At 45.0% G+C, this 71,780-nt stretch overlaps 4 protein-coding genes and 1 pseudogene across 4 annotated transcripts; 3 read left to right on the forward strand and 2 right to left on the reverse strand.

Annotated features, from left to right (window-relative positions):
- Nucleotides 1–5,934: 5,934 nt before the first annotated feature.
- Nucleotides 5,935–6,716, reverse strand: LOC133909776 (uncharacterized). Its single transcript, XM_062352331.1, has one exon. The coding sequence runs from the start codon at nt 6,602–6,604 to the stop codon at nt 6,146–6,148; it is 459 nt and encodes a 152-aa protein (XP_062208315.1). The 5' UTR covers nt 6,605–6,716; the 3' UTR covers nt 5,935–6,145.
- Nucleotides 6,717–11,922: 5,206 nt separating this feature from the next.
- Nucleotides 11,923–16,364, forward strand: LOC133895646 (beta-glucuronosyltransferase GlcAT14A-like). The gene is made up of 4 exons (XM_062336111.1): nt 11,923–12,675; nt 14,942–15,017; nt 15,097–15,212; nt 15,287–16,364. The coding sequence occupies exons 1-4, from the start codon at nt 12,174–12,176 to the stop codon at nt 15,799–15,801; spliced, it is 1,209 nt and encodes a 402-aa protein (XP_062192095.1). The 5' UTR covers nt 11,923–12,173; the 3' UTR covers nt 15,802–16,364.
- Nucleotides 16,365–17,953: 1,589 nt separating this feature from the next.
- LOC133910312 (E3 ubiquitin-protein ligase SINA-like 7) lies at nt 17,954–19,947 on the reverse strand. Its single transcript, XM_062352813.1, has 2 exons — nt 19,786–19,947; nt 17,954–19,303 (listed from the first exon to the last, which is right to left on the reverse strand). Exons 1-2 carry the CDS (start codon nt 19,945–19,947, stop codon nt 18,644–18,646), a joined length of 822 nt encoding a protein of 273 aa, XP_062208797.1. The 3' UTR covers nt 17,954–18,643.
- Nucleotides 19,948–29,104: 9,157 nt separating this feature from the next.
- LOC133910313 (uncharacterized) lies at nt 29,105–30,538 on the forward strand (annotated as a pseudogene).
- A 28,345-nt stretch (nt 30,539–58,883) lies between these two features.
- LOC133895656 (heavy metal-associated isoprenylated plant protein 37-like) lies at nt 58,884–61,383 on the forward strand. The gene is made up of 3 exons (XM_062336123.1): nt 58,884–59,139; nt 59,286–59,361; nt 59,970–61,383. The coding sequence occupies exons 1-3, from the start codon at nt 59,101–59,103 to the stop codon at nt 61,118–61,120; spliced, it is 1,266 nt and encodes a 421-aa protein (XP_062192107.1). The 5' UTR covers nt 58,884–59,100; the 3' UTR covers nt 61,121–61,383.
- Nucleotides 61,384–71,780: the final 10,397 nt, after the last annotated feature.

Consider the following 71,780-nt stretch of genomic DNA (forward strand, 5'->3'; position numbering starts at 1 on the left):
TTAAGAATGAGTGGGGTTAGGTTCTATATGAAGATTGATAATATGCATGAAGGCTAATAAGTTATTTGTGGAGATCAAGTAACTTAATGTATAAATGTTATCATTTAGGTTTTATGGACTAACCCATGTGCTTTGTGCCTGAGAGTGAGTTGGGGTTAGGATCCATAAGAAGACATAAGTTGAATTGAAATCATATATGCCAAGAGTGAAGAACAAGAGTGGACTCCATATTTGATAAAATAAATTCCTTGAAGATGTCGAATACAAAATGGTTTTCTATGGCAAGACGGTGAAGGGCAAGCAAGACTCGGCTGCGATGGACCATCCGGTGGTGAAGGGCAAGCAAATGGCTTGGCGCCGAAGGACCAAGACGATGGTGAAGAGCGAGTGAAGCTCTGCGCCGATGGACCGTGCGAGGCCATGGGAAGCTATGGATGATTCACATCAATCATATGAAGAATCAAGAAGAGATGGAGTGAATAATATATGAAAGTTGGCAACCCTCAAGGTTTGAAAGTAAGAAGCGGTACTTGAAAGTATTCAAAAGGCTCAAATCGGTTCAAATGTATTTTATCTTTGAAATTGAGTCTAGGTATGCCGCACTATTAAGAGGGATGCAACGTGAGATAATTATCGCGTCTCGGTGCTCAAGAGTTCCCAACCAAACCCAAAGTGAGAGTTTGTTGTTAAGAGTCCGGAGCGGAAAGTGTGGAAGTGTCCAAAATGAGTTTTGGAGTGTTCCTAATTCAATCCTATATGTTTTAGGTCATGAATTCAGTTGGGATATGTAGGCCTCTGAATAAGCTTTCTATAGAGTCTAAAATCATCAAAATCGGACTCCGGGATCAAAAGTTATCGCCGTTTTTCGGAGTTCTGCTGTGCTGTACTCGGAGACTCCGGTGAAGACCGGATTCTCCGGTACCTGGAGTGGCTGGAGATTCCGGTGTAGGCCGGATATTCCGGTAAAGTCCAGAAAAGAGCCTAACGGCTAGTTTTTTTGAAGTGGGCTATTTATACCCCACTCACCCCATCCTTTGGGGCTGCTGCAAGGGCACGAAAGAAACACCTTTTAGAGCCAAAAGAACTCCATCCCACTCCATTCTAGTGTGTGATTTGAGAAGAAAAGTGAGTTGGGTTGAGATATTAGAAGATTGAGTGAGTGCAAGTGAGCTAAAATCCAATCTTGAGCACTTGAGTTCTTGACAAAAGGTACTCGAAGCGTTTGTTACTCTTGGAGGTGAAGCCTCCTAGCCGGCTAGGTGTTGCCCGGTGAGCTCCCGCACGTGTGGTGAGCCGCGGGAAAGTTTGTGAAGGTCGATCTCGCCTCTGAAAGGGAAGAGATAAAGCTAGTAGATCGAGGAAAGCGGTTGAAAGAGACCCAGCTCGTTGGAGCTTCCTCAACGGAGACGTAGGATTCACGGTGGTGAATCCGAACTTCGGGAAACAAATCTTTGTGTCTCCTCTCTTGTTTCCTTACTTTTATGTTCTTGCTCAAATCTTTGTGCATATTGCTCGATCTACTTATTTGTGTGTACTTGAGTGTAGGTTCTTCGTGGATCTACTTGGAATTATCTCCGGGAACACACGACATCACTTGGTTTGAGCTAGAACTCTCTATCCATCATTTTTATTCAGTTTCAGGCTCAGTTTTGTACAGAACCCAGAGAATCCGGACTTTACCGGAGTTTCCGGACCTGTACACACCGGAGTATCCGGTGTAGTCCGGATACTCCGGATAAACAGTAATTTCAGGTACATAAACAGTGTTTTCAACCTTTTTCAATTTAAGTTTTATTGCATATCTCTTGCTAGATTAGAGTAATTTTTGTCATCTTAGGATTGTAACTTCTATACTTATTTAGGGTGTTTGTGCACTAGTTGAGCCTAGCATATTTAGGTTTTTCACTTGTGAAAAACCCGCTAGTTTATATTCCGCTGCAAGTTTAGGCTAACGGTAAAATGGGACGAATTTTTGTAAAAACGCCTATTCACCCCCCTCTAGGCGACATCATTGTCCTTTCACTTGCGAGGGAAGTAAGAAAAAAACCCAATATATACACACGAAGGGTTGTTTTTGGAATTGTAGAGGAATATGTATGAAACGGATGAGTTCATGTTTGAAATTTTTTATGGGAACTTATCAATCTGATTTTGTCTGTCACAAGAAACAATAATTTTTTTCTCAGGTAGATTTAACAAAGATTGATCCTGGTTTCAAATTCAAATGGTAATGAATCTTTGCTCAAGGGAAGTCTGGTGGTATCTTGAGTGGAATTAACCTATATTTCTTTGCTATTAAGGATGCGGGATATGGGAATCATATTGTACAGATGGTCTTGTATGATAAGAACATTAAAAAGGAGTGGATGCTTCTGAATGTGTATGGTCCTGCTCATGAGGAACTTAAGACTGAATTCTTGAGTGAACTCTCAAACTTCTGTTCTAATGCTCATCTTCCCAAATTATTAGGGGGTGATTTTAATATTCTTAGATATACAAGTGAAAAAAATAGACCTACATGCTTTACTAGAATCTCTGCCTTGCTTAATTATATCATTTGCTTTCATGAGTTGAAAGAATTACATATGTGTGGGGGTTAGTACACCTGGTCCAATAATAGGGCTAATCCCATTTTGGAAAAACTTGATAGAGTTTTGGTTAATTGTGAGTGGGAAGCTCTTTTTCCTCTTGTGATTGTGCTGAAAATCATGAGAGATCATACAACAGTATGTTTTTGATCTCTTCTAATGTGGAATAGAGGTTAAGAACTCTTAGTTTCATTTTGAGCTTTCTTAGCTAGAGCATGAGCAGTTCAAAACCGAGGTTCAAAAAATTTGGGATAAAACTAGAGCATGAACTCTTATTATCTTTAGTAAGAATAGAACACATGAAAATCTTGATCCCAAATTTGGCAATGCTGTGGAAAACTTTGTATTGTTATCACCCTTTTAACAACCAAGTTTCATGAGACCTCTTAAAGCAATGAAGTTCTTCATTAGCAAGCATTTTTTGAAGGTAAAAAAGAATTTGTGTTTTTCTAACAACCAGAGACTCATTGAGAGGACTTGCCTCCTCTAACAATCCCAATTGAGTTAATTCCTCCCTGAGGATTGCTCTTTTCTTTTTCTTTTGGACTTTTAAATGACCCACCCATCCTTTTATGTAAAGTTCTCAAATTTCTTAATTTGGTAATCATCAGATCAAGATTTTCATGTGTTCTATTCTTACTAAAGATAATATGCTCAAGAGGAAATAGAGGGGTGATGATACTTGTTATTTCTATACCCAACCTGAGAGTTGCAGGCATATCTTTTTTTTTGTCCTATTGCTAAAGTTATATGGGGTTTTGTAGCTATTTGGATTGGTGCTAACACCATCCCAAGTTCTATCGTTCAGTACTGTGATTGGATTGAAAAATATGTCAAAGATGATTTTTTTTTTTTATTCTATGGGTTTGATTGCCATATGTTGGGCCATTTGGAAAGCACACAATAAGAATTGCTTTGATAAAAAGTTGATTAGGCATCCTAGTGAAGTCATTGTTCACTCTTGCTCTTTGCTGACTATTTGGGCGGATTATCTCAATAATTTGAGCAAGGAGGAATGAATTCGTGTTGCTCAAAGCTTACTTTATATAATGTCTCGTGTTATGATGCAACATCAATCCTCTCAATTTGCTCCTGGTGGCCTCCTTTGACTTCCCCTTACTAATGAGGATAACGAAGAGGATCATGATTCTGAAGATGAAGATGGCCGGTGTTGATGGGTCTGATTGTGTGCTTGTTGTTGGAAGCTACCTGATCTTTAGTGAACTTGTTCTCTAGGCTTTTGTGCTTGGTTATCTTGTTTGTTAGTGGGTCTTCTCTGGTCTTAGGTTCTAGTTAGGACTCCTTTTCATTTATGAACTTGTGCTCTTCATATTCCTTAACTGTTGGTAATGCATGGTTCCGTTATTCTCATAATGGAAATGAAGTATTCCCGCGTTTGAAAAATGTAGGCACATAGAGTGATTTCATGCTGACTCTGGAGATCTAGAACAAAATTATACACAAGAACTCATCATTTGTACACATTCACATTAACTTGGACATGGTGTCGTGTTTCTTTCACTTCATGATTCATTGGTCATCATTTCCTGCTGGCTACTTGGAATAGAATTTCGTGCAACATTCATTTAGAGAGAGAGAGAGAGAGAGAGAGAGAGAGAGAGAGAGAGAGAGAGAGAGAGAGAGTTTTCTGCAAGGTTCTTTATTTGAACGAGATGGAGATGGAGATGCATATTTTATTAACTCTTATGTGCGGAACTCACGCGCCGTTATTGATATTGTACTAATCTTAGCTTTATTGATATATATTCAAACATTATATCAGAATAACTAATCTATTAACCACTGCACATGCAAGACCTATAAATATTTTAGAAAATATATGAACAACATAACTTCGTGAAATACCTATGATTTAGCATTTAGAGGACCGATGAATATATTGACCATAATTCTTGCTATATTCCTCTATTGAATCAAAGCCAAAGTTATGTTTCTTGTTTTTTTTCTCATATTCATGATATTTGTTTAATATGTATGGCCATTCATGGTATAATATTTTTTTTTCTTTTTAAGTTTGTCTCTAGACTTCTCGATGTAATTGAGAAAGACCGAAATTAATGTCTAGATGAAAAGGACAAGAAATGTTGCAAGGAAGCGATACTTTGGGTTAGTACCATGTATTAAGGTTTTTTTGTTAGTTTTTTTGTAACGACAGATATAGGTAATTTATAACCACATATTTGGGGTTTTTATTAGTTTTTTCATAATGACAGAGATGGGAAATTTAGAATCATGTATTAAGGGTATTTTGGGTTAATTTTTTCATAATTACAAAGATGGGTAATTTAGAAACATGTATTAGGGTACTTTAAGTTAATTTTCTCACAATGGCAAATGTGAGTCATTTAGAAACATGTTAGATCCAATGGCTACTGTTGCCGATGATGATTACAGTCCACTAAATTGATGGTCGTATGTTTTGTTTATTTTTTATTGAGAATTTTTAGTATTTCTCTCTTTTTCTAATGCGTCTCATCTGACGATTAACATGGAGGCTCTAAAAAGATCCTCTAATTAGTAATAGTAAGATTTTTTGTGAGATTTTTTAAAATTTCTCTCTTTTTTCTACACACCTCATCTGAGGATTAATGTGAAGGCTCTAAAAGTAACATCCAATTAGTCATAGTAAGATATGACTGTGAGTGGAAATAAGAAGATAATAAATGAATGACTAGTGATTCAGATAGGAGTTGGCCTCCAGGTATAATCTATCTCACCGTCAAGTGTTTGAATAGTCAAGAACCTAATTATACTTGCGCGTTTAACTTGGAATAAAATGACCGCTACAAAAATCAGATGTGAAGGTGAGGTTGACTGTTCATCATATAACGGTTTAGCAATTAAATTTTATTGAAACTGAACTGGCCGGGGAAACTGCCTGCTATATTAATAAGAAAAAAGCTCGATGGGCTGAAGTGTTCTATTAATTAAGGACAATTAAATTATGGTTCTGATAATATATATACACGATGTATTACTTCTAAGCCTTACCTTGCTGTTTGGACGCTGTTGGGCGCATTGGATGATGCATTCTCTGATCCTAAATCCTTGCTAAACCAATCGTGGTTGCAAATTACAATGTTTGATACTGTTAATTTTCAATAGGAAAGAACTAAGTATACAAATCAAACACATTATTACATGAGCCACTGGCTCAGGCATCAGTTTCTCTGTATGTCGGTTCAGTAACTGCCATAACCCAGCATTGCGCAATTCAGGTTGCTTGAAAATTTTGCAACAAAAAACATCGATGCTGTTCAGTTTGAATTATCTGTACCGAGTGTCCTGAACTTTGTTGGATGGAACTTAATTCGAATGAGGCTGCTTAAGTCGAACATTACTACTGTAGCAATCTATTGCAAATCCTCCACTGTTTGAAAATCGATTGATTTCAGATGACACTGCAAAGAATTGTCAAGACTAAAAAGAATTTGCATACAGGTGCAAACAAACAAAAGAATTTGCTAGTATAGTGCAGTGCTACTACTATACACGGGCCAGATTGCCTCGAGGCCATGATTCTTTTTTGGACTCAATCAAGAAACGTGGTGCACAGACTGCAGGACGGCCTCGGCCACCGCCGCCAGATGGTGCAGCGCGGCGACGGCGGACACCGGCACACTGCCGAGCACCAAGGCCGCGACAGCAATGGCGACGCTGGGCCTGGTGCCCATGAGCATCAGCTGCAGCGCGCCGACGAGGCCTGACACGTCGGAGACGTAGGCGGGGTAGTACCGCTTCTCCCACGCCGCCCACTCGGCGGGCGCCTCGTAGTTGGTCTCCGCCATCCGCGCCTCCCGGATCCTGCGCCGCAGCACGGACATGCCCTCGTCCACCAGCGCGCCGCCGTACTGGCCCCCGCCGCCGCTCGTATTCCGGCGGAACGCGGCACAGCGAGCCGTCGCCGACGGCGATCTTCTCTTCGGCAGCGCCGGGCCGTGGTATGCCCCGTGACGGAGCGCGGCCGTTGTCGTCGGGAACGAGAGGGAAGACATGGAATCGGCTCAAGATTTTATCTTTGTTTCCAAGGCAAGAAGAAGAAACTTCACACTGCAGCAAGCGATCGAGGGAAGAAGAATCAATCGAAGTTGATGAGGATTTGAGCCCAAATGGGCTTGCATTTATAGGAACTGGGGCTTGACGCGTAGGAAGTAGACGAAGCATAGTTTAAGGGTGCAACCGCGTGATTAGTTCCCACTCCAGCCAACAGGAGGGTGACACGTACAGAGATTAAGGAGTAAGAAACTGCTACTGCAAATGCTGCTACTTTGGACGGTGATTTGAACCATAGTTTATTCGTGTGGTACAGAGAATCATCGAACAGGAACAGCAATAACGCCTGTGCCTGCCGTCTCTCATAATTGAGCTGAATTCAACTAGTAAATAAAAGCTTCTGGGCGGCGGATTAATATATTGCCTTGCCCATACTGGGATCCTCTCATGGCGAGATGCTGTGGAGAAGATGCAGCTTCGTTCTGATAAAAGAAGAGAAGAATGGTCAAATATGGGAGGGAATTGGGCAGCAAATGTGGTTGCTGCCATGAACAAGTACATGGAGTTGGTTGAGGAGTATAATGAACTAATAATGCTATCTCCGGTAGATATTTAAAAATGTGTTTTTTATAATACTATTATAACATCCGGTCCTTTATAACACTATTATAACATTCTTTAATATCATTATAGTACTCTCTATTTTTTCTATCTCTAATAGCTATTTTATTTTTTACATTATATTACTCTTCTCTTTGCTTCAGATCCATAATTATCCTTTGTAAATAATATTGTAGGAGAAGAGAATCTCAAATTTGAGTACCTCATCCCTGCCCTTAACACTATAGCACTAGATACCACCTCTGCTGGAGTGTGACAGGAGGCAGCAAAGGCGGTAAAAGTGCCTGCTGCAGTGATGCCGGTGACGTTTGCTACCGTGAAGAAAAAACTAGAATGGATTGTATTACTTTGGTATTAGATAAGATATGGGCTCTAGAGAAAAATAATGCAAGACAAAGGTCTAGACATAGAAATGTGCCAGAAGGAGATAGGAACATAGCGTACTTTCAAGCAGTAGCTAACCAGAAAAATAGGAAAAAACACATTGCGGTTTTAGATGGTCCTGATGGGCCTGTAAAAGATGCTCCTAGTATGCTTAAAATTGCAGTAGAATATTGTAAAGATTTGTTTAAATTTGAGGATAGAGGAGGGGTCTCTTTAGATGAGAATTTTTAAAAAGAGGAAGAGTTAGTGACTTAGGAGGAAAATGATGTTTTACAGGCTCCTTTTACTGAAGAAGAAATTAAGGAAGCTGTTTTTAGTTGTTATTTAGTGGGGGCACCAGGTCTTGATGGCTTACCTTTTTTTTTTACCAGAAGTTTTGGGATGTCATAAGTCAGATTTGGTTAGTATGTTCACTGCTTTCCAAGAACGAAAATCAGATTTTTAGACTAAAATTTGCTATGCTGACTTTAATTTCCAAGGAGAATGAGGCTAGAAGCATGAAAAAATTTAGATCTATTAGCCTTCTTAAATGTAGTTTTAAAATTTTCTCCAAGATTCTTACTCTAAGGTTAGGAAAATTTTGTGATAGCTAATTTCTGGATAGCAGAGTGCTTTTATTAAGGGTAGGTATATTTTGGAAAGTGTTGTGGTTGCTCATGAAATAGTTCATAGTATTCATAAAAATAAGGAACCAAGAGTGATTCTAAAATTAGATTATGAGAAAGCTTATGATCGGGTTAACTGGGACTTTCTTTTTGAGGTTTTAAAAAGTAGGGTTTTTGGTCCACTGGATCAATTGGGTGAAACAAATTGTTATGGGATGGTCCATAGGAGTAAATCTTAATGGGGAAGAAAGTAGTTTTTTAAAGACCGGGAAATAGTTGAGACAAGGAGATCCTCTATCCCTTCTTTTGTTTAATTTGATAGGTGATGTATTAACTAGGATGCTTATGAAAGCTGTAGATAGAGGTTTGATTAGAGGTTTGTCGTCAGGACCGATTTAAGGACAGACCAATACCCACGCCATATATTGAGCAATGAATTAATCTTAATATATGAAAATTTCACATATAATAACATAACACAATGTCATAACTTAACGTGAATATTCGTTATTACAAAGGAGACCTTCGAGGATCAAAAAGCAAATAAACACCGCAACTAGCTTGATCTTCTTATTCCCGCATCTCCCACATACAGTCGATGTAGAGAACCACCTTAGAATTCTCCGTCCTCAAAATAATCCTCAGAGAAGCCAAATTTCATACCCGTGGTTCGTTAACGGCAAAATTGGGTGGAGTAGGTCTGTATGGGATCCAGATGCCTGACGTCGATGTCGTTGTAATTTCGTTGCTAACACTTGAATTTGGGCCCACACGTCAGCGACGTTAGGGGATTCTCGTCTGTAGGTATGTTCTATATATGTATATATGGCCTAAAAGTTATTAAGACTCAATCTTAAATATATAACCTCACATAGCCACAACTCTTTTCAGTATGGATATGCGTGAATACCTATTTAATAATTCTAGATCACAACCTATTTTATTTTTCCTTAACGTAATTAGGTGAGAGTAAATCTTTAATTTATTTTTTAAGTGTTAAGATCAACTCGTGCTGAGCGGCCACCTCCTCGTGCTGTGCTTGGCTGTTCAAATTTTTCCCATTCTGTCCATGTTCAAAACACAAGATATTGTGCAAACTTCTTCGATTTTGGGTTGATAGTTCATAGAATTTAATTCATGTGGGAGTGATCTCTAAATTTTTTAATGTTGCTTTTTGTTCATGTACAAAGTACGTCGCAAATGCGATTCATCCCTTTGTTCCTCGTATTCATGTTTGGAATGGAAAATCCGGATGTTCATGTTCAATTTTTGATGTCCATGTCCATGCTTTTCGATACAAAAATGCAAATTGCTGCTGTCAAGTTTGAGGAACCCGCCAGGTGTCCATCAATCGCACGGGGCCCAGTGCAGGAAAATATTGCATGCTGCCACGCTGTCATCCTTAGAAGGATAGGAGGGATTTGATTTTTTGATTTTTAAATAAAAAATTGCAAACTATTAGCGTTTAAAAAATTGCATATATTTTCACGGCTAGATCTGTAATTTTTCAAAACATATATATATATATATATATTTGCAATTTTTATTTAAAAAAATATAAAAAACGGAGGGGTTTTCTTAATTGGGCTTCTCTCTGTGGGCCAGGGATGTACGCTTCGTCTCATTTGTTCGCGTGTGAGGTAGTGGGCCAGGTCATGGGTTTAGGTTGGTGGATGGCCAGGTGGGCCTTTGACATCGACTAGAGTTCACGTTTAATGCAGCGGCCCGTGACCGTGACTTCCCAGTGCAAATGCATGACACACTCTCAGCGATTTTTTTAATTTTTATTTTACAATATTTAAAAAATATGTACCCATTTTAAAATATTGCACATCTAAGCTAATTATCGCCCAACACTGCATTCTATTGTTCTATTATTTTCAAAATTCAATACACTGCATTCTATTGTTCTATTGTTCTCAAAACACCGCGTTCTATTGTTCTCAAAATTCAAAATACTATCAAAATAGTTATAAAAAATTATAAAAATAATGTATATTATAGTGGATACTATAATCTAGCTCTAAATTTTTTAATATAACAGACTATGTACAATAAATTTTCTTTTTTTGTTTCTCATTGCAAAAATAATTATTTGAGTTGATAATTTTTGGAGAGATAGATTATAACATCCTCTACAACATACTTTTTTTTAGAATTTTTCATAACTATTTCAATAGCATTTTGAATTTTGAGAGCAATGAAATACAATGTTTTTCTATTTTTTAATATGTTGCATGTTGGAAATACGATATTTTTAGTTTTTTAAAGCTATCGTCCTTTCAACAGTTAATATAGACATATATTTTTGTAAAAATAAAAAATAAAAAAATCCACAATCAGCTCGTGTGTATGCGTGCGTGTAAGTGTTGCATTGAGATTTCTTAAAAAAAGTCGCAAAGTTTCTCCTTTCTTTATTTTTTTAAAAAGAGAGAACCCCCCCCCCCCCCCATTTTTCGAAACTAAGCGGGTGGCAGGGTACAGTACAAAATCTATGACATCTGATCCAAATCATACGGTTAGAGTCTTAGAGAGAGGTAGAGATTTCTCCTTTCCTTTGCTGGGTTACAGATTGCACAGAAAATGGAGTTTGTAAGGCGTGGGCTACATCTGGATAAGTGTTGTATTCATGCTGGCACTGTTAACGTGCGCTGATCAGTTACGCAAATCTAAGTAGATAAGCGGAGGGATGTTTTCAGTGTCGGCTCCATCCGTTCATAAATAATAGATGTAATTTTGTTCTTCAATTTTTAAAGTTACATTTTAACTAAAATATTCTTATAAAATATATTATTTATAGCTACAAAATTTATATAGTGTAAAATTATTTTAAATTATAAATCTAATTATATTTTTTATATTAGATATTTTTATAATTTAATTAAAAATACGTAAAGTTTGATTTTTTTAAAAAAAAATATGTCTACTTTCTGAATGAAGGGTACTAATTTATTGTACTCCTATGTTTTTAAATACTTGTTAGTTTTGACTTAATTATAAAAACTTTGGCTACCAATTTTAAATGAATACGTACGCAAACGGTTACAAGTCTATAACGTTTGAAGTACCTTAGTCTATAATGTTTAAAGTACCTTAGACAATACGTCGGTCTTTTTGCTGGTGAAGGGAAAAAATTGTAAAATAAAATTGAAATGCCCGCTGATAGCTTCCGAAGGAAACAATAGGAGCTCAGCTTCTTAATCACACTTAGCATTTTAGCAAAACGCTATGCGCAGCCGACAAACGCAGGAGTTTAATTAGTACGTCAGGCTGATGATGACACTCGACGCTCTCTCGAAGCGTCAGCGCTCGATGCCTCTGTTCCACTGGCATCCGGGACCCACGAGAGTACCACGTACTCACAGACGCGGCGAATGCCTCCCCTTCGCATCGCAGCGACCCCCGTCCATGGTATGGTAGAAGGCTGCGCACCCGTGGCCCACGCGTCATTGTCGTGCGCGGGGGGAGGCGACTAGGTGAGACCGTGAGGGCGAAGCAAGCACCGTTCGCTCGCCCCATTCGACAACCTGCCCCGTGCTCCGTCACCCTGACTCGTGGGCCCCACTCCCTCCCCTCCCACGAGCCACACGGCCTTTTCTACTCCAGCCGGGTACTCCTCACTGACAACCGGGTCAGTATTTGTAGGGTCCCACATGTCAATGGCAGTGAGACAATAGCGTCGATACGGCAGCGACAGGCGTCTCACGCTCGCGTCCCTCCTCCCCTGCCCCTTTCTCTTTCCCGTGCCGAGCGAGCGAGAAACGTACGCCAGAAGAGCGGCGCGGCGCCATCCCGATCTCGCCATTCGTCCCCCGATGCGATCTCGCCAAACCCTAATCCCGCAGCTCCGGCCGTCGCCGGAGCCCTAGCGCCGAATGCGGCAGTGACGCGCGGCGTGGGCTGGCACCACCGCTAGCGCGTGCCTCCGTGCGCCCGTCCGTCCTCCTTGCCGCGCCGAGCCATGGGCGCCGCCGACAAGTGGCTCCTCCCGCTCGTCTCAGTCTCTTTCGTCTCGCTCCTGCTCTTCCTCTCTGCGCTCTCGGGTTTCTCCGCCTCCTCCACGCTCTTCGCCCGCCTCCCGCCGCCCTCATACGTGCGCCGGGGAGCCGCCGCGCCGCCCTCCTTCGCCTACCTGCTCGCAGGCGGGCGAGGGGACGGAAGGAAGCTCCTGCGGCTGCTCCTGGCCGTATACCACCCCAGGAACCGCTACCTGCTCCACCTCTCTGCAGACGCGGACGCGTCCGAGCGCGCCGAGCTGGCCGCGGCCGTCGCGCGCGCCGCCCCCGCCGTGGGCGCGTTCGGGAACGTCGACGTCGTCGGGCGACCCACCGCGGGCACCCCGATGGGATCCTCCGGCCTCGCTGCCACGCTCCGCGCAGCCGCCGCGCTGCTCCGGCTGGATGCGGAGTGGGACTGGTTCGTCACGCTCAACGCCGCCGACTATCCCCTTGTCACTCAGGACGGTAAGATTCAAAATGCTCAGCGTCTGTTAGCACAATTTGGTTGGGAAAGATGCGCTTTTTATGTACGGTCTTGTCCGGATCTAAGGCACATCTGAGATCTTTGCGTGGTCGTTATACATAGAAGGAAGGTTGCTTCCTCCAAATTTCGTTTTTAGAGGCCTTTCTATTCTTGAATTGGAGGTAAAGCACGGAGTACGAAACAGATCAGGAATTTGCAAGGGAAGCGTCTTTGGTTGTTCGGTTAACGGGTCGCTGTAGGTAGGAAAATCAAATTTGTGTTCTTCAGAGCATGATGCTGACTTGGTTTAAGTGATGTTTGATGTTTCCTTGCACATTGTACAATTATATATTTGCACAATTTTAGCTGCAAGGACGGCGAGGCACTAGAAACCCGCTTGGTGGAGCCGTTAGGGTTAGGTGATTTGGAAGAACATATTTGTTCGAATTTGAAGTATTTTTTTGGACTCTGGTACGAAAGCTGCCCTAGGAGGACATATAGTACTACCTACAAATATAGTACTATATGTGTATGCTGTTTCTCCATTTTCTACGTTTCTATCTCCACTTGTCCAACTCAACAACTCGGTGACTAATTTCTGTGCTTATCTTTATACAGAAGTACCTCAATTAGGTCTCTTCTTGTTAGTAATGAGCTATGCAACTCTTCTGTAGCTTTGTTCCGACATATAGCTGTACACATATGGCCATTCACTTGTATTAATACCTGTCGACTATCTTGCTATACACTGCCAAAAGAAGCTGATTACCTAGCATCAGAGGCTCCTCAGCCTAATCATATGGTAGATTACCTTAAATTGGGTGTAAGACTTGCAGTTATTTCTTCTCTAGGAAACTTTCCTTTGACTTTTTTTTCCCTTCGGTAATTAGATCCTTTTTCTCTCAAATATGTCTCAACGATCCTGTTGAAAACTAACAGTAATTGCTTTACTGGATTCCAAGCGACTCTCAGATTGCTGGTTTGCCCTATGTACTCCATCATAACGAGGCATGTTGACAGACATAGGAAAAGATGTAGGAAATTGCGGAGACCATGTGCTGTTTGTTGCTCTTTGGTTATATTATATATACTTCTAGCTTGTGAAATATAATTTGGGCAAGTTACCTACCTTACATTTTGTTATCAACCATAATGTAATCTGTTTTACTGAAGTCGGGGCGTTGGGTTAGTTGGTTTGTGGACAGAAAGGCATGACGTGTTAATACCCTTGTGTTATCTTCTCGTGCTTACTATCTTAAGCAGAATACCTACATTCACCCTCCCTAGATCTCACCATTTGTTTATATCATAGATGGTAAATCTTGTTCATACCTGTTATTTTTTCCCAGGATGTAACTGTTCTATTGTGTGCCACCTTATCTCACTATGTAAACCTCATAACATGGTTTCTGTTATTAGCTTAATGGAAAATGGGGTTTCTCAGCTTCAAAAAAAGAAAAGAAAAAAGATGGTAGTTATTTTCCGCTGAATTGTGTGTTATGTGCTGGTTCCTATTAGCAATTAATCTTGTCACGAGTATGTACATGTGAACAAAACTGCGTGCCCTGTGTGGACGTGCACGAATTTGTGTTTTGGTTTTGCATGTATAAGCATGGTGCCAGTTTGTGTGAGATGATATGATAGATTGGTTAGTGGTAGAATGAATGTGATTTGCTAGTGTGTGGACGTTTGCAGTTTTTTAGCATGCACTTAGATACATGCATGCTAGGAGAATGAGTTGCATGTACAGAAATAGTCAAGGGACATGGTGTGGAGCTGTGCTGCACAATATGGGTGCACAGGCCCTGGAAGTTGGCTGAATTAGTTGAGGCATGCGCCAGACTAGTGCACTCTAGAGTTCTGTGTATATGTATGGGAGTCATTGATTATTTAAGTTGAGAGAGATGAATAAAGAATTGACAAAAAAGTGTAGCCCACACCCACATGTGCTGTGTGTGTTTGAGAAAAACACAGGTGAGAAGTAAAGAGTTAGAGGACTTGCGCGATTTAACTCCAACAGCTCCATAAAATATGTAGTTCACATTTCACTCCCTTCCCTACTGAAGTATGCTTTTGTTTTGAATGAATATTGCTGGCATGGTTTCAATAAGCATTTGCATATTGATGATCTGTTAGCATTTCTGGTTTTGCATATTTGATCTTTAGCTTCTGATTTGATGTTTCTTGCATGTGCGAGACTTCCAACTGAGAGCTCTTGAGGGTTGTTGTTTTTCTAATTCTTCTTTTTTGTATTATCTCTTGCTGCAGACTTGATTCATGTCTTCTCCTCTGTGCCAAGGCACCTTAACTTCATTGACCACACCAGTGACATTGGATGGAAAGAGTATGTGCTATCTGAACTTACCAATATTTTTAACTGTACTCAGTGCACCAGTATTAGTTTGGCCAATATATTGTTGTAGGTCTCAGAGAGTGCAACCAATCATAGTAGATGCTGGAATATACTTGGCAGGGAGGAATCAGTTCTTCCAAGCCACAGAGAAACGGGACACTCCTGATAGTTTCAAAATTTTCACAGGCATTTCTCTTTACTTGCACTTTGTTTTTCTCTAATTTGATAAAATAGTTCTCTGATTTCTTTTCTGATGATAGGTTCTCCATGGGTCATTCTAAACCGACGCTTTATAGAGTATTCTGTGTTTGGTTGGGAGAATCTCCCAAGAACCCTGCTCATGTACTTCACAAATGTGATGCTACCTCTGGAAGGGTATTTCCACTCGGTTGTATGCAACTCGGATTTCCGTAATTTCACAGTGAACAATGACTTGCGGTATATGGTGTGGGACAATCCACCTCAGATGGAGCCCCATTTCCTAAACTTTACACATTATGATGGGATAGTGGGGAGTGGAGTGCCTTTTGCGCGGAAGTTTCGGGAGAATGAACCTCTATTGGACAAGATTGATGAGAAAGTACTTCGACGTTGGCGTCACAGACCTGTTCCTGGTGCCTGGTGCACAGGCAGAAGAAGGTGGTTCAGTGATCCATGTTCCCAGTGGAGCAACGTCAACATTGTGAGACCTGGCCCCCAAGCTGAGAAATTCCGCAGATACATGAATCAGATTTTAGAAGAATCAAATTCAGGCAACAACTCTTGCAGGCAATAGCAGTACTGAAGCATGTGGCTTCACTTTCCATGGTTCAAGCGAGCATTTCTCGTTTTGCACAGAGGGGCTCTCCATATCTGTAGAACTATGGCTCTTCTCCTTCGGGAGTGAGCATTTTTGCACCTGGGTTATGAGCACACGGCCAAGGTGAATGGATCCTGAAGCACTGTTTCTGCATCCCCCCCCCCCCCCGCCACCCCCCGGGCAGACCAAACCCTCCCACATTAGGATTTATTTGGTTGATCAAGCTTGATCGATTCCTCCTCTGAAACAAGAAGTTCTGGCCCGGGAGAACTGGGTTTACTCTTTCCAGATTTTTTGGTAATTGTCATGGCTTCAAGGTCTCGTTGCATACTACTTGGAAGCCAGAGAGCTTAGGGTGGGAAACTGGGAATACGGAAGCTAATAGGCATTGTAATTAGTAGTGATCAGTTGGATGACTTGTGCCTTTGTTTATAGAACTTATGGAATTCTTGGTGCTACCATACAGAATTGCGAAAAATGAAGAACGGGGAATGCTGTTGTGGTTAATAGAATGCTTACATATTCTTTTTTCCTCCTGACCAGCAGTTGTTCTCATGTGTCCTTTTGATCTTTCCTCCTCTCTTCTGTATTTATGCACTAACAACTCTGGTCTCTTGCTATTGCGCAATGCCAATTCTATAGTACAGAACTGTAGTGAGCTAATGATCTGGATGTGAGCAGTAGCATTTTTATCGCGTTTAGGACCTGTTCGAATGTGGTGAATTGTTCCAAACTATGGAAAATCTGGCGCAATAAGTGGATGTAACTGGAATCCAAGTGCACATTGGGTAGTCTAGGACGCCTTCCAGTCACAATTCACAAACCATAGCTGGTGAGGTTTAAGATTCGGGGAGAAGATTTTGGGTGGGGCGCTGCTGTGGTCAGCACGGTGGGCTAGTGCTAGGGTGAGAGAGGCAAGGACGTAGCGTGGCTGTTGGCGATACGGGGAAGCTAAACATGGGAGATGGGTAGAAGAAAGAAGATCCACCATTAAATTTGAATTTGATGGTCTAGGGTGTGGACTGATTTTTTTTTTCAAAAACAAATATCTGATTATTAGCATTCATCATAGAAATATTAGCAAATGATACAGCATCTTTAAAACAAGATAGATTGTGCAATGGTTTACTAGCATTTGACAAGTAGCAAACGGGTTAGGAGGATGGCCGGTGGGCTAGTGCTAGGGTGAGGGAGGTAAGTACGCCGGGTTAGCGTGGTTATAGGTGACACAGGTGGAGTTGAATGTCGAAGATGAAGGTTGAAGAAAGAAGATCCATCGTTTGATTTGAATCCGATGGTCTAGGGTGTGGACTGATTTTTTTTCTTCAAAAACAGACATCTGATCGTTAGCATCCGCCATAAAAATATTAGCAATTGATGTAACATTTGTAAAACAAGATGGATCATGCAAAGGTTTACTAGCATTTAACAAGTAGCAAACGGATTACCTAATGGAGTTCATTAACTTGGGAATGGGAATACCAAGTCACAGCTTAACCTCTTACCTGCCACTAAGTGTTACTTAGATAGCTATATTTATTTTTTAATAAGATATCTCGAATCCGAGTTGGATTTTCCAACAATATCCGTATCCAGGTATTAGGCCGCTTCAGACAACTTTTGCATTCCAGACTGATAACAACATTATGCAAAAGTTGCGTACAAACTTTTGAAGCGGTCTAATTCTTGCAGGAGCTACGATAAATCTCCATATTTTCAAACGGGGCTTTTATTTCAGCTCGATGAACACTGGGATGTCCTCGGGAGAAGAGTCCCATATGGCGTCCGGGACGAACAGGAACGCGCTCGCCGAGTACGGCCTTGGCAGCCCATCGATGTTGTCGGCCTGCCTGGACAGCGAGAGCTCGCCCGCCTTGTCGAACACCTCGATCCTGTACGGCTGTACTTGAACTCCTCGAACGGCTTGTCCATGAGCCGCACCATGGACAGCGCGCGCACCGCCGGCACGTCCCTGCCGACGACGAGCAGGAACTCCAACCTGCCGGGGCCGAGGCTCACCACGCTGGCTGCCTCACGAGACCGCGTCCTCAGGCAGCCGGGCCTGACGCGGGTGCGTTGCACCGCCGGGTGGTCCAGCTCGACGTGGTCGCGGAGGGACGCACCGGCGTAGCCGCCTGCGCAGCCGGCGATGGGGGCAGTAGCACGGTGCGTAGATTCACGACGCGTCGTGGGCGGACTTCTCCGCGTAAGGGACCATCGCGGTGCAGCCGTGCTGCCGGAACTTGCACGGCACGGACAGGCCGCCGAGGATGCTCTCCATGGCGCGGCAGCGGGTGGCGGTCTCCGGCTCACCTGCACATCAGGCAGAACCTAGCCTGACCGGTGCAGCACTCTGAACATCTTTGGTACACTGCATGCCAACCAAAAAGAGAAACGAAAAACAGTGTAATGTGTCTCTGTAACAGCAGAGCATCACTGGATTTACCGTTCTTCTCGGATTTCATCTGTACTTTCCAGTTACTGCAATAAGCAAGTCATTTAGATCATGCGCGTTTATGATGCCAATCATATCCTTAAGGATTTCATGCTAATCATGTATCTAAAAGTTTCTAAACTAGTTGAACTACTTACCATGCCCATAGACTGCATAAGTATGTTGTTTGACAAAGAGCAGACAGACCAGCAGATGGAGTTCACTGAGGAACGCAGCTTACAAGTTAAAGACTAAAAGCAGCTATCGAAATGAATGTCCAACATACCACAGTCGGTAACTCGGTATGCAATTCAGGAATTTTGTTGAAATTTCATAGGAGACAGTCTAGAGATTAAGAAAAATCCACACGTTCCAAACAGGCCTTCATTTCAGCTCGATGAACACTGGGACGTCCTCAGGGGAGGAGTCCCAGATGGCGTTGGGGACGAACAGGAACGCGCTCGCCTGGTACGGCTTCGCCAGCCGCTCGACGCCCTCGGCCTGACCGGACAGCGAGAGCACGCCGGCCTCGCCGACCACCTCGATCTTGTACTTGAAGTCCTCATCGTCGGACGGCTCGTCCATGAGGTGGAGCACTGACAGCGTGCGCCCCGACGGCACGTCCTGGCCGACGACGAGCAGGAACTCCGTCCTTCCGTTCCCGAGGCACGCCACGCGGGCCGGCTCGCCCCCGCGCATCCTCAGCGCGGTGAGGCAGCCAAGCCTGACGAGGGTGCTCTGCACTGCCGGGTGGTCCACCTTGATGTGGTAGCGCAGGGACGCGCCGGTGTAGCCGGCGCAGCCGGCGATGGGGCAGTGGCACGGGGCGTGGATGCACGACGCGACGTGGTCCTGCTTGTCCGCGTACGGGACCATCTCGGCGCAGCCGTGTTGCCGGAACGCGCACGGCACGGACAGGCCGTCGAGGATGCGCTCCATGACGCGGCAGCGGGTGGCGGTCTCCGGCTCACGGCACATCAGGCAATCGTAGTCCAGAGCCCCATCGGTGCAGCACTCTGAACACGAGATGTGGCCTTTGGTGCACTGCATTCCAACGGAAAGACAAAAGAGAGAGAGAGAAAAATAAGGTGACGATGAAACAGCAGAGCGCATCACCATTCACCGGGTTACCATTCTTGGCTGATTTTACCTGTGCTTTTCAGTGTGCAACTCATTTAGATTTCGTTAATTGCTGATGCCAAGTATATTCGTAACTCTTAAGCCTGTCATGCTAATAACAGTTTATTAAAGTAAATCGGTAACAACAGTTTTGTGATGGTTGAGAAATTCAAGTGTACCTACTGAAATGAGAAGATACTCACAAAACACGTGAATTTAGCAAAACAATGCAGGTGTAACATGGATGATTTCCTACAGGCCAGTGACCATTCAGAAATAAACAAAACAACCATATGCAAAAAAAAAAAGAGAAAAAATTGAGAACATTATAGAACTTAAAAAACCTCAAGGCATAACGGAACATTCAAAATGAGAGATTGATTAATTTCACACACATCCATCCATACCTGGAAAAGAGGTGGCGTCAATGGACCGAAGCAAACGCCGCATTCCAGCAGCTCGGCGTCGATGGCGACGGTGATCTTCTCCTTGTCGTGGTGGCTCGTCGCAGCCGCGGCCTCACCTTCCACCCGGACCACCTTCACATTCGGATGATGCTGCATTGTCATTGTCGACCCCCAGCTAGCCCTCTTCCTGGGAAACTCCGTTGTTACGCGCCTGAAGGTGTTACTCGAAGGCCTCCTCTCGCCGGCCATCTAAACACCGCTCCCAGATCAGCAACCGGTAGTTCTTGATCAGTACACCAATCAGTTATGGCTGTGAAATTTCAGAGATTTTACAAGGCATTGGAAATGGAATCGAAATTGTGATACTGCCTGCACGCCAACAAGACCGCTATGTGTGTGTGTGCATGAGACCATGTATGCATCAGTTTGCATGTTCCTATTCTTCGTATGCATGCAGCCTGTACTACTTACTAATCGCTATGGACGATATAATTTGCGCTATCGATTCACGAAAAAATGGAATAATCCCGGATATGACACTCAATAGAGGATGGAACATCATCCTTCAATATACAGATGGTATAACCCTATTTATCGAACCTGACTTGAAAAAGGCTTGGAACACAAAGCTTTATGATTTCGAACACTATCCAATCTCAAAATCAACTTCCACAAAAAGTAAACTATTTTGTTTTGAGAAGGCACAAGAGGATGCCAAAAATTATACACAGCTCTTTGAGTGTGTGATGGGCCAATTACCCTTGAGGTACCTTGGCATTCCAATTCACTACTGGAAATTGCGAAATGCTAATGGAAAAAGAGTAGAAGATGGACTTGCAAAGAGACCGAGCAATTGGATATGCAAACATCTAGCACCAGTGCATATATTTGTCCTTATCAACTCGGTTCTCTCTAGCCTACCACTGCACACGATGTCCATTTTTCAAATTTCACAAGCGGCACTTCAACGACTCGATTACTTTAGATTTAGATTATTGACAAAGTGATGGTTATAAAAAGAAGTACCGCTTAGTGAAATGGAGGAACATCTGTCAACCTAAAGAGTAGGGTAGTTTAAGGATCCAAAACCTCGATGTGCAAAACATATCCTTACTATGTAAGTGGCTATTTAAACTGCTTAATAAGGATGACAAATGGCAAGAATTGCTAAGGAATAAATATTTAGGGACAAAGGCTCTATCACATGCCCAATAAAAACAAGGGGATTCTCACTTCTGTGCTGGGATGATGAGCGTGTAGAGCTATCTGCTCCACTTTGGTACATTAGTTATCAAAGATGGCTAACAAATTAGATTCTGGAAGGCCATGTGGTTAGGGAACTCACCACTACGTGATCAATACCCTAGATGATACAAACACCTAATATGAATATCAAATTCCCGAGGAATCTAACTGGTACAAGGTTGATAGCTTGGAATGACCTATGGTTAAAGCTTACCTATGTTAATATCTACACAAGAGTGGGATGAGTTTTGACCTAAAGCGGTCAATTCTTGGTGTCCTTATGAGTAAATTTCAAAAATCTACAACTATTTTGACATATGTTACAAAAAACTATAACTTCTAGTGTTTATTTAAAAAATCTACAACTATCTTGACACATATTGCAAAAAATTACAACTTTATCACCATGGATCCACCTATCATCCTCTGACAATAGGTGGCATAGAGGATGACAGGTGAGCTCACGATGAAAAAGTTGTAGTTTTTTGCAACATGTGTCAAACTAATTATAGATTTTTAAAATGAACACCAGAAAATTGTAGTTTTTTACAACATATATTAAAATAGTTGTAGGTTTTTAAAATTTACCCGTTCCTTATATAGGGCCCAAAAACATATTGATATCCCAAATATAAATAAATATATATGGAGGTTGAAAGTACTTCTAAAATCAAAATCTTTCTATGGTATCTCCAATAAGGAATTATGCTAACAAGGGATAACCTAGAAAAAAGAAGATGGCAAAGCAGCCAAACTATTGCTTTTGTCATAAAAACGAGGGATAATTAAGCACCTTTTCTTTGAATGTCAATTCGCCCATTTCACATGGTTCATCATCCAGTTGGCTACAAATATTTACCCACTCTACAATGCTTCTCATATGATGAAAAACTGGCTACGAGGTCTTAGTAAAAGATTAAAAGCTTATATATTGGTTGGAGCGGCAGTGTTGTGCTAATCCTATGGCTATACAGAAATGATATTATCTTTAATAAGAGGAAAATTTTATCTCTTTATAGGTTATATATACATGTGCATATTGCCTCTGTACTTGGTTTGTGTTTTAGCATGCAGACTCTCAAGGGATGGTAGCAATGACATGTACGCGACTAGAGCAGACGATCAGCGAGCTATTTGTCAGATATAGATGGGGTTCTTGGCTTTGGATCATGAGTTCATCACCATAATGTCATCTATTTCGAGTCTTCCCTATCAGATGAGGAGTCTACATTGTTCTCGTTTGATCTTTTTTTGTCTTACGAACTATGTGCAGAAATCGGAAGCGAACTCTTAAACGATTGTATCATCTTGTTACGATGATAAAAGTTAATAAAGCTTTCTTTATCGAAAAGAAAAATGGCACTCAATAGAGTGGCAGTAAAGTCACAACTCACAAAACATGAATTTTGCAACTCTATTAAATGGCATATCTTCTTCAATTCTCACCAAAAAAAAAAAAACTCAAGAATACCACATTGTAAATTGCAGTCAGACAGGCCACATTTGCCTCAATAAACTCATGTAAGAAGAATAAGGCAGATAATAAAAAATATGCAGTTCTTCAATCTTTCTTCTTCGAAGCGCATTCTTGGATCTCTTTTAAGTGGATTCCCCAAACCTATACGATTCAAAGTCTCGATATTTCGAATTGATCAAAGAGAACAGTTTGCGCAAGATCATAGTAACAGGGATCAAAATACAATGGCGGATCTAGAGGCTAGGCGGCTCAGGGCGCACTTAAGAGCCCCCTTAAACCCTTCCCTTCTCAATTTTTGGACATGAAAGAGAGAAAAAAAGAGAGGAGAAATACAGAAGGGGAGGAGGAAAAAAAAAAGGAAGGAAGAGCCTCCTAATTTTTGACTCTAATCCGTCACTGTCGAAGTATATATAAACTTGATATGGGATGTGGCAAGGAGACTCACCTTGATGGATGGATGATCGATCACCTGGTTCGCCTCCTAGAATCGAAGGCGCCGCCGGCCTGCGATCTCTTCTTCGATGGAGTGTATCCGTTACCCTGCGCCGTAACCTACTTGGGTGTTTTTACCAGAGATCAACTGACTGCAAGGGGCGGAAGGTATTTATATCCACGGTGTAAACGGGAGAGCCGTCATGGCTGGAACGTGAAAAAAATCGCTACTCTACCGTACGTGATACTGTACATGTGCCATTCGAGGACCAACATGGTAAACATGGTATAAATTCCATGTACCGTCGTACAAATTGAAACATCTCTGAATATACCTTCATAAAAGAAGTCGAGTAGACGACTTGTTGTAGTTGAGCTAATGAGTGATAACTTGCCAAGGTCGTTGGCGTGTGTGACCGTGACTAGCTCAGATGTTAATTTGGGATATCTACTGGAGTAAGAAGGCATTTTTGTCCTTTGAGTGGAGCTGTTCAATCAAACCTATGGGGTGTGTTTTGGTTCATGTATTTCTTCCATCCTGGTCCAACGGATGAATAGAATCCCGAAACGAAACTTGTTTGGTCGCTTATATCTGCTGTTGTTGACTTATCAGGTGAGTTTACTTATCAGTGTTATAAAATTATTTTTATACAAGTAACTAACGACAATCTCAATTCTTATATCCGCTCATACAATCTCAGATTCAATCAATCAAATAAAAACTTAGTCCAATCTATTTAGACAGATACAACCAACTAAATATTTATCTTTTTAATAAATATGGCTCAACTCAATCTGCTTCTCCTCAGCATATTTATACGATGCGGCTCTACGGAACCTCATCCAGAGAACGAAACACACACTCGATTCGAGCTTTACTCCACAGTCTGATCTGATAGGTGCATGCTCTGCATCCACTTATGCATACGAGTCCACTTATCAATATCACAAAATCATCTTTATACGAGTAAGTAACTAATCACGATCTCAACTCGTACATCTACTCGTGCAGTCTCCAATTCAGTTAACCAAACAAAAACTCAGCTCAACCTGTCTAGATAGATATAACTAACCAAACACTTTTCTTTTCAACAAATATGATTCTACTCAACCTGCTTTTTCTCAACACGCTTATACAATACAACTTTATAAAATCTTATAAAAAAACCAAACACACCTACAATGATATTAAAGTAGCGAATGCTTCTCCACTAAGCAAGAAAAGCCAGTGGTGACATATACATGCGAGTGGAAGTGGAGCAAGATGCATGGTACAAAGGTGCGTTCAGAGCAAGGTTCAGTGAAAGGAACCATGTCTGCAATTTGGGAGTGATTGGACGTAACAGTTGGTGTCATGTAAGGTACTGTTTGGTCAAGTTTCTAGATCAATTACGAGGACTTATTCAAATTATATTTGAATTAATTAAATTGAAAGATCATTTAATAAGGTAAGAGGTAGTACACGTCCGTCTCTCGATATGCCACGTGCTAACCCATATTTCACTACAATATTCACAGCCACTAAATGATTAAAATAAATCTAATTCCGACAGTCCCGATTTATATCTTTTGATAATTCACAGGAAAGCTATTATCCACACATATCTTTACCAATATAAACATCACAATATCACGATTAAACAAAGTTTCAAGTTATTAGAAGTTTATAAATGAAATAAATGACAAGGTATTTTCTCGTGGAATAACAAATACAAGAAAACAAAGACTGGTGGAGCCTTTTGCCCACAAGACAACCGACCGGGATTAGTGTTAGTATAGTAACTACTCATCACCACACCGCTCTCGGTAGGGCACAAGTAGCCGGCTTCTAAACTTTTTCTACAAAACAATCAACACAACACGATGAGTATGAAGGTACTCACAAGTCTTAATCATATGGGTATATATATTCCCAACTCTAAGGATAATGTATTTGAATAAATTAGCAACGAATAGACACACAATTAAATTGAATTATGCGAAAAACAATTCAACCTACAACTTAACATATGAGTACCTACATAACTTAATACTTAAGTTATCCCATCGTGACCATAAGAACATAACCGTATACAACTAGAGAATATGATTATCTCAACATAGAACATAGCCGAACAATCTCTTCTCATCCCACACAACCTCCACACCACCAATCCCAAATGAGACTCTACAGTGATGTATAATAAATATTAAACTTTCTTATAACCGAGAGCGTGACAATTCAAATTAATTTCACACCCTACAGAGGAATACATCTTTACCCACATGATATGAGACCACCCTTCATACAACCCATCGGTTGCAAGCGATGATTCACGTGACAATCATTCACGTACCCACCCCGGCCTTTGTTCACATGCCCGAGTATACGGAGGCCACCTTGGTCTACTCCAAGAGCAACCTCAAGTGCCTATACAAACCTTCTCACTCACATCCCGAATGTATGAATTAAATGAATGCGGTGAATTATGATACTTGGCTCATTCTTACCCTATTCGGATATATGGTAGTACAAAAAAGTGCTTAAGTCAACAGCGCTAATGAACGGTGCTTAAACGATGCAAGCCGTTTATGGCATTCAGACCCCTCTCCTGGCTTACCCCTAGAATCGTCCATATCTCGTCTGATTCTCACAACTCATTATACCAAAATCATTATCATCATGAAAATAATCAAACCTATAGCTCGCGAGCGATATAACGTTCCATCACCCGACTTCTACCATGACCTATGTATTGCTAAGTATTTTGGATAAATTTTAAGTTAGACATTAATATGGTTATCCCAAGGTTATAAGGATTGAGATTGTCAATAACAACATAGGGATAAATGCAAAAAGATAGGTACTATCCAATTTCTTGATATTAACTCGCTAAATATACATACACGACACATTATAATATCTAACAAGTTAACAAGGAATTCACCAAAATAACAAAAATATAAGAGAAATATGCATTGATACTTGCCTTGGTGTTCTACTTCACAATCAAGATCAATCACAAAACTCTTCTCAAGAAAACGCATCACTCTCGGGTTCACCGATCACTAAAAGAGAGAAAAAATGTATCGCAATAAGCATAATGAAATACCATAAATTATGCTTTATGATGCATGATCATGAATAAGATGCAACACAACATGTTGTGAAAATATTTTTCCTAGTTAGCAAATATCATAAGAAGACTAGCAAAATTGGTTTCATTAATTTTAGACTAGTAATCAATTAATGGTGAATTAATGAATATTTAATATGATTAATTTATCTTAGAAACTTAATTAATTATTTAATGATTGTAGATATGTTTAATAGGTATATGACATTATTATAAAACCAACAATATTTGTTTCATAATTTTTGGAGCTATAAAAAATTATTATGAAATTTACAAGTTTTAGCGAAATTGTAAACTGCACTAAAACGGGTCTGCCTGAGTTGACTATGGTCAGATTGCTAGGAGTGGCAGTTGGACCGTGGAGAAGGGTGGTTAGATTCTTGGAATAGCGATCAGACCACTATGAGACGCGATTAGACTGTTGTGCTCAGCTGGTGGTACTTGGCAAGCTCATCGGTGACGCCTTTGGCCAAAGCCGGCACCTAAACACTCTATGTAACTAGGGGGTCTATTTTAGGTTCATGGGTCAAAAGCTTAGGCCCCATGTATCTACGTCTATGGATAGATGGAGCTCAGTCCTATGGCTATGTGGGGTGGTGGAACTTGGGGGGAAAAGAGGGGAAATGGGTTGACTAGCTTCATCTTGATGTGGGGAAGCTCTCTAGAGGGTTGGTCGGTTCTGGGAAGCTATGATATGGAGATCAGCTTCGGGATGCTCTAATCAGTATGAGGTGGAAGAAGATGTGGGAAGCTTCTCCGATGAGAAGACGATGGGGAGGAGCTCAGGGAAGTCTTCGGGAAGCTAGGAGCAGCCATCTCCATCGATCTTCGACCATCGTGGTGGCCGAGGTGGAGCTCTCCTCTCTCTCTCTTCTGGTTTTGGGTGGAAGAAGGTTTGGGGCTTGCTCCGGTGAGAGGATGCTTGGGGATGAGCTCGTGGATGACATGGGGACCTTCCCTTTCAAGCTTCAGTTTCTGTTGAGCTCGAGGTGGAGGAATGGTGAGGGATCTTCCCTCCCTCCTCCTCTCTCCCTCAGGTGGGGAAGAAATGAACGAGTGAGGAACTGAGAGGTGGGTGATTGGACTTCAGTGTCTAATTTGAGCCCTGACGGTTAGACCGCGGGCTAGACTCATGTGCTGAAAGTTCTCTTTCTTTTTCCTATTTCTTCATATTCTTTTTCTTATCCTTCCTAACTGGTTTTGGGGCTTCCTAAGCATTTCTAAACAATTTTCACTCATAAATATATATGGTAGAAACACGCATTGATGAATGACGTAACATTTCTAAAATATTTTTAAATACTTAAAACAAAAGCCAAATGCATGAAGTATGATGTCATGATGCATATACATACTTTATGACTAGGTTTGGGTTTTGGGGTGCGACATATCTCCCCCGCTAAAAAAGAATCTTGTCCCTAGATTCAACAAACTCAGGGGAAAAGGGTGATGTGTTAAACATCACCACAAAGCGAGAGATGGACTCTTTTGGTAGCAAGATGTCCTAAGGGAATTGACTTGAAGTGAAAAAGACTTTTCCATAAGTGGAAAAATAAGATTCATTGTGCCCCTCGATCTTCGTGAGCGAGAAAGTCACCAAAAAGGACCTTCTGTGCGCTGGCGATCAGATCGTGGCTAGGCCCGATTAGACTGTATCATAGTGGTGGCCCAACCGCCATTTGGATAGAGGGGATTTGGCTTAGGTGGACTCTCATGGTAAGACCATGAGCTGGGTGGTCAGACCGCCTGGCGGACAGAGGCCAAAATGGTACTACATGCCTCTGGCGGTGAGACCGACAAGGGCGCAGTTAGACCGCTAGGAGGATCTTTTTCCAGCTGAGATTGTTTCTAAGAGTGTTCCTTAGGGAAGAATTTTTTACTAGCAAGATGATTAACTACGATCATGTGAGATGTCCAAAATATGAAGAAATGGAACAATACTCACAATTCGCAAAAAGGTCAGGATACTCAGAGCGGATTCGATCTTCTCGCTCCCAAGTGGCTTCATCTTCCACGTGATTAGTCCATTAAACATTGACAAATTTGATAGAGCGACTTTGGGTTTTGTGCTCAGCTTCATCCAAAATTTTCAAATTGGACGTTCGTGATAGGATATGTCGTGTTGAAGATTGAGATCATCCAATACAACGGCTTCAGTTGGAACTCGATTTCAATTGTGAGACGTGGAAGATGAGGTGTACGACGGAGAGGGACAGAGGTAATTCTAATTGATAGGCAACCACTCCGTGCCGAGTAAACACCTGAAAAGGGTTGACATATCGAGGTGCCAATTTTCCTTTCATGTGAAACAATTGCATTCTCTTGAGTGGGGTGACCTTAAGGTAGACATAATCTCCAGCATGGAAAGTAAGCTCGCGACGGCGATGATCAGCATAACTCTTTTGGCGAGATTGTGCCGCACACAACCGCTCATGGATAGTCTTGACTTGAGCTTCCGCTTCTATGACTAAGTCTGTACCAAAGAATGGTCTCTCGCCAGACTCGAACCGATTAGTGGGAGTTCTGCACATTGTTACATAGAGCGCTTCGAAAGGCGACATCTTGATGCTTTATTGGTAGTTATTGTTGTATGAGAATTCCGTAAATGGTAAGCAATTATTCCACTTCTTTCCATAAGTGAGGACACACTCTCGCATCATATATTTAAGGATTTGATTTACTCTCTTGGTTCACCTTCGGTTTGAGTGGTTTCGTGAAAGTAATTCTATAAAATAAACTAGATATTGAGAGCTAAAAAAAATCATCTTATTCTGATTCATTTTCCCTATAAAATTACTTTCTTTATAAAATTTACCTTAAAAATCATGATAAAATCACTTTCAGCCATATAATCACTTTTTGTAGAGAATCACTTCACTCAAACAATTTGGATCGGATAGAGCTTTACCAAACATGCACTAACTTTGTATGATGTTTGCAATAGCAGGAGTATTTCTTTTCACCAGTCTTGCCCATCAACAGAGTGTGGTAAGTGAAGCAGGAAGTAGAAATGGAAGAAGCAAACGGAGGAGGAGAAGAAGCTGGCGCCATGGAGGTGAGCGTGGCGGCGGAAGGCAGCAATGCCAGCATCAGAGGAGATGATCGACATGGCCGTGCTGCACTGCCCCTCCCCTTGAATGAGAGCCAGTTGATTTTTTACCACCGCTAAAAAATAATTTTACTTATTTATCATTTTAATCCATAGTTATTGATTTAGATAGTGCCATATTTTATTTGAAAGGCATGTAATCAAGGCTATTTTTAAGTGGCAAATCAATTGAGCCTCCGGTCTTCCAGGTCCCGAACTGCTTTACCAGTACACCCAGCGAACCCATTGCTGCTTCCTCCGGTGTTTGTTTTGGCCACCGAGCTTTGTTTCCGGCCAGATGTTTTTTGCCGGTCTGTAACCTTTTTTTTTCTTTTCCGATTTCTATAAACCTTCTTCTCACTTTTTTTTGGTTTCGATAATCTATTTTACTCCTAGTCTAATAAAACTGCAGGTCTGCTGCCGCTTTTCTAAAAAAGTTTACGCAGTGTGAGGTCGGGCACATGGCTTGCGGCACCTGCCGATTTCAGTTCCCCAGAAACCAGTGCCGCGCGTGCGTCTACGGATGTGGCGCCTACGCCCGCTGCACGGGGCTGGTGGACGCCATCTTCCGCGAGATCAAGGTCCAGTGCCCCTACGACGTGTACGGGCTGCCGGAGCCTCGTCGCCTACTGCGACGCGGACGACCACCAGCGCGAGTGCCCGTGTGCGCCGTGCTCCTGCCCGGAGCCCGGCTGCGCCTTCCTGGCCTCCCCGCCGATGCTTCTCGACCACGTCCACGCCGAGCACACCCGGCCCGTCATCCTGTTCCGCTACGGCCGGGTGTGGAACCTCAGCCTGCCGCTGGCACGTCCTCATCGAGGAGGAGGACCAGACCGTACGTGTTCCTCCTGTCGCTGGCCGCGCTCGGCGTGGGCAACGCGTTGTCGCTGGTGAGCGTGAGGGCGAGCTCCGGCGGGGCCTCGGCGGCCCAGTACACGTGCAGGTTCGCGCTGAAGCTCCCGAGCGGCGCCGGCGAGGGCGTCGTCAGGGTGGTCGTGGTGGAGTCAAAGGTGAGCAGCAGCGCGCTGTCCGACGGGGTCCCGGCGGTGCCAGACCACGGGGTGTTCGTGCACCAGCGGCTGCTCTCCGGCGACAAGCTCGTCCTCAGCATACGCATCGACCAGCTCTCACCTGCCGCCGGTTCTGCTGCTGCCGATACCACAGGCAAGTCCTCACCCGTACCCCCTCGAGCTAGGAGCTCCAAGCCTCCAAGAAGCAGCATTGAGGAAGAACTGATATCTGGATGTACCACCATTTGGGACTGGTCCGATGGGCTGTTTATTTCTGGCAAACTTTGCGTCCATGTAGTCAACACCTGCGGTGAGGAGGTAGGTTTTGTATTTTTGTTATTAGGTCGATCCAAAATAAAAAAAATAAATTAAAGATTTATTCTCATCTAATTAAGAGTTAAGAGAAAAATGAACTATGTGATGACCAAACCTGTACATTAGATATCCACTTTCATCCTACCTACTAGGGACGGAACCAGCCCTGGACTAAACCCTAGTTGACCTATTCAAATTTAAATCAAACCTTAAAAAAAACTACTATTTTTATAGTAAATAAAAGGTGATTTGAACTTATGACTCGGGCTAAAACCTAACCTATCAGGGATTTGGATCCACTCCTGCTACCTACACTGTTAGAGCTCGTAATTCAATTGCCACTTTGCCGGTCAGTATGCTTTGGTGCTATAAAATGTGCTCGATCAGTATTAACATGCAGTTGCGGATGCAGAGGAGTCGGTAACTCATCCACCTCTCTCTCTTCTTTCTGTTTATCCTCTTCCTCTTCTTATTTCTTATAGTTAAAAGGGCTAGAAGGCTTAGTAACTAGATCCGCCCATGTCAGCATGTTAGCTACTAACCGTGCCACGGGCATGGAGATGTTCTCAGCATTCGCACCCACGCCAGTACGCATCCGTGCACACAGACGAACGCCTAAACTCTGCACACCGGTGAGACAGACTAACCAGTACAGCACGCGTGTATGCACGCCAAATTGCACACAAAGTTCACTAACAAGTAAGAATTACTTGCCGGGATAAATTTGGCACCGTGCATTGTGTGGTGGCCAGTCGCGCACACACTGTACAGTTCCGTTCTACTAACCATAGTGCGTGGGCAATGTGACGACGCCGTGTGTGCTTCTCCTTCACAAGCCATCGAGAGGACAATTGACCATATTGGAGCGAAGCACTTCAGCTCATGGTATTATTTTAGGTGTGTTTGGTTGTCTGAATATAATCTATTCTGTCTTGTTGGATATAGTGAGCTGTTGTTTGGTTGTCTGTACTCTCTTAGGATTTGGTTCACAGAAATTGATCGTTTCTTCTAGGGTCGACGCCATGTTGTGTCTCCCTAGTGCATTAGCACCAGACTAGAAAAAAGCTTAGTGCTAAATAGCATATTTTAACCACATATAACGGTAGAAGTTATTCGTTTGGTCATGCTGTGCACCACAAGAAATTTGTCCTAGCTTTGCCATTGCGTTTGGTCATGATGTGCACCACCAAGAAATTTGTCCTAGCTTTGCCATTGATTTCTTCGGAGCCAGACTCGCAGGATACAGGCATATACTTAGCTAATATGGATATTAGCATGTGATTAGTCTATGTTATGTGATATTAGTATATTCTAAAGTGGGTTAATGCTTAATATGATAAATTAAGTATTGTAGAGTGTATTCATGTTGTCAAGGGTTAATCCCTAACAATGATTTCAGATAATACTGGTCAAGAGGCGCGTAAACAATACTTACGGTGTATGTGTGTTTGTGTGTGTGATGAACTCAAGAACACATAGATTATCCAGGTTCAGACCTCCCTCAAGATAACAGCCTTACGTCCTGTGTATTTTATTATCAGAGTTCGTGAACTGGTTACAGATGAGTTTCCCCCCTCTACAAATCGGGTCCTACTCTCTTTATACACTAGAGAGAAGGAGAACTTACAAGTGGACCTTTTTTTTTTATTAATCCATACATCAGCTAAACCTCCCACCCCTTGGCTATTTAAAATAGGTGGTGCACGTGCTCCTTTTTGTTTCGATGAAGCAGCCGAGCTCATCCCATCCGCTAGACATCTCCACACCTATGCCACCTCGGTCAGCCGGTACGCCCCATCCCATCATCGGTCTCGCACATGCGCTTGTGAAGCAGTCTGATACGCCTGCGAACCCATCCCATAACGTTTAATGCTATGGGACGGGGCATGCCACCACTGCGCCAACCACGACCCGTCTGCTAGGAAGGAGTGACTAGAGAAGAAAAACACTTGAGTGGAATGTATTTAATGAGAATAGACATGTTTGATGAGTACCCGTCCTGCGACTAGTGAAGGCTGGTCACGGGATCCCTTATGTGGTAAGGATCCTGATCGCAAAGATGCAGATTGGTTGTGCGGTGGGCCCTGGTCTAGGAAAGAATCATCTGCCAACTGGATATTGGCTGGTGTGGGCCTTCAGAATAGGGAATCCCCTATTCTCTACACTAATAATAGCCCCTAAGTTCCCTCGAAATGTGGTGATCTGAGTGGTTCATCGTGTGGTCGTGGATGGACCTGGTCGTGCCACATGGGCTCTAGGTCAACACGAGTTCACACTGGGAGTGTCCATCAACACAGTCCACTTTCGCGAGCGGGCCTACAAAACCACGTTCTGAGCGGAGGTTTTAAAGTTCTAGAGAGAGAGAGATAGAGAAACATCTTGGGAGAGAGAGGCATTGATTCCCGCCGGACTTGAGGAAATTTTGGCCCCAAAGTGCAGCCTTTTAAATTTCGAGACGGTTGAGCCCCGCACGATGGTTGGGATATCACGCTAGCCCTATAAATTGAAAAGTTGAAGCTTGCTCATAAATCCTTTCGTCATCCCCCACAGCCTTCAAGCCCTTACGCCCAGAGCCCATCGTCATCATCCCCTCTCGTGTATCCGTAGCCACCCCTGCCGCTCCCAATAACGCCGCACACCGGTAAAGAGCCAGATTTTTCCAAGTCCAAGTGCATTGTGGCAAAGTTGAAGCAGATGTATGACAATTGTATGCTCCCTTGCCGCTTATCGTCGGGGTACCGCTCGGGGGAGGACGTGCTCGCTCCCTACAAGGGGGAGATCTTGCTATTTGCTTCTTTGTTTTTGGCTATTCTTGTACCGTACTTTTCTGAATTCTTCACCACCATCATCTCCTTCTACGATATCTGCCATCTTCATCTCAATCCCAATTCTATCATCATGCTGAGCGTCTTTGCTCACCTATGCAAGAACTTTATTGGGGTCGAGCCATGCCTCAATCTCTTCAGGTACTTTTATACGGCTAGGTTGCAGACAGAGCTGGCCACCGAGAACTGCAGGCAATGGCACCGCAGGTTCCTACCTTGAGATAGGCCTTAAGTCGTCGCGGTCAGGTTGGAGAGAAGAATGGTTCTACCTTAAGATGGAGGATTCCTTGATCAACATCTTGAAAGTGCATCTAGACCTCTTGTGTGGGTTTTGGCTAATTGATAACAAACGATTAAGGGGCTAATGGGTTTGCTGAAGTTATGAACATGTTTTAAGTCCTATTAAATAAGTTAAGAGATGTTGGCATCCCTAAAAAAGAATATAGAAGTGGCTTGTAGTTACTCAATAGGCTTTAATTCATTTTATTTTGAATTTGAGTTAAGTATAGCCATACTATCAAGAGATATGCATGTTAATAGTCTTGAAAATGTCTCTCGCTTGCTTCTTTAGTCCATGTGACTAGACTAAGAGCATATTTTATTACAACTATATTTGCTACGTTTAAGTTTAGACAACTTCAGTTTTATTATATAGTGTTTGGTTGCTACAATCATTGTAGTTTATCTAACTTTTTATTCTCGTAGTCTACTCGTCATAGATATAATATTTTGCTAAAGTTTGTCTAAGATTAGTTAGTCAATCTTTTTATCATAAAAGTATGGCAAGACTAATCTTAAACAACAATATATAATAAAATTATTCATGAAACAAACATGTCCTAAATACGCTTGCTTTGATCGGCCAACCGGAGGCAACCCTTTAGCTTCTACCCACCACATCCACATATCTAGAACTCCCCCTGGCATCAAGCAAGCTAGTGAAGCTCTACTAGTAGTGGAGCAGCTTTTAGATTTGGAGACCATGGAAAGGGACGGCAACACTACCAGCGAGATATTATATAAAGGTAGTAGAACCTTTGCAAAGAGCAGCGTCAAGAGGGAGAGGTCACCATTGGGGTGGATGGACGCCTACTACGAGAAGGAAGAGCACGAGAAGGCTTGCCCGGACGCGCCATACGTGCTTTTGCCTGAACTCCGGCTGCGGCTTGGCCGCGGAGCTTCTGGACCATCTCACCACCCATCACAAGTGGCCGTTGACAACGTTCGAATCCTACCCAAGCGTGCATGCTCTTCTCAGCGAAGACGACGGCCAACGTTTCCTTGTGAACGTGGCACTGGCGGAGCCACTTGGCTATGCCATTTCTTTCGTCTGCGTCAAGCCTCACATTGTGAGTTCCGTGTTCGAACGCTCGGTGTCTTTCTCATGCATGCTCGACGCGTCGTTTTGCACTTCGACCCTGGACCAACTATAAGAAGCTTGTCCCTGTCTGATTGTCTGCATAGCTCCCATAGCAGCTCCAGAGCAAGGGTTAAGACTTCATCGAAATTTCTAAAACATCTCGTCAATTTTAGAGGGGATGCAATATCTAGTTCTGAAAAAAAAAATCACTGACATGTGTGACCTATAAGGCTGATGACGAAATTTTAGAAAATTTTACGAATTTCGGTCTATTCACGAGTGAACGAAAAAATGTAAAAGGAAATTGAAATCATGCTCTAGAGTGAGGACATGAAGCCACAGCCTGCAAGCTACCTTCTAGCTCCGATCCAGTGGCGGATCTTCCGCCCGGGGGTACCCTGCCGGCACAGCGGGGAGTCCCCAGCCCCGCCTTGACTCCTTGAGCAGCTCGAGCGCTCGGTCGTCGTGGCCGGTCGGCCGGAGGTGGAAGAAGACAGCGGCTAATCGGCTGGACGCACTGGACGGGGCTGGACGCGCACGCATTGACGCATGGGCTAAAGGCTCACTAGCCCAGCCAATTAGGCCCTGGCTGAGACCGCGAGTGCCGAGTGAGCCCTGAGTCCGACTCCGATCAAACAGACAGAGGCATAACCTCGAACGACCAAACCCTAGGGAGTAGAGGCAGCGCGGCGAGCTCCAAACGGCGCTGTGCGGGGCGGCGCGGCTCGGCGGCGACAAGCAGCGCGCACTGCAGCAAGCCACAAGCCAGTAACATGGTAATTTTTTTTTTTGATGTTAGCATGTTAGCTTGTTGCCCTGTTATGTGCATATTAATCCGAAGACTCATATAGCTGTTAGCCCGTTGCCCTGCTATAGTGTCATATGCATATTAATCCAAAGTATGACTTCCGAATGACTGAGCTCTAGCGTGTCTATCAAACCAAACACATGATTTGCATTTCCTTATCACCGGAACAAGTTTTCCATTAATAAGGTTTGTGCATTTTCCAAGTACAATGTGCAGAATTTTTTGCATTTCCATTAAAATACAAGTGCAGAATTTTTGTTGTAGCTCCATTTTGTATTTACCATGCATTTCTAATTTCTAGATAGATCAGTTAGCGGTATGCTCTTTTTATGTGTTATTTTTTTTAACACTATGCTTATGTAAAATATTGCTTCAAAGTTTGAACTAGAGTTTAGAGCTCAACTATTAAAAATTTATGCGGGATCCGCCCCTCCTCCGGGTCCACAAACATCACAAATGTTCCTTCCATTTTTGCTATCTTCTAGCTATCTTGGGCCTCTCTCTTGCATCCAACCCCACGGCCTAGCTAGCCCAAGCTCACCACTCCTTTCTCAGTCGAGCTCTCTCCAGAACGGGCGCTCCTGCCTAGCGCGTCGGCATGGTCACAGGAGCTCGGCCGTCCGTCCAGGGAAGCCTCAGCCGGAGTCCTGCTGCTGCTGGGCGAAGGCACCGCGCGTACGGGCACGCCTCCTCGTGCTCTTCCTCCAGGAAGCCTTACAGGTTCAGAAGAAGAGAGGAAGAGAACATCGACTGGGCGAAAAATCAGCCTGAACCATGTAATTACCAAACGAACTAAAAAGACAAGACCAAAAACTACTAACAGCTACTAATAGAAGCTCCCAACAGAACATCTAAAGCCTTTCCAATTGACGTGCCTTGGCTTTGATCCTGTCCAGTGTCCACCGATAGCTTAATTCGAAGAGCTCCGTCTGCTTCAAAACGATCTCCAAAGGTGTCCAGAAGTAGCGAGCAGGAGAGCACGGACCTTAGCTTAAGAGTCTTGGCGGGCAGATCGTGAAATCGTGCACTTTAAACTTACAACACTGTCGAGTCTGCATCAGGCGTGCGGCAAGCGCGTTTTCTGCGTTGCTTCTAGTAGCTCCTCGTGCCGTGCATGGCTCGGATTAGTATCTACTTCACTTTTTAAAAGTCACGGTGACTTCACTTTTGACGCTCAAAATTGAATCTCAATTTCACTCAAGAGGTGAGTCCACAGTCACCGCTCACCGGGCCGAAAAGACATCCATGGCGACCGGCTGGAGCTATCATCTTGTCTATCCTGGATGTGCACGGTGGAGTGGCTGGGGCGCGCCTGAGCTTGAGCCATGCGGATCAGGATCCTTTGACTCCACGGCAGAGTGGCAGACAACCATCCGAAGCGCTGGCTGCCCGTTAGTGGACTTGCCGGAGGGTGCTGGAGCTGGACCGCGCGCGGCCAGCCCCTATTGTTTTGGGCTGTTTTTCCTCGTCACGCCTAAACCGTCGGCTAGATGCGGCGGTGGGGGCCCTGGTGAAGAATCCGGTCTCCGGCTGGCCGTCGAGGCGGCACCTACCACACCTCGACCGCCTGCCGCTGTGATCCAAGTGGCCGTCTCTCCCCGGCCCGGCTGCTCCCTTCTCGGACGCCTGGCCAGCCGGCGGCTCATCACGTTCACCGAATGTTGGTTGTGTCACCTCTTGCTCTTGGCGAGAAGACACGGCCGCATTGTAAGTTGTAACGCTCGACCTGCCCGCAGTTGCTGGCTCGCTGCCATGGTACCAACCAACCCACAAAGGCATGCGCACCGCGTAGCATCTTCGCGGTTGCCTTGCCTCTGGAAAAGCAGTGCTCGCACCTTGGATACTTGGATTTGACCTCATCATGCCGCAGGGCCAATCGCAAACTGGCCGGCCGGCGACACACACGCACACACTGAAAGGGAGGAACGGAAAGCAGGAGAGAAAGAAACACTTTCACCTGCATGCACAAGCAACAAAGTGTCAAAGCCTATATGCTAGGCTAGCTTTAGCTCCCTACCTGCCTGCCTACCACGTCCCTCCCGACACAAGGACAGAGACTGCCCACATGCATGCATGCTCTTCCGTGACCTCACCTGCATGTACGCACGCTAGAGGGGGCTCCGTCGTCGTCGCATCGACACGGAGACGTATGCTGTTGCAATCACAAAGTACAGAACCACCATGCATGGATGACTGCTCGACCTCAATCAAACGCGTGTGCTCTCTATAAGGCTCCTGATTCGTGCTCGTGGAATATTTGTACTGTGAGGTGTGCACGTAACTGTTTGAAAAGACCTGTGCATGAGTAGTGCTGTTACCTAGCTATGGCGATCAAAAGTTCGCGGTTGGACCTGAGCCAACCCCACAAATTCAATTAAACCTTGTTGGATAGGCCAAGAACATCTTAGCCTGCACTTTTTGCTCGCCATTGCTGACGCCCATGCTCCTACCGTGCCTACATCTGCATTACATGCATGTGAATGTAAATGGTGCCTATGCTGTAGAATTGCACGTGTTGTGTGTTGCATCTTCATGTGGGTATTTGATCCGTACGTTGCCACTGTCTGAAGCTCACTGCTACACTGTATCTGTTCAGTTAAGACTTGAGACTGCTACATCTGACTGTGTACAAGTATGAGAGCCTCACAGCATCATTTATCTGAACGCAAGCAAATGATACCAAAAAAATACCAGTCTATTAGTTCAAATTTCTTCGGCAAACGTCCATGCATTGACATATTCTAAGATCAAAATTCCGAGCAAATGACGTCAAAGAGGAATCTACCTACCATAGAACAGCCTTCTGCCGAGACATCATGATGCTTCGACTGAATTTTCGTTCTCAGCAAACATATGACCCTCGGTCACATCGACTGAGATATATCCAAATACCATCTAGAAAGTAGAAACCCAACAATCCATCCCATCGCATCGATTGGAACAGCATGGAAAGGACTGCCGTAATCTGCGCAAAAAATAAAAGAAAACTCCTACTGGCTACTACCCAGGGCATTAACCACTCAGCCTGTCTTCCCCTGTAGCCGGTCTGGTCTGCTCGGACACTCCTGCTCTGCAAATCTTTCAAATCACCTTTCCTTAGCAAGTGCCCAGCAAACAGACAAGAAATCCAGTGAAAGTTCAGACGTTTGCGCCTCCAGCAGCAACAGCAGCGACGGGAACCAGGTTAAAATATGACTTATTTATATATAATGAGTAATGGATAAAAGATGAAATTTTAGTTTGATGGGTTGTGAAATTATATGAGCACGTTTTATGATAATTATGATTATAATTAATTAAAGTTGTAAAGAAAAAATAAATTAAGAGTTTTTGTCTCTGAGCTAGGAAAATTTGTACATATCGAATGATTTGGTGTTAGAAAATTTGTACACATTGTATGATCCAGCACTTAAGAAGATTTCACGCAGGATGGTTTTGATCTAGAAGAAAAAATCCATTGCAACACTAGATGATCCGGTGAGGGTCAGCAGTGCACACCGAACTAATTTGTCCAGAGAGTTTGCAAAGCATGTATGTGGTGATTCTATACGCCGAATGATCCGGTGATAGTTAACAGTGTACGTCAGACTAATTTTTCTAAGAGGTTGCAAAATGACTTGTCTAGTGGGTTGCACTCCTCTGATGGTCCAACGATAGAGGAGTGTACGTTGGATGCTTCATTGGATGATTTTTCCAGAAGCTTTCAAGGGAGTTGAAATTACACTCGTCAGATAGTCTGGTGATTAGAGGACAATACACGCCGAATCATCCATCATTCACGATTTATCTTAGATGAGCTTTTCAACTAAGGATTTTGATTTTGACTAATCTATGATGAAGCTGGAGATACATTTGTGCTTGTCTTGTAGTGTACAGGTGATGGATGCAACTTGGCGATCAGCAGCGGGATGATCAGGGCTAAGCGGTGTGCTTGGTACCGGACGATCAAGAAGGCTGGACGGAGTTAAAGGTGATCCTAGCTATATACGTGGAGAGTCAGACAAAGCACAAGAAGGTGGATAAAGACGGTGTGTTGACGAAGCTAAGCGAAAGGGATGTCAGTGCAAAAGACAAGGCGACCTGAGAAATTAGAAGCGAGAGAGACTTGCTAGCGGTCAAGATCGTAAAACAAAGTACACATGTTAATATCGGGATGCTTGACTAAGATATAAGCAAGTGGTGGTGAGTCACGCTTTAAGAAGCGTGTAAGATAGTTTCACGGTTTGGCATCAAAACTATGGAAGGATGAAGTATACGTGATATCATCACAAAACTTGCATCAAAATGAAGCTAAGTTATGAAGACGTCACGACCATTCGATGTCGTTCATCTCTTGCCGAATATCCTGATATGGACGGAGATAAGATTAGACTAAAATGTCACTGGTGGTAGGTAAGAATGTGTAACATCCTGAGTTTAGGTATGCTAATTAATTACAAATTTCACTCTAAATTAATTTTTTAATTAATTAAGCTAACTAAAATTAAGAAATAGGTATGTGGATGTATATATACCATTATATATACATTCATATATATTAGATGTGCTAAGTTGAATAAGTATTTCAAAGTGCACTAGAATCAATTTTAAAATAATCTTTGTACTAAGTTGGTTCATCTACATTTGGATTAAGGTTTTATGGTTCTTTGTGTGGAGTTTTAAAATTGAATGCCTCTCAATTTTAAAACTATTCTTAGTTTCTATTCAGCTCAAATCCAAATCGGATTCAAAACCCTTAAATTCAAATACTCTCCCGAAGATCTATATCCAAGTCCACATCAAGGTTCAAATATTTCAAATAGAGTTGATCTTAATCCAAAGTCAAAAATCTAAATTCAAAATATTCCATTTTGAATTATTCCAAAATCTCTCTCACTTCTTTTTTTTTCTCTTTCTTTTTCTCCTTCTCTTTTCTCGCGGGACGATTTCCCTCCCTTCCATCCTTTCTTAGCCCGGTCGGCTTGGTCTCCTTTCTCTTTCCAACCACCCCCTCCCCCCCCTGCGCACTCTCCCGGCCTAGCTTGCTCGCGCCGCGCCAGCCCACTCCTGCGTGCTCGCCCGCAAGCCACTCGGCCGTCCACGTGTAGCACGTCGATTGGCCACCGTCGGCCTCCTTCCCCTTTCCAGCGCGACGCGCCCGCCGACCGTCATTCCTCCTCTCCAAGAAATATCCTGTGCGTCGACCGTCCTCTGCTTTTCCCGCTCCCTCCCCTCTCTTTCTCGCTCTCTCTTTATGCACATGCCGCACACGCGCGCCCGTGCGTGGGCAGCGTAGAGCGCCCACGCCGTGGGAAACGCAGTGAGCTTATCCTCCCACCTCGTTGCCGACGACCCCGTGACGCCCACGGCCGCACCGTCTTTCTCTAGCTCCCTCTTTCGTCTATAAATAGCGTGACATCCTCCTTCTCCTCACACTTTTCCGCATTTGCCACCGCTATCGCACTGCCGCTGTAGCCATTCCTGCTGCTGCGACCTCACCGTCGCCAATCCGCCGTCGACATGCTGCCGAGGAGCACCAGTGAGCCCTCGCCGTCTCAGTGTCGCTCTCCATCCACCGGAAGCCTGATGTGAGCCACCTACTCACGGAGCCGAGTCGTCCGTCATTGCCTCTTCAACAAAATGCCGGCCACCGCGACAAACCCACTGTCGTTCTCCTTCTCGGTGAGCCTCTTGGTCCCCTTAGCACCCTCCTAGCTAGCATGTAGTCACCCCGAGCCGCTGATTAGTGTATACCCGCGCGCTGCCATGTGTGTTTGTCTCCATCACCGTGCAAACATCGCTGCCGGCGTGCGCCTTTGCTTTGTGATGTGACCGGTCATCGTGCCGTGATGCCTTGAGGCACTAGGCCTCTTTTTCTTGCAGGATTGGCACATCCCCGTGTAGGGGAGTGCTACCCATTTTTGCTTGTGCCACTGTCCCATCTCTGGTAGTCATCTGGCACCACTCTCGCAGCCGGCAACTGTCGAGATGCTCCTAACCGAGTATGCCATGTCCCGTAGAAGCTCAACATCGAATTCTCGTCATGAAGCTCTGGCCAGAGCACTCCTCCAGCGAGATTTCCGCCCTAGCTACTTGTGACTTGGGTCTCTGCTCTCCGCTGTGTTTGTTAGCCATTCGACCAGGTTTGTAATGTTTGTAACCTTAATAAACATGTACGAAATTTGACTATGATACTACAATTGTTATACCGTGCATATCAATTACTTGATTCAAGGATTGATACATGAGACACAGGAGATCCTGGGATCAAGGTCTTATAGGAGTGGTATCAGAGACATGCTTGGTTGTAGGACATGACCTTAGGATAAGACTTGCTCGTGCCTGTCTATTTTCCAAAACTATGTTATCAAAACTATTTCCGTACTTACCTTCTGTCTTATTTCCTTTGAAAACTTATTATGCTAGTCCTAAGCTGTCCTTTTTCTCGGCCAGATGGAAGACGAGGACTGGAACATAGTGTGATGTCTACGAGTGAAAAGCTTTCCCAAGTTGCTCTGGGAAGATTGTTGTCGCTTGGGATATACCCGACGTCTAGAGTACACCGGGCGTGAGTACGATGAGAATGGATCCCATAAGTGCCAGGTTCTGTTGCAGATCTTCGACTGTTAGAGATACCCCAGCTGGCGACCATGGAACATCAACACCACTAGAGTACGGTACCCTGACACATACCAGTTGGTGGCCTACAAAACGCTTCATCACCTGTGCGGAAGACATGTCAGAGAGGTGGCACACACTCCCATGAGGTATTTTCCAGCTGTCGTTGACCAACGAGATGCTTGGTGTGCACGCCTAACCGCCATAGAGGATGCAGGATAGGAGGAAGAGGAGGACAACATCACCGTGGCAGTCACAGTACAGTACCTCCACACCTTGAAGCACATGCACAATGAGACCTATCAGCTGTTCCAGTTTAGTCGCCCGAGGGCAGAGGAGTTAGAGACACGGGAAAGAGCTTTCCGTGTGATGCTAGATCGTATCAGAGTCTAGGACGCAGCTGCTGAAGACACTATGGAAAGAAACCACGAAGGATGGCATAGGGCGGTAAGGGCGCATCACATGGATCTTAATAGACATAATTCCATGAATGGCTCTCGAGTCAGAACAGTTGCTACAAAGAGCACCTTCAGTTTACCCACGAGTTAGAACTAGCACATCGTCCTTTTAGGTGTTCCTCTCCTGCCAACACGTATAGCAGCAGCTATAGCAGATGGCAGGATTAAACCCTCGCCAATTCCAGCAGCTAGTGGAGGATTAATGCCCGCCGAGCCGATTCAGGATGGAGATATGGTGATACCCAGTGATGATTCGGAGAAGGAGGACCCTAGCAAGTGTGAGCTCGTTAGTGACCACGATAGCGACAATGGTGTCAATAGGACCTCTGGCCCCGCTTCTACCCTGACACCAGTAGGGACTCTCTCACTCGTTGAGTTAGCTAATGGCAACACCACTGACAGGTCCACAGACGACGCCTGAGGACGACACATCTTGGTTAGTTAGCATTAGGAGTAGATCCTTTTGTAGCTTTTATTGTAAATAACCCTATAGTATAATGCTCTGGGAACATGCTTTTGTCGTTGTAGATCGAAAACTTTTGTACTAGTAACGTTTGTTTAATACATGTTGCTTATACTTTTATATGGTGTTGCTTCTTGCTTGCGTCTTTGATTGTGTGATTGGCAAGGCCGCCCTTGCTCCTATCTTGCTTGCCCTAATCTTGCAGCTCATTCTTCGCTTTTGTTTTCTTCTCTTATCTTCATAGAATGAATGGAATCATCCAGGCAGTCCTCTCACCATCAGCGACAATGCCAGATCGTACCTATCAATGAAACCTGCGGGATAGGATCTCACACAGGAAGTACAATAGGGTCCCGGGGAAGGCACTGTGAGGGCCAAGGTAGAGGAAGAGGCAGGGGTGCTGACTCTCAGCCCAACCAGGAAGTCCATTAGAGCCAGCGTAGCAGTCAAAGAACCCCACTGCTCCCACCACCAAAGAATGATCTAGTGGCAATGATGACCAATCAAACCCACCTACTGGAGGCCATAGCTCAAGCAGGAAATAACAACAAAGGTTATGGACCTCAGAACAAGATGGCAGAATTTATGAGGATCAAACCTCCAACCTTTGACAATACTGAGAACCCCTTGGAGGTTGATGACTGGCTCAGGGCAATCACTAAGAAGCTCAAGGTCATCAACTTTGAGGGCCGAGACAGGGTTAATCTTGTCGTCCACCAACTCACAGGGTCAACAGCGGAATGGTGGGGGAACTACTATGAGGCATCAGTGGATGCTGACGCCATCACTTGGGAGGAGTTTTGTGAAGAGTTAAGGAAGTACCTGTACCGGTGGGGATCATGGAGATGAAAGCTGACGAGTTCTGTGACCTAAAGCAAGGATCGATGACAGTGAACCAGTAAATTTGGAAGTTCATCCGCCTTTCCCACTATGCACCGGAGGAGATATTGACAGATAAGAAGAAGCATGATCGCTTCAAGAAGTGATACCAACGCAGCTTGTATGTTCAGGTTGTGTCTGTTATCTACCCGGACTTAACACCATGATGAACAGGACCCTTGTCGGTGTATTAGGAACCGGGGGTCCCTGAGTCCCGAGGCCAGGCCAGCCGTCCGCCACGTGTCACCATCCCGCGAGGTCCCTCCCGCGGGATGAGGAAAATCTAAGTTCCGGGAGAAAGTGCTCGGGGTCACAGCCTCTGGTCCCCGAGCACCCCAGTTCCCTGATGACCCGCCGAGTCCAAGTACCGGGAAGAAAGTGCTCGGGAAGGTGCCCAGTCACCCCCAAGCACCCTAGTCCCCCGACGATCAGAAGAGCTGAGTTCCGGGAAAGAGTGCTCGGTTCCCCGAGGGTCAGTACAAAAGTGTTCAGGAGAGAGTGCTCGGGGTTGCACGTGGCAGCCCCCGAGCACTCGGTTCCCTGAAGGTTCGTGCGAGAGTGCTCGGGAGAGAGTCCCCGGGGAGGTAAATAGTACCCCCGAACACTTGGTGCCCCGACGACACAGAGGGGCCCGCCGATGAGGTGTCAGCCCGTCAGAGGTCCGAGATCGCATTTAATGGGCGTGCGCGACCTGACATCCCCAACTGCTCCCGCCGCAGCGTCAGTTCATGCCATGCTTTGGCAGAGAGGCGTGGGGCCATTAATTGCACGGGTCCCGTCCCGTATCATCCGGCATATCTCGGGATAACGTTGCCAGGACCGAGACGTTCTGCCTGCCGCCCTGCCGTTGCAGAGGAACAAGACAGGGCGGGCACACCGGGTGCCTCTGTGGCTGCCCGGTGGGCCCTCTCAACGGCGCCCGTTGCCAGGGCATCCACAGTGACGAGCGACCGGACGCGCACCGCGTTTTTCCACCGCCCCTGTCACTTTGCCCAGAGAAAATGATGACGCCTTTCTCAGTCGCGGCGTCTTGAAACTTGTGCCCCCGAGTACTCCCGAGCAGATCAGCACCGCAATAGTAGCAGCGCCTCCACGGTATCCACACGTACAAGGATGAAATCGCCGTGCGCCGGTGTGCTAGCACCGCGCGCCCGGCTAGGGTTTCGAAGGGAGTTCGGGAATAGGAGGCGGCTAGGGTTTCTGAAGAACACCATGCGCCTTGGCCCCTGCCTATTCTTATATAGAGCACGCTAATGGGCCTTTAATCAACATTAAAGCCCATTAGCAGATCCAATCCGCAAACTCGATCGCCTCTAGGGCATATTACCAACAATCTCCCACTTGCACTAGAGTCAGCACAAGTTTTATATTCCATCCCCTTAAGTGTGTGACCCTGTCGGTGTATTCAGAACCAGGGGTCCCTAAGTCCCGAGGCCAGGCCGGCTATCCACTACATGTCACCACCCTGCGAGGTAAGAAAAAGCTAAATCCCGGGAGAAGGTGCTCGGGGCCGCCGCCTCTGGTTCCCGAGCACCCCAGTTCCCCGATGATCTGCAGGGTCCAAATACTAAGACCAAAGTGCTCGGGAGAGAGTGCTCGGGGCTGCACGTGGCAGCCCCCGAGGACTCGGTGCCCCGAAGGTCCCACCGCAGTACTCGGGAGAGAGTGCTCGGGGCTGCACGTGGCAGCCCCCGAGGACCCGGTGCCCCGAAGGTCCCACCGCAGTACTCGGGAGAGAGTGCTCGGGGCTGCACGTGGCAGCCCCCGAGGACCCGGTGCCCCGAAGGTCCCACCGCAGTACTCGGGAGAGAGTGCTCGGGGCTGCACGTGGCAGCCCCCGAGGACCCGGTGCCCCGAAGGCCCCACCAAAGTGCTCGGGAGAGAGTGCTCGGGGCTGCACGTGGCAGCCCCCGAGGACTCGGTGCCCCGAAGGTCCCACCGCAGTGCTCGGGAGAGAGTGCTCGGGGCTGCACGTGGCAGCCCCCGAGGACTCGGTGCCCCGAAGGTTCGCGCAAGATCATTCAACGACCCGAAGGGTCCCGTCGTCAGGGTGTCATCCAGTCAAAGGCCCAATGCCGCATTTAATAGGCACGCGCGGTCTGACATCCTGACATCCTGACATCCTCAGCTGCCCACGCCCCAGTGTCAGACCCTGCCATGCACTAGCAGGGGGCCGTGGGTCCATTAAATGCACGGGTCCCGTCCCGTTTCATCCAGGTGCCTCGGGATAACGTTGCCAGAATCGAAGCACTCCGCCTGCCACCCTGCCCTGGCAGAAGAACAAGACAGGGTGGGCGCACTGGGCACCTCTGAGGCTGACCGGTGGGCCCCTTTTAGGGCGCCCCGAGGCTTCCGCAGCGGCTGGTGGTCGAATGCGCGCCGCATTTCTCCACCGCCCCTGTCACTTCGCCAAAATGAAATGATTACGCCTTTCTCCGTGGCACCTTGGCATTCGCGTCCCCTCTTTCCCATTCAGGATATGTTGGGGTCGGCGCGCCTATAAAAGGAAAGGATGGAGAACACTAAAAGAGAGGAAAAAAAGGCCTTCGACCACCAGACGACCAACAATCTCCGACGAACCAGGCCAAAGATAGATCGACAGACACTCGAACCAGCTCAAGTTAAGCTAGAACATAAGAGCCTCAAGCTCTTTGTAAACAGCTCTCCCCTTAGAACCAGATACCTCCTTGAAGAATTCCCTTCAAGGATAAATATAGTGTTCATACAGGAGTAGGGTGTTACGCCTCCGTGCGGCCCGAACCTGTCTAAAACCCGGCGTACCCACTTTTTCTTGCATTAGGGTGATCGTCTCCCGCCGGCCATCACATTTATTTCCGTTCCCGCTTATTTCCCAAACAAGTTTTTCCAGGATCATCCCCCCGGCCGAATCTCTAAAAAGGGGTCTCTCGGGATCCCTGCGACAGGAGTTCACTCTCCGACAGACCCGTTAGGTTCATGTGTAAACGGCCGCTATCCGGAAACCCTTTTCCGAATTGCAAGTCAATAGCGGTACCTAGCAGGACATATTGACTCCCGAATGCACACAAAGATCATATCGGCTGAACCTTGATATACTCATGCACCAATCCCTTTACCACACGATACCAGTCAAGCTCAAGGCGAGATTCGTGCCACCCTTGTGATAGCTCGACCATTCACTCGATCAAGTAGTGGATTCACCATGATTAACTCTTTAATCACATTGGTATGGCCATGCACTTTCCAATCCAACTACCTCGAGGGGCCCAGAGATATCTCTCCCGTTATTTAGGAGGGGTAAATTCCATCTTGATCACTCACATCCCACGACATGTTTCATAACATACCCGAAAGCAACCTTTATAACTACCCAGTTACGGAATAGCGTTTGGAAGCCCCTAAGTGTGTTACTACACATTCTGGAATCAATGATGATCTCAGGTCAAAGGATTCTGTAGGTACACCATTTAAGATAACAACTGATGGCACATTAAAAATAACAATCCCAGCAGTATCTCAGGGTGGGTCTATCCAACATCATGTTCTCTAACATGTGTCCACATTACTGATTTGATATCTCCATATCTATGATCCGTGAAACATGATCATCATTCAGTCAAATGTGCTAATCTATAAATCATTATTGTCCCACACAATGATATGAGATTAGGGACTATTTAGAATAACATCATAAAAACAAAGAGTTTCACAAACAAGTCACATACTTGCTGATCAATGTAAATGATAATTATTCATGGAACCAGATAACAATTATCCAAAAGTACATTAGCATAGACAGAACACATTCTCTCACATGCACTAGAGTCTATCCCGCAAGTATCTAATACCCATAGAGCTCAAGTGTGCCTCATGCTTGGGCTGTGGGAGAGGCTTCGTCAACGGATCAGCAATATTCGAATCCGTGTGCACCTTGCATATCTTTATATCACCTCTATCAATAATCTCTCGAATGAGGTGATAGCGCCGAAGTATGTGCTTGGACTTCTGGTGCGACCTAGGCTCCTTAGCTTGTGCAATGGCACCACTATTGTCACAATAGAGGTCCATTGGACTGGACGCACTAGGGACCACACCCAACTCAGAAATAAATTTTCTGATCCAAACAGCCTCTTTTGCAGCTTCCGAAGCTGCGATATACTCGCCTCCGTTGTGGAATCAGCAACCGTTTCTTGCTTGGAACTCTTCCAACTCACCGCACCTCCATTGAGGCAGAACACAAAACCAGACTGCGATCTCGAGTCGTCCTTGTCGGTTTGGAAGCTAGCATCGGTGTAACCATTTACAACGAGCTCCTCCTCACCTACATAGACTAGGAACATATCCTTAGTTCTTCTCATGTACTTGAGGATACTCTTTACTATAGCCCAGTGACATTCACCTGGATTCGATTGATATCTGCTCGTAACACTTAGAGCATAGGAGACATCTGGGCGTGTACAAAACATAGCATACATGATGGACCCGATAGCAGAAGCATACGGGATCGCACTCATCCTCTCGAGCTCATTAGATGTCTTAGGACATTGATTCTTGCTAAGAGTGATGCCATGTGACATTGGCAAGAAACCTTTCTTGGAATCTTGCATATTGAACCGATTCAATACCTTGTCAATGTACGTGCTCTGGCTTAATCCGATTAGTCTTTTCGACCTATCTCTATAGATCTTTATGCCCAATATGTATGCTGGCTCTCCTAAATCTTTCATTGAAAAACTCTTTTGCAATGAAGATTTGACAGCATCGAGCATTGGAATATTATTTCCGATCAATAATATGTCATCCACATATAAGACCAGAAACACAAGTGCGCTCCCACTAGTTCTTTTGTAAACACAAGGCTCTTCTTCATTCTTGATGAAACCAAACCCTTTGATCACTTCATCAAAATGAAGATTCCAACTCCGAGAAGCTTGCTTTAGTCCATAGATGGACTTTTGCAGCTTGCAAATCTTCCCAGCATTTTTCGGATTGACAAAACCTTCAGGCGGTGTCATGTACACATCTTCACTTAGGTTTCCATTAAGGAAAGCAGTTTTGACATCCATTTGCCATATCTCATAGTCGAAATATGCAGCAATTGCTAGGAGAATCCGAATAGATTTTAGCATTGCGACGGGCGAAAACGTTTCATCATAATCAACACCTTGAATTTGCCTGAAACCTTTCGCCACCAATCGTGCCTTATAGATGTGAACATTTCCATCAACGTCTATCTTTTTCTTAAAAACCCATTTACACTCGATAGTTTTCACACCATCAGGTGGATCGACCAAGTTCCAAACTTGGTTTTCTCTCATGGATTCTAACTCGGATCTCATGGCTCCAAGCCATTTTTCGGAGTCTGGTCCCACCATTGCTTCCGAGTAAGTCTTAGGTTCATCATTGTCCAACAATAATATGTCGCGCTGCCCCGTGGTTAGGAACATAAACCGCTCGGGTGCACGACTGAACCTTTCCGACCGACGTGGGGCTGGTGTCTCGACAACAGGTTCTGCAACATCTTGCATACCGAGTTGTGGTTCAATAGGAGCTGAAACACTTTCAAGTGGTTCCCGAATTTCTTCGAGTTGCACCGTGCTCCCACTAACTCTCTTCGCGAGAAACTCTTTCTCAAGAAAGACACCATTCCGGGCGACAAACACTTTGCCTTCTTCCCGGTTATAGAAATAATATCCTTTGGTTTCCCTAGGATACCCCCACAAAGAAGCATTTATCAGATTTGGGAGTGAGCTTATCAGATGACAAACGTTTTACATAAGCCTCACAACCCCATATCTTAAGGAAAGACAATCCGGGACGCTTCCCGGTCCATATCTCATATGGTGTCCTCTCTACAGCCTTAGATGGAACCCTGTTTAACGTGAAAGCAGCAGTTTCTAGAGCGTATCCCCAGAAGGACAATGGAAGATCAGATTGGCTCATCATCGACCGGACCATGTCTAACAAAGTTCGGTTCCTCCGCTCGGACACCCCATTCCATTGTGGCGTACCCGGTGGAGTCAATTGTGGAACGATTCCACATTGCCTTAGATGATCACCAAATTCATGGCTCAAATATTCACCTCCACGATCTGATCGCAGAAATTTAATTGTCTTGCCTATATGATTTTGTACTTCATTCTGGAACTCCTTGAACTTTTTAAAGGATTCAGACTTGTGCCTCATTAGGTAGATGTAACCATATCTACTAAAGTCATCGGTGAAAGTAATGAAATACTGAAAACCACCTCTAGCTGTAGAACTCATCAGTCCACATACATCTGTATGTACTAGGGCCAATAATTCATTTGTCCTCTCACTTCGACCAGTGAAAGGCGTCTTAGTCATCTTGCCAAGTAAACAAGACTCGCATGTATCAAATGATTCGAAATCAAATGAATGTAGAAGACCATCTTTATGGAGCTTCTGCATACGCTTCTCATTTATATGACCTAATCGACAATGCCAAACAAAAGTGGGATTCAAATCATTAAGCCGAGGCTTCTTTGTATCAATGTTATAGATAGTTATATCCTCAAGATCCAATATATATAATCCATTTACTAATGGACAATTACCATAGAGCATACCATTCAAAAATATCGAACAACACTTGTTCTTTATTATGAATTCATAACCATCTTCTTCCAAACATGAAGAAGAGATAATATTTTTGCCCAAGGCAGGAATATAATAACAATTATTTAATTCCAAAACTAATCCTGAGGGTAGCGATAAGGAGTAAACACCAACGGCCAACGCAGCAACTTTTGCACCATTACCGACGCGAGCATCCAATTCGCCTCTTGCACACTTCCTAGTCCTTTTCAGTCCCTGCAACGATTTGCAAGTATGAATCATTGATCCGGTATCAAATACCTATGAATCATCAGGACGAGTAGCAAGATTAATTTCAATAACATTTATACCTGAAGAGGAAGTCTTACTTCCCTTCTTCTTTTTGAGTTCTTCCAAGTACAATTTGCAGTTCCTCCGCCAATGACCAGTCTTATGGCAGTGGTGGCAAGTGTCAGAAGCGGCAGGGCTAGCCTTGGGCTTTCCAACAGGTTTAGGCTTAGAACTCGAGATCTCATCCGAAGTTTTAGCCTTGTCCTTGCGCTTTCTCTTCTTGCTATCCTTTTGAACCATCATCACATGACTAGAGCTCTTCTTAATGCTTTCCTCAGCAGTTTTTAGCATCCCATGCAATTCAGCCATGCTTTTCTCCATGCTGTTCATATGAAAGTTCAAAATGAACGGCTCGAAGCTCGCAGGGAGCGACTGAAGAATTACATCCGTAGCCAACTCAGGGCTAAGGGGAAAACCAAGTTTTTCCAGGCTTTCAATGTAACCAATCATTTTGATCACATGAGGACTGACTGGACTGCCTTCTGTTAACCTGCACGCAAACAAGGACTTTGAGGTGTTGTACCTCTCGGCCCGAGCTTGGTTCTCAAACATGCCTCGGAGTCCCACAATCATAGCATGGGCATCCCTGTTCTCATATTGCTTCTGAAGCTCAGAGGACATACAGGCAAGCATGAGGCAGCTAACATCCAGTGAATCGTTGGTGTGCTTCTCAAAAGCCCTCCGATCCGCGGCAGGAGCATTATCAGCTGGTTCATCAGGATAGGGGACCTCTAGAACATATTCCTTTTTCTCTTGTTTGAGAACAATTCTCAGATTTCTATACCAATCAATAAAGTTTGTTCCAGAAAGCTTCTCTTTTTCAAGAATCGATCGCAAATTAAAACTGGAAGTGTTACTAGCGGCCGGTGCCATGATCTACAACAGAAAATGCAGGTTCAGCACTATGCCTATGTGAATCTTCTATTAAACAATTTAACAAAAGATACTCCACCATATGTGTTTTCCCTATAACAACATATAGAGGATCAAGATCCATATTCAACTAAGTTCTAGTGAGCTTTGGCATCACTGCTAGAAACTTAGTGACATAGGTAAGCAACGCCTTGCTAATCACATCCATATGTGACTCTTGTTTGTTGGGTGGCATCGAATGCCCCGGCGCCCAACACCATGCCCCAAAGCCCAAAACCGTTTTGATAGCTTTATCAAGTAAACCAATACTATGCGTGTGGATGTCCGACATCCACTCTAACTGGTTAAGATAAATGATGGCACCCTGCTTTGGCAGACCTACCACACAATGATCAAAACCTTTGTAGGTGCAGCTATTGGAAGGGCATCAATTACTCTTGATTTTTCTGAGGGAAACTACTCAATCATGAAAATCATATCCACCACATATAAAACATGAAAGAATAGTATGACAGGAACATAAAAACATCACAGGCAATCATATTAACTGTGACATAGTATGGCCCCTTCACATGGTGATCTCCATCGCCACGGTTCCTGTCCTCCGGGTCATCATGCTTCAAATCTCCATGATCTTGTTCTAGTCTATTACACCTAATAGCACTAGATAAATTACATGAGAAGAAGCATCACAAGTCGACACGCAGGCCGTTATACAATAACATGACAGCCTTGGGCTGCAATTAACCATGACTCGCAGGCCATGAAAAATTACACATATGCATCACATATCACAAGGCCATACCAGTCACAACATTCTCTGCAAAAACGAGTTAAGCGTAGAATCGAATTCTAATGTCGTGATGGGATCATGTTATTACAACAATCTATGCGTGTACGCGACGGCGGTCCCGCTATGAAAACCTCTCGGAAATACATAGATCGCATCTATGAAATCGCTATGAAAATCTCATCGGATCGATCGTATCGAGCCAATTCCGAGTCATTCATAATGCCTCAATTTCCATTAGATCAATCCCATTGATCATCGCGTGAGGTTTTTCCAGAAACGATGACAGCACACACGACCTCGATCTGCTGTTCTCCCGACCATGTCGCGATGCATGCAGTTAGCCCCGATGGTGATTCCAGCCGGTAGGGGCAAGTCGCACGCAAAAACAGGTGGGAGATCGAGCTAATCTTTTTGGCTATGTGGTTTCATCGACTGGCATCTCATCCGATCTCTAATTCACCTAACCAACCGTGCATTGATCAATCCATCATATGAACTGATCAAAAACAATAGATCTAATCTATTTCTATCACATATCTTCTATATGTGACTGATCCAGATCGAAAACTACGCAGGATGGCTCTGATACCACTGAAGGGTTGCGGGTAGGCTACGCTAGCACAAAATAAATTTTCTCTACCGCATTCAACCAGGAAGCCATGCGAGTAGGGGATCATGAATCGTTACCACTTGACGAGCAGTGCAGCTTGGCAGGAAAAGTGTTTGGAGAGTCTCAGTATGATTCGCTCCTCTGCTTGCAACAGTTGGAGACTGAGCATATCGCGTGGGTAAAATTGTACAACTTCTACAAAGTGTAAATCTATTCGAATAGCCGTGTCCACGGTCATGGACATGAAAAGCATGAACCCATTTGACTAGACTCAGGGTGCGCGTGTCTTGATGAGTGTGTATGTGGACTAGATGTCCGTGCGATGAGGTTCCTGGCTCAATCCGTCAGAAGCTGCATGATGCTAGAGGTACAATAGATGTGATATAGGGACTGTAGAGTGAGACTTAATCCCCTCCCAGGACCAAAACACCCCTAGATACAGCTTGTTATCTTGGTTTTGAACGATTTAAAAAATTGTTTTAAAGGTTAACAGTATATAATACAATAGAATACCTGCATAAAACTGCTTTACACTAAAACTAAAACTGTAAAATCTTATCCTTGTTTCATCCCTTATGCATCTATCAAACACTTTGAAGTAGTATACAACTTGCTGAGTACCTTTCGTACTCACTCTTGCTATCATTCAGATGAAGAAACTGAAGGGTTGCGGGTAGGCTACGCTAGCACAAAATAAATTTTCTCTACCGCATTCAACCAGGAAGCCATGCGAGTAGGGGATCATGAATCGTTACCACTTGACGAGCAGTGCAGCGGAAGAAGAGTTGGAGCAGACCAATCCAACGTCGTGCGCGTCAAGTAGTCGATCGTCAACCTCGTCCCGAGCACGTCCCGAGCACCTTCCGAGTACTCGCGGGTACGTCCCGAGTACTCCCGAGCAGATCAGCACCGCAATAGTAGCAGCGCCTCCACGGTATCCACACGTACAAGGATGAAATCGCCGTGCGCCGGTGTGCTAGCACCGCGCGCCCGGCTAGGGTTTAGAAGGGAGTTCGGGAATAGGAGGCGGCTAGGGTTTCTGAAGAACACCATGCGCCTTGGCCCCTGCCTATTCTTATATAGAGCACGCTAATGGGCCTTTAATCAACATTAAAGCTCATTATGACTCTAAACCCTAATGGTCCTTTAATCAACATTAAAGCCCATTAGCAGATCCAATCCGCAAACTCGATCGCCTCTAGGGCATATTACCAACAGAAACTTATGCCGACTTTACCAGAGGCGAAGGCGATGATGAAAATTAGTCGTAGAAGTCACGTTCGCACCATAGCTGCTTGTGGCTTGGGTCTCTGCTCTCCACTATGTTTTGTTAAACGTTTGGCTAGGTTTGTAATGTATATGCTATAGTTTGTAACATTTTATACTCTGTAACCTTAATAACTATATACGAAGTTTGACTGTGATACTATAATTGTTATACTGTGCGTATTAACTACTTGATCCAGAGACTGATACATGAGGCACAAGAGATCCCATGATCGGGGTCTTATAGAATGCATCGAAAGAGAGATGTACTTTAAGAACAAAGAAACTTAAGGGATAAGGAACCTTCCTAGACTAATAAACAGAGGGGGAGGACTGTATGAGATGGTGAGCCAGCCGTTTGTGTGTTATGTGCTTGGATTTTAAAAGAGAGAGATGAGTGCTTAGCCTATGTGTTATATGAGAGTTTTGTGTATTTAAAAATTTGTGTAATCGATCAAAAATAGAGTTATCATTTGTAAGTAATGAAGATCATATTGCCTTTTATACTTGTATTCATCTCCTTCTAGTTTCTTTTTATTGGCTTCTTTGCTTTGTCGCGAGTTTTAGTTTTTGGACGTGGTTTTCGTTTTACTTGAGAGCTGAATTTTTTCATCATCTCGAAGTTCTTCTTGTTAGTAGAGCCATAAAATTTTTATATAAATTGGTCTTAATCTCCCTTGTCTCTAGATTTATCAACTTAAAAAAATTCTTCACCTAATGTTCATTTTCTTGATCAAAGTGTTCCTTCTTCAAGTTATTATTTTTTTATGGTTATGACTTTTAAAATGGTGTTCTATGAAACTTAAGGTTATATTCTATCCATAAGAGCCTTATTTTTTTTAAGAGAATTTTATTATGACTTGTTTTCTTCTTATGTTGCTTCCGCTCTTAGTTTTAAGGTACGTAAGATTTAAAAAAAATCTAAAAATTTGATAAGACATATATTTACTTTTATCCTCGTCATTCTCCACTATAGAAAGCCAACTGTGGATTAAGAGGATAGCTGCAGGTAGACATCACCTCTGCAATGACTAGACAACTGAACCCAGAAAACGAAACGGGAAGCCTTGCCTTCAGTGAACGCATCATCCACCATACCATGTGGTATGCGTGTTACAAGCATTCTCCAGGGTCCAACTCCAACAAGAAATGGATGCACACGGTGGAGCCGTACAAGAAACAGCCTCATCTGAACTGTTGGTTCACCAAGCTGCACGACGAAACCGACCCAGAAACCATGTCGCATCTGCTTGTGCGGATGCAAGTAATGGCAGACGATACAAAACCTGTCATGTGCATGCAGTGCAGCCGTTGCATGCTGCATGCATAGGGGGGGAGAGAGAGCAGAGCACAGCCAACCGAGAGATGCCAAAAGCAAGCCCTGAAATCCAGCAAAAACTCACTCACTGTTGGGTGCTATCAAGGGGCCTACACATTCTCCCCAGCCTTCTCCCTTCTCCCCGTTCACTCACTTTTACCTCTCCTCTTCATCAACTTTCACCGCCCCAGGAGGCGCCCAAGGTGGCAAGTAGCATGATCAGTGATACTGTACGCGAGGACACGAGCAACAGCTAACTGTCATTGGAGGCGCTGCCACCGCGGGCCCCTGCGCCTGACGCTGCTCCTTTTTACCCATTGGAGGAAGCAGCGTGATGCAGGCAGCAGCAGGCCTGAAGGGAAGGCAGGAGTAGATTAATTTGATTACCAGTAGTTATCAAAGAGTTTGGATCGTCGACACTGCCACTGTAGCGCCAGTGCTGGAGCAGTGCGGTGCCCACGCTCTCTCTATTCTAGCCACTGCCTCGACTTCGTGACTGATGCATAGCAGCATATTCATTGGAGCGAAATGGCAAAGTTCTGCGAAGTCTGTAGCATGATCCACTTGTCAATCTTTACGGACGGATGCAGTTGCACAGCAGATGAAGGATCGATGGCACTTGATGGCTGCAAAATTGACATCAAATTATTAGCTCTTCCGTTGCATATCTACATAGATCTTCTGGAAATCTTTGCAGTAGTAAACAAAGCATCTTCTGAAAATCTATGTTCAGTTCAGTACAACCATACAGTACAGAGAGCTTCTAAATGCATTTAGTAGTAGTAACCTGAATTCCTGATAGTATCAAGGTAATGAAGCAAAATCTACAGTAGCATCTACGGTACTACTGGAGACTGTAAACTTTGGAGGAAGAGAGCAGGCAGTGATAGGGGGGCCAACTTGGTTTGGAGGTCGTCGTCGTCGTGCCGCTGTTCACTTTTTCCTCCACTTTCAATTCCTTCGTCCCCTCCCCTCGCTACCTATCCCTCTCGCTCAGTATTAAACATCTCCATCACTCACCTGCTCTCTCTATCTACATACAAAGGCAGCAAAGCTCACTGCACCAACAGTAAGGTGCAAGTTTTGCTGCTGTTCCAAGGCCGACATATGGGCCCATGTTAGTATTTCATTGGATACACATAGGGCTGTTCTGCACTGTTGTCTTGTTGACAACCTTGCATAACCTGCGATAAAAAATCACATATATAGTAAACATGCAATTCTGCAAAAATAAATTCCAGAGAGCTTTGGTTGTTGCCCTAAATGCAGTTATATCAATTTGTAGTACGGCTATTTCCCAAAGGACAAGGGTTTCTATAAATCTAAAGATAAGTCAGCTAGCAATAAATGCCTTCAAGTATGGTTGCCCACTCACTGCAAATTTGGCATCTCTATTAAAAAAAGTGACAGCCTAATGGTACCATCTTTCATCCACAACAAAAATAAACCCTACAAAACGGTCCAATACATATTAGCCTCTTTAAATAGTAGTCTTGGCTCCTATTTATTTAAACTTCTGCTCAAGTTATAATGTGACGGGAGACAATCAAAAGAAGCCAGCTTTTGAGAAGCACATTTCAAAAGACGCTTGTTTGTTTGGGAAACAGATGGCTTCTGAAACGTACTTTAAAAATGAGATTCTCCTATTGGCTTCCATCGGATTGGAGGTCGAGTGGAAACCAAACAAATAAGCTCTTAATACACCGACTTTTAAAAACCATCAAGCAATTAAATGCCTCTCCACACCAAACCTAATCATTCAAGGATCAAACTGTTAAAATGGTAAGCTACAGTGTATTCACCGGTTAATCGGATACTACTGCACAACACAACTGATAAAATAGCTGTCCACTGGACCGTAGTGTTCCCTTTTTTCCCTTCACTTTTCTGAGACAGGTAGAGATATACTTTTGGTTTTTGCTGCCGAGTGCAAACTTCGAAGCGCACACGCAGCCTCCCATCACAGAGGCAACCGACCACGTCACCTTCATCGCTTCGCTCTGACGGACTGCATGCCCTCTCTGCGTTCAACATCGCCCAGGAAAGAAATGCAAACAGAGCAGTAGTACGTGGCAATCATTGAGCTCCCTTTGTTCACTACGTATAGCACATGACATGTCTGCAATTTCCTTCCTGTTTGAGGGCTAATTTGCATCCAAAAATGTGCTTACAATTTGTATTATATTATGCAGGAGGTCCCAAGGAGACCTTAATCCTACATTAGCCTTCAAAAATCACAAACGCACGCGCGCACAGGGCTTCCTTCACTCTCTTGGGACAATGTTCTGGAGAGACTACAAAAGTGATTTTTTACCACACTGCTGTAACGAGAGAGAGGGGGCAGGGGTATGTATGAGTGACTGCATATTGTACAGAGACTTGCACTATATTTAGATAAATCCACGATATGTCACTGAATAATGGGCTAATCTCTAATATATTATTCATTATGAGAATAACATGTATGACCTAAACTTATATATCATTGATACATCGATAGCATATAAAAAACATAAAAAGTTATTTAGTGTCAATTATGGAATCTCCCACTATATTTCTCTCACACCAGTGGGACAGGAAGGAGGGTGTGAGGGAGGAGAACCCGAGACAACCCATGCGCCTATGTTGGACGGTCAGTGAGATATATAGAAGAGCCAGGAGAGCGGTAGAGGAGCCGAGCCGTAGAAGAAGAGGAGCAGCACAATGTAGAGGAGCCATTTTTAGATAGCGTTTGGTTAGTTGAACGAAATTAAATGAGATAGTATCGTCTTAGAGGAGATAATACGAGTAAGTTGTTTGATTAGATATGGAATAGTCATAAATGTGTTTTGTTGTATGTATAGGATGATATGAGAACGTGTTTAATTGTTTAAAAGCCATGTATTATATTCATATATAACTTAATTATTTTATAAAAATAATATTTTTTATATTTGTTATTATCAATAAACTATGCTAATTAGTATTAATTATTACTAATTTCAATTAATCATACTTTAAGTTATTAATAATCATCACTAAATAAGCACAATAATAATTTGTTATAATTAATAACATCTTTTAACTAATATTTAACTATAAATTCTTAATAATAACTGATAATAACTAATTATCACTAATTGTAAGTGATTAGCTGTAAGTGATTAGCCAAGTTATCGGAACATGTATAGAGTCATGACCAATTTTCATGTACGAAATCATTCAACCTAAAATAATTTGATTCATTGGACCCACCAAACACGAGGACAAAACCTCTTCCTGGCAATCCATCCAGGCTCAGGGTTAGTACGTCCAACCCAACACACGGTTAAATGCGGAGAAGGAAGCAGTGGCTTCTCCCGCAACGGCACAAGAACCACCACTACCACCATCACTCCCTCCCCACTCCACTAGCCACTGCTGCTCCAACCCCTTCTTCCTCCATCCGCCTCTTCTCCCAGACTCTCTCTCGCTCTCTCTCCATCGCAACTTGCTAACAGTACTCCACAGACAGAATGACTAAAGATGAGGAGTTCAAGCTGGTCAAGATCCAGGTCGGCCTCTCTCTCTCTCTCTCTCTCTCTCTCTCTCTCTCTCTCTCTCTCTCTCTCTCTCTCTCTCTCTCTCTCTCGTGTGGCTTCTTGGTGAGGGTGCTTGAGTGAGAGCTCAACTGTTCTTGGGGCTTGTTTGCTTCTTGCAGAACCATGTGCTGAGGGTGAACATACACTGTGATGGGTGCAAGCACAAGGTGAAGAAGCTGCTTCAGAAGATTGAAGGTACTGCCATCTCTGTCTCTCATGCACACAGCTTTATCCCAGTTATTTTACCCTCCGTTTCTTGGCTTCCTACAGAAGAGTGCTCTTCTAGTGGTCTAAGATGGTGGTACTTGTTTTAGCTCTCCTTTCCTTGACACCTACTTTACTGGAAATATCTTCTGATCGGCCATAAAAACTGAAAGCTTCGTCCACTAGCATCTAAAAGCACCCCTGTGTCTTGCTAAATGCATTAACACGACAAGAAATCTCTGCTTTTCATGTGAGCCGCACTTAATGTCCAGACCAAATTCGGTTACTAGTAGTAGTCTAGTTTGAACAAAAGAGAGATAAGTGCTAAAACTTCCGCACCAGATTAAGCTGTTCTGCATTTACTGAGTTACGGTAAATAGGCCCAATCTTTCTCTCCAGGTTGAGGTGAAATTCCTTTTTCGAAAAGAGGGAGGTGAAATTCTTGTCAGGCTCTCAAATGGCAGACAGAGAAGGACTCTGGATCACACCCCCACTCACTGCACAAGCCCGCATCTTGTGACGCGTAATTAGTAACTAGTACTTGGTAATTACAATAGCTCACGAGCAGCCTGTGAAATCTCTGCTGTATCTTGTTGCAGGCGTGTACTCGGTGGCCATAGATGTGGACAACCATAAGGTCTCGGTGACTGGCGATGTGGACTCTGATACCTTGATCAGGAAGCTCACCAGAGGAGGCAAGCATGCAGAGCTGTGGTCACAGCAGAAGGGCAGCGGCAACCAGGGCCACAAGGGCAATAACCAGCAGAAGCAGCAGCAGCATCAGAAGCAAGGTGCCAATCCAAGCAAGGATGGCAACAAGAAGAACGGCGGCCAAAAGGACCAAGGCAAGCAAGGAGGAGTTGGAAGCTTCATGCAGGACCTGAAGGCTTTCAAGAGCCAGCACAACAATAAGCACCAGCTCGCTGAGCTCAGCTCAGAAGATGATGATCTGTATGATAATGATGACGATGAGTTTGACGATGACTATGAGGAGGAGCTCCGCTTCCTTGGGGACAAGATGAGCCAGCTGGGATTCCACAGCAATAACCATCAGAATAACCACCACCAGAACCAGAACAAGAACAGCAACAATGCCAATGTCAACAATAACCACAACAATGCCAATGGCAAGAAAAGCAATGGCGGTGGCATACCCAATCACCACCAGAACCAGAAGAATGTGAATGTGATGAACATGGCTGCAGCAAATGCCAAGATGGGCAACGGTGTCCAGAACCAGAAGAATGCAAATGTGATCAACATGGCAGCAGCGAATGCCAAGATGGGCAATGGTGCCCCGAGGAACACCGGTGCCATCAATGGCATGTTGGGCCTGGGCCATGGCCTGGGAGTGGGCAATGCCGCTCCCGGCTTCCAAGGTTACACAGGCTTCAACCACCCATCCTATGCTGCTGCCGGCTATGGAGGGCTTCAACAACAGCACCTCCAGCAGCAGCAGAACAGCAACCTCATGACAAGCATGCAGGGGTACAATCATCACCCCGTGGCAACGGCGGCAATGATGAACAATTTGAGGGGCCTGAACAGCAACATGACGATGATGCATCAGCCCCAGCAGCAGCCGCAGATGATGTACCACTCGTCTCCCCAGATCAGCCCTTACACTGGCTACTACAACCCTTATAACTATTACTACCATCCTGGCAGCGCTGGTTACCCTCTGGCGAGCAATGGGGATGTGGAGACCATGTTCAGTGATGAGAATACTAAGGGCTGTGTTGTCATGTAGGGATGTTGCTACAATGTTAAAATCTAGAGGTTGATGATGAAGCATGTTAATGGTGTTGCAGTCCTACCGTTTTTTCTCTCTTTTTTTACTTTCATTATTTTACTGCTCTTATGGTTCCCCTGTATCAAGAATGAATCATGGTGCTGACTTAGATGTGTTGTTCAAATTAGGGGCACTTCAGAGGGTGATCAAACAGTGAAATGTAATACCTTTTACTGCCTAGTGCTTTGCCCTGACTGGTTTGTTATAATTTGTATATTGTATACCTGTATGCTGTGGCATGTGAGTGGTGATCATGGCATCAGACTACCAGTGGAAGGGTAAACAAGTCAACAATGGGTGTGATGTATTACTGGCAGAATTTGTCCCACACCATCCTACAGATGGTCAAGACATTGGAGTGGAGCTGGTGAGCATGGCATGTGAACAGAAAATAAACATTAACTAGTCAATTAAGTACAGAGGACTTTGAGTTTTTAAGTCATGACACCCTATTTTAGGCTGCACAATTTCCCAGAGTGGTGTTCTAGGTGGAGAACATAACTAGGAGAATAGGAGATTAGATATATATATTGCAAATGGATTTCAAGAACCAAAGACGAAGCTTGCAAACCTGTAACACTAGAGATCAAGAGACTTACAAGTCAGCAGTTTTCTTCTTGAAAGAAAGTTGTGAGCCTGCAAAAACCAAAGATGCCGACTATAATCAAATTTCATGATGAAAGTGTATGCTGGTAAAGGTGGTTGAAAATGAATGCACATCATAATGGTTGTGGCTCCCTTCATGAACTCATTGGTCCCTAACCAAAATAAATTCTGATTTCGCATCAGTCCTTTTTACCACTTTTGCCAGACTATAGTACAGAAATCATAATGCACCCAACTTTTAGACCAAGGATAAGTGTTGAGGAAAAAAGCAAACTTAAAAATGCTGGTACTAAGATTGTTATTAGATAGTACGTTCGACTTCCCAGTATTATACCTGCAAATGGAATCTTTGTGATGGAGATGAGCATGGCGCAAAAGGTAGAATTCACAAGCCACCTATCCCTGTATATTCTTAAAATCTCCATGATCTTTTAGTGCACAGTTTATCCAGTTTTCAAGTAGTTAGCTAACTGTACGAACTACAAAGGCAATACTTTTGTAGCGCACAGTAGGCAGTTCCCCACTTCACCTTTATAAAGAATGTATAGGATTCTCGGGAAGGGAAATTGGCAGACAAATGGCTTGTTTATTCTTCCATGGATGGGTGGAATGGTTGATGTGTATAATATTGCAAACACTTGCAGGGGGCGTGCGGCACGCACGCCTGCAGCAGCGATGGTCAACTCAATGCAAGATCCGGATATTACTGTAGCAGCAACTGTAAGGTGCAGAATAACCTGCAAGAAAAGGAACCCAATGAATTGGAGTTGAAATTCAAGGATGGAACAAGTGTTATGCAGCTAATTTCAGTGAAAAAATAAGTACTTACGTAACAAAAAGATTGACCCAACAACGAATGAATAAATTAACAGCCCGAATTTCCACCAGACTAATGGTCCTGAATCGGAATGGTAGAGGTAGAGCCATATGCGGCCACCAAACAAGCCAAATCTGGATCACCACCGCCATTTTCTTTCCGTCAGAGATGTAACCAAAGCTACAGCCCCTTGCCGTATTGATACCCAGCACACTAGCTTTGCGGAAAAGAAATTTTTCCCCAACAGAAAAGGATGAAAGAGACACTTAAGTAGAACTAGTACTACATGCTAGTGAAGATGAGATAAAGTTTTTTCTCCATTTCAGTCAATATCTCTCTCTTGCACACACACATTGTGTGTGCGAGGGATGTACTCCAACATCCATGTGAGACCCACGTACAGCAGACCTCTCAGCGAGAGAGGCAGTGATGAGCAGGAGGGACAAGAACACAGGAAGCAGTGGACAAAAGCTGGAGCCTAGCTGAGGGCATAGAAAGCCATGCACTGATGCACAGTAAACTATAAACACAAAAGACCATCTTTAGACTTTAGCAGGCAGCTTTGGTATATCACCGGAATAAATTGTTGCTTGCTTTTAGTACAAGGGATTATGATGACGGGAGAAGCATGAAAGAGGGGGGGGGGGGGGGCTGTTCAACAAAGAGGGGGCTTTGAGACGGCAAGGCCTGCACAGGAGCACCATCGGGCCATTGCTTTTTGACCTACAGGTGTGAAGCACAGTGAAATGGTGCTTGCAACTACCAAGAAGCTTGGCCCCTGCGAGATGAACAAGCAGGCAGAGGACCATTGGGGGAGGTGATGAGATTCTTTTGCGATGCAACATAGCAACATTCACCTCAACAGACATGCTAGGCTTTTGATTTGGAGCTTTGGTATTTGGGTTATGTTTCCAGTTGTATATTAGTAAAACTTTGAAGAATGTACTGTTCTTGTTGCGGAATGGATTGGAAACTAGTTATAATCATTATCCAAAATCTTAGTATATGACCAATGAACAACTATTCTTTTGGGGGGTGAGGGGTGGATCTGAACAACTAGAATTCTAAACAAGCTCAGAACAAAGGCTAAGGCTTCAGAATACAAACTTTTTTATTAGGAACCATAAATTATGCTTAACTCACAATTTCAGCTGCACTCACCTTATTCAATTGATCAAGGACAACCTATTTTGCAGAAAGCACTCCCTAGTCCAAAACTAATAAAACAGATCTTCTTGGTTCAAAGTAACACGCCTTTTGTCAATTAAAAACCATAGATGAAGTGTTGTTGTACACTTTTCTGTTCACCGTTCTTATTGTATACATTGCTTTAGCTTTATGTGACCAAAAGTGGAAGATGAAAGCTTAAGTTCCTCAGCGAAACTAGTCCGCAAGCCTACAATGGATCATTAGGTTGTGGAGCCAGCTAACTACAATACTCACGAAGGAAACTTCAGCAATAGATGCTTTACAGGCCAACTAATAGCATTTTCAGCAGTAGCAACTGACTCAACAACTTAAATATTGATTCATCATCTGTGCTTCCAGATAAGAAACTTAACAGAGCGAATCTTATAATACTGTTTGGCTGCAATTAAATATGAATGGAGCTATAATTGAGGCGAGATGGGTGGATAAAGTAAAGGTTAACTACAAGGAGAGCACGAGCACTCTCACTTGCATGATTCAGCGAGAAGCTTCCTTTCTGTTGACCTTCCTGAAAAGTAGAAGTGAACAAAAGCAGGTAAACTATTTGCATATTACTCTTTCACATTCCCATAGTGCTCCAGATCAAATATATACTACAAAGAACTGAAATTTCAGACCTTGACTTTTGCAAATTTCACCAGGCATCTGATCAAATATAACCTTTCGCCAGCTTATTTTTGTGCCCAGTTGGCAGGACAATCTGATCCAGCTAGCATGATAAGAGGCCAGATTGAGCAACTTTGGATGACTCTAGGTCAAATTCAACTTTTTAACATTCATGCTGAATCTTCCAACCTATCAAACACGGTGTACTAAAACGACAATATTAGCTTCACCAGAAGGTTAGCATTAGCAATAATCACTAGTAATATGCACTCCTCGATAAAATGAGTAACCTTGATCTTCAAAGTCCCTATTAGAGATATTGTGTATAATAGCCTTTCCTATTTTACTCTTATCTAGTATAGGCTTTCCTTCTATTATTATTACCTGCCTAGTTTAGCTCCTCTATTGAGGAATGTAATCTTTGTATTAATGCCATTCGGCTATTTAATGGACAGCAGCCCACGCCCAAAAGCAGTGAGGCAATTTGCCCATCTCTACATGGTATCAGGATCCTTCTTTCCTTCCTGAGACTGCTCCGCTACTCCCTCTGTTCCTCACGAACGCCGGCCACTGTTCTTCACGGAAGCAGCCGCCCGCCGCTGCTCCTCTCCATCACGAACAACCATGTCGGCGCCACCAACCACCCTCACGGACGCCGCAACCGCTGCGGCTGCCGCCGCCGCCGCCGCTACAGCAACCGCCGCGGCCTCAGCCTCCGACAACAGCGCCACCGGTGCGCATGTTGCACCACCGGTCGTCCTCAACCCATACTGCACCATCGTCGTCAAGTCTCACATGCCGACAACCCTCGACATGAAGACGCCGAATTACTCTCGCTGGTCCAAATTCTTTCGGACCATGTGCACGAAGTTCGGCCTTCTCTCCCACATCGACGGGTCTGATGTCGCGCACCCCAACGATCCCGCTTGGATCCTCGCGGACTCCGCTGTCCTAAGCTGGTTGTACGGCTCCGTCGCCGCCGCCGTCCTGGACACCGCAATGGCCGACGATGAGACGGCTCGCGACCTTTGGGTTGCGATCGAAGCTCTCTTCCGCGACAACAAGGAGTCACGTGCCATCTTCCTCAACAGCCAGTTCCATTCCCTTCCTCAGGGCGATCAATCCATCGCTGATTACAGCCAACACGTCAAGACCTTGGCCGATGCCCTCCGCGACGTCAGCCACCCCGTCTCTGACTCACAGCTCATCCTCAACTTGCTGCGCGGCCTCAACCCCCGCTACTCCAACACCGCCGACGACATCGCCAACTCGACGCCGTTCCCCTCCTTCGCTCGGGCGCGCTCTATGCTCATTCTCAAGGAGACTCGTCTCGCCAATGAGACGAAGATCGCCAACGAGACGGCCTTAGTCGCCGGTGGCTCTTCCTGCCGCCAGTCCGGCTGCCGCTCCACCCCGACGCCTGCTCCTGCCGCCTCCTCTGGCTTCAACAACGGCAATGGTCGTCGCGGCGGCCGTAACCGCCGCGGCAATAGTGCTCACCCGGGCGTTCGCACCACTCCACCGGCCGGTCCGTGGTTCTGCTTCAATCCATGGACCGCCTCTGGTGCCGGCGGTCAGTGGCCCTCTCATGGGGGCCAGTGGCGCCCGTCGTCGGCCCAGGGTCTCCTTGGCGCTTCTTCACAGGCGCACACCGCCTTTGCGCCTCCTCAGCCCTCCCCTGCACCAACATGGGACCAACAAGGGCTCATCACCCCCCTGAACCAGCTCGCTGTCCAGGGACACGGCGGCTGGGTTGTCGACAGTGGCGCCACCTCCCACATGGTGTCCGACGACGGTATTCTCCTCACCTCTCTTCCCCCACCTAACACGGCTGTCACTATTGGCAACGGTTCTCGTCTATCCATCACCTCTAGCGGCCACACCCTCCTTCACACACCTACCACAATTTTTTCTCTTCGCGATGTTCTTGTAGTCCCCCATTTAGTTCGCAACCTTCTATCTGTTCGAAAGTTCACTCGTGACAATGATTGCTCTCTCGAGTTTGACGCTTTTGGTTTTTCTGTTAAGGATCTCTAGACACAACGAGTGATGCTGCGCTGCAATAGTGCGGGCGACCTCTACACCATCCCTGCTGTCAATCCTCCTGCCACTGCCAGCGCCCACCTCGCCACCTCCTCCCAGCTATGGCACCAGCGTCTTGGTCATCCGGGGGTTGCTTCTCTTGCTAGCTTGAATAAAAATTCGCTCATTGCATGTAATAATATAGATCGCTTGCTATGCCAATCCTGTCAACTAGGCAAACACGCGCATCTACCTTTTGCTACATCTACTTCACGTACTCTTGCACCTTTTGAGCTTGTCCATTGTGATGTGTGGACCTCTCCTGTGGCTAGCATATCTGGTTCGCTATACTACTTGGTCATTGTTGATGACTTCTCTCATTTTTGCTGGACCTTTCCGCTAAAAAAGAAGTCCGACGTTCACCAACATATAGTCAACCTCGCTGCTCTCGCCAGCACTCAGTTCGGCCTCCACCTAAAGGCTGTTCAAGCTGACAACGGCTGCGAATTTGACAACCACGCCAACACATCATTCTTCACTTCCCGCGGCATCATCTTGCGTCTCTCTTGCCCTCACACATCCCCACAAAATGGCAAAGCCGAGCAGATGCTCCGCACTCTCAATAATGTTGTTCGCACTCTCCTCCTTCATGCCCATATGCCGCCTAGGTTTTGGGCTGAAGCCCTAGCCACCGCCACTTATCTCCGCAACCGATGCCCCTCCTCCTCCACCAACGGTGCCATACCTTACACTCTCCTTCACCAAAAGCCACCACAATATAGTCATCTTCGGGTTTTTGATTGCCTTTACTTTCCAAACTTATCCGCTACTGCTGCTAACAAACTTGCTCCTCGGTGTGCGGCTTGTGTTTTCCTCGGTTATCCTCCTCAACATAAAGGATACCACTGCCTTGACATTACCACAAACCGGGTGATCACATCTCGCCATGTTGTATTTGATGAGAGCATTTTTCCATTTGCTAGCACTAGTAGTCTATCCGTATCATCTCCTACCACTAACACCAACTTGGACTTCCTAGTCGATGATCCTGCCATGCCGGTGCCTTGCACTGCTGCCATGGCACCCTTGCAGGTCTCTCTGGTGACTGCTCCACCCTCGGGTGTTGAGCGATCGCTGCCACGAACCTCCGCCTCCTCCGGCATCCTCTCTGATGCGCCGGATTTACCACCTGTGTCCGTGGTCTACGCACGGCGACCACATCCAACCTCCCTGCCGGATGTGCAGCCGGCCACATCAGCACTATCTCCCCCACCGGCTGTGCAGCCCCCGCCCACTACTTTACCAGCACGCCTGCCGGTTCACCTGCTCTACACCCGACGACCGCCTGCTTCGACAACTGCCTCTCAGCAGCCGGCCGCACCAGCGCCGGCCCTCCCACCGGCTGTGCAGCGGCCACCCGCACCAGCACCGGCTCTCCAACCGGCTCCTCCAGTCCCTGTGCGGCCGCCTGCCCAGCTGGCCCCTGCGCCGGTCCAATCGGTCTCCCCAGACCCGGCACCAGCCTCTCCAATCTCAGCCTTGGCATCTCATCAGATGGTGACACATTCCCGTGCAGCCAGGGATCCCTCCGTGCAGTTCATCTCCTTGATGGCTCAGGACGCGCCTACCTCTGCCGTCCCGACCAACTACCGCAGCGCCCTCGCCGATCCAAATTGGCGCACGGCTATGGACGACGAGTACAAGGCCCTTATGGACAACCGTACCTGGCGCCTCGTCCCTCGTCCACACGACGCCAACATCGTCTCCGGAAAGTGGATCTTCAGGCACAAGTTCCACTCCGACGGTCATCTGGCTCGATACAAGGCACGCTGGGTTGTTCGAGGTTTCTCCCAACAACATGGCATTGACTACGCCGAGACCTTCAGTCCCATGGTCAAGCCGGCGACCATCCGCACCGTCCTCTCCATCGCCACGTCACGCTCTTGGCCAATTCATCAACTTGACGTCAAGAATGCCTTCCTTCACGGCACCCTCGACGAGACGGTATATTGCCAGCAACCCTCCGGATTCGTGGATCCTGCTCATCCTGATCATGTGTGCCTTCTTCAGAAGTCCCTCTATGGCTTGAAGCAGGCACCTCGGGCGTGGTACCAACGGTTCGCCAGCTACATTCGTCAGGTGGGCTTCGTCGCGTTCTCCTCCGACACGTCCCTGTTTGTCCTCCACCAGGGGACCAACATGGCCTATCTGCTGTTGTACGTCGACGACATCGTCTTCACCGCTTCCTCTACATCACTACTACAGCGCCTTACCAGCCAGCTTCGCTCGGAGTTTGCCATGACGGACCTCGGTGAGCTACACTTCTTCCTCGGCATCTCCGTCACGCGCTCCTCCGACAGCTTGTTCCTGTCTCAGAGACAGTACGCCGTCGACCTTCTTCGTCGCGCGGGCATGGCTAAGTGCCACCCCACCTTCACGCCGGTGGACACTCATGCTAAGTTCTCTGGCTTGGACGGTGCCCCTGTTGCCAACTCATCCGAATACCGGAGCCTTGCAGGTGCCTTACAGTACCTGACGCTCACTTGTCCGGACTTGGCATACGTTGTTCAGCAGGTGTGTCTCTTCATGCACAATCCACGGGAACCACACCTCGCGCTGATCAAGCGCATCCTGAGATACGTCAAAGGTACTCTCGACGCTGGCTTGCACATCGGCACATCATCGGTGACATCCATCACCGCCTACTCTGACGCTGACTGGGCCGGCTGCCCAGACTCCCAGCGCTCTACCTCAGGCTATTGTGTCTTCCTCGGCGACAACATTGTGTCTTGGTCCTCCAAACGCCAGACCACAGTGTCTCGCTCGAGCGCAGAAGCTGAGTATCGCGCGGTTGCCCATGCCGTGGCCGAGTGTTGTTGGCTCCGGCAGCTTCTTCAGGAACTCCATGTTCCTCTCGCTTCGACCACAGTGGTGTACTGTGACAACGTCAGTGCCATCTACATGTCGACCAATCCAGTACAACACCGACGGACGAAGCACATCGAGATCGACATTCATTTCGTCCGGGAGAAGGTATCCATCGGCGAAGTTCGCGTCCTGCACGTGCCTTCCTCTCATCAGTTCGCCGATATCATGACCAAGGGTCTTCCAATCCAATTGTTCCAGGAGTTCCGGACCAGTCTTTGCTTCCGTTCTCCTCCCGCTGCGACTGCGGGCGGGTATTAGAGATATTATGTATAATAGCCTTTCCTATTTTACTCTTACCTAGTATAGGCTTTCCTTCTATTATTATTGCCTGCCTAGTTTAGCTCCTCTATTGAGGAATGTAATCTTTATATTAATGCCATTCGGCTATTTAATGGACAGCAGCCCACGCCCAAAGGCAGTGAGGCAATTTGCCCATCTCTACAGTCCCAACTACCCAAAACATGTTGTTTGGGCATAGGCCTGACAACTAGTGTATGATCTTTCAAAGTGCATAGGTCCCTTACAGAAGAAAACAGCAAGTTGTAAATATACATCTGCTCATTCGCAAGCATCTGCACATGTGCACTCAATCAGTAGAAAAAATAAGCAAGCAGCCTGAGAAAAGTAATGCTGTCCTGCAGCACAACTGTGAGAGCAAACAAATATATGTCCTATGGAACTATTATGTGAATTAAACTGTTAGTTCGTCATGACAGCTGAAGGGAGACAGATGTACAAAGCTTCTAGGGATATAGGAATACAAGTCCGATCTAAAGCCTGATCTCCATAATCCTCAGAATGAACAACAAGTCACCGTGTACAACCACAAAGGTCAGCAGTACACTGCAATGCTATAGTTGATCCAACTCACATAGCTTCTGAGTGTCTCAAAGGACATTAGTTATTTGCCTCATATACAAGGGAACTATACAAGAGCAACAAATTGCGCAGATCATTTCCTCCAATGTGACACCCGTTTTCTCCCCCTCTATCTATCGCGTGGACCCCGCCCATCATCCCTAACCTCCCGCTCGCCCCAACCGCTTCGCCATCTCACAATCTCCACGACACCCTCGTCTTCACAACTGCCACTCCTCCCCGCGGCAATAAAACTCGCGATTGACCCTCGGCCAACCCTCTTTGCGCTTCACCACACCGCACCCTCAAATCTTGTTGAGTTCAATTCACCCGAGAGCTTTGGCGTCGTCGCCGAAGCTTCGCCGCATCTTGTCACCGCCGTCGTGCCGCTCGAGCCTTCCCCGGAGCCGACCGAGTGCACGACTGTGGTCGCTGTTTGCACATTGACGTCCCCAACTGATCTCCGTCAAGTTCCGGCCGCTGCACGAAGCTCTTACTGTCGTTGAGCCTTCACCGCTGCCCTCCACCATCGCCGAGCCATTGGAGACCGCCCTGACACCAACGTGACCCCTACGGAGGTTCGCTGTCATCCCCGCACCCTCTTTTGCCGCTCACCGTCGCAAACCGGCCGCTGGAGCGCGATTCCGACAACCCTCCCGAGCCGCGCCGTCGTGCCCGCCTGTCGGAACCAAGGTAGGCGCCTCCTCTGCCTCCAATCGTTGATGAACGGCCACGGCCGAGATTAGACCCAACTCGTACCCCTTCGCTAACCAATCAGAGGACGCCACGTGTCACCTTAATCCCAGTTAGCTTTGCGAGCCATGTCAACGTTTTGTCCGACGTGGCAGTCCACGTCAGCCGCTTGAACCCAGTCAGCGTGTTGATGCAATAAATAGGGTTTCCTAATTAAAAATTAATCTATTAATTCTTTTAATTTGGTAATTTTGCATTTAAGTCCCTATACTTTTTAGTTTTCGCAAAAAGGCCCTTGTTAGCTACTGTTTTTATATTTAGCCCCTATAGTTTTATTTATTTACATATATGTCCCAAAAATTTTACAAATAAACCCATAGATTTTTTTTGATTTTACCAAATAGTCCATGTTCTTTTACAGAAAGACCCCTGTAGTTTAAAACCTTTATAAATTTTTTATACGAGCTCCATTTTAGGTGATTCTTGCGCTCACATGATCCTAGTAACGAATACTTTCTGATAATAGGCTTTTTTTATAGCGTCTTGATGTTGTTTGGTATGCTGTTCTTAGTGTTTTCTTTATGTTGTTTGTCGATAGTTCTCGCAATTAGTTGATAACATTCTAAAATAGTTCGAGGGATTTCAAGATCAAGATTTCGACAATACTGAGCAGCATTTCAAAAAAGGCAAGTGTCCTTGATCACATTGACCCTATTGTAGGAAAGTGTGTCTTTTATTTCTATTGCATGCTTGTCAATATGAATCCATTGACTAAGGTTTACTAGATTCTTCCATGATTATCCTTGTCACCTGTGTTGTAGTTTGAATGTCGTGGGTAGAATTGTTTAGTTGTGTTGTCAAGTTATGTGGTTTATATGT

This window comes from Phragmites australis, chromosome 2, assembly GCF_958298935.1.
Source record: "Phragmites australis chromosome 2, lpPhrAust1.1, whole genome shotgun sequence".
NCBI lineage: Eukaryota > Viridiplantae > Streptophyta > Magnoliopsida > Poales > Poaceae > Phragmites > Phragmites australis.

Excerpts from the sequence above, each read along its gene's own strand:
- LOC133895646 (XM_062336111.1), top strand. The coding sequence starts at position 12,174 with ATGGGCGCCGCCGACAAGTGGCTCCTCCCGCTCGTCTCAGTCTCTTTC. Across the intron at positions 12,676-14,941 it reads TCCCCTTGTCACTCAGGACG|ACTTGATTCATGTCTTCTCC; the intron begins GTAAGATTCAAA and ends CTCTTGCTGCAG. Across the intron at positions 15,213-15,286 it reads TAGTTTCAAAATTTTCACAG|GTTCTCCATGGGTCATTCTA; the intron begins GCATTTCTCTTT and ends TTCTGATGATAG.
- LOC133895656 (XM_062336123.1), top strand. The coding sequence starts at position 59,101 with ATGACTAAAGATGAGGAGTTCAAGCTGGTCAAGATCCAG. Across the intron at positions 59,140-59,285 it reads TCAAGCTGGTCAAGATCCAG|AACCATGTGCTGAGGGTGAA; the intron begins GTCGGCCTCTCT and ends TGCTTCTTGCAG. Across the intron at positions 59,362-59,969 it reads GCTGCTTCAGAAGATTGAAG|GCGTGTACTCGGTGGCCATA; the intron begins GTACTGCCATCT and ends ATCTTGTTGCAG.
- LOC133909776 (XM_062352331.1), bottom strand. The coding sequence starts at position 6,604 with ATGTCTTCCCTCTCGTTCCCGACGACAACGGCCGCGCTCCGTCACGGG.
- LOC133910312 (XM_062352813.1), bottom strand. The coding sequence starts at position 19,947 with ATGACAATGCAGCATCATCCGAATGTGAAGGTGGTCCGGGTGGAAGGT. Across the intron at positions 19,304-19,785 it reads TGACGCCACCTCTTTTCCAG|TGCACCAAAGGCCACATCTC; the intron begins GTATGGATGGAT and ends GTTGGAATGCAG.